Raw genomic sequence first — 72,089 nt, 5'->3', positions numbered from 1 at the left:
CCATGGCTTGGCGGGCCAGGACCAGGGGCTAAGGGGGGCTTCCCTGGGCGCATTGCCCAGCTGGGCACACGTGTTGAACCTGCAAACACAAAGTTCAAGGTTTGCATCTATCCCTGGTCACCAAACGTGTGACCTGGCAATTGCCTTCATCATGACAATGCCCGGGTGCTCATTGTGAAGTTCTCTGATAAACATCTCTCTGTCCATTTGGGGCATGACTACTCGGTTTCCCCATAGTAGGCAATCGGCCTGAATCGAGAGTTCACCCTTGCGCCTGTGAAATGGTTTGAATTCCTCAGGGCATGCCTCGTACGTGGCTGCCCAGTCCCCATTCAGGACACATTTCTTAACTAATGACAGCAGCGGGTCTCTATCTGTCCAGACTTTAATCTGACGAGCTGTCACGGGTGAGCCTTTGCTTTCGAAAGCTTCAACAGCCATGACCATCTCAGCAGCATGCTCGGTTGCCCCCTCGGTGGTGGCTAGTGGGAGCTTGCTGAGTGCATCGACGCAGTTTTCAGTGCCCGGTCTATGCCGAATTGTATAGTCATAGGTGGCTAACGTGAATGCCCACCTCTGTATGCGGGCCGATGCATTCGCATTTATGGCCTTGTTGTTGGCCAAAAGGGACGTTAGGGGTCTCCAGCTCAAATTCCCTGCCAAACAGGTACTGGTGCCTTTTTTTTACAGCATATACACATGCTAGCGCTTCCTTTTCTACCATCCCATAGCCCCATTCTGCCTGGGGCAGACTTCTGGCGGCATAAGCTACCGGCTGTAACTGACCATTGGCATTAACATGCTGCAACATACACCCGACCCCATAGGACGACGCGTCGCACGTTAAAACGAGTTTCTTACATGGGTCATATGGTGTTAACAGATTGTTGGAGCGTAACAAATTCTGTGCTCTATCAAAAGCCCTTTCTTGGCTGTCCCCCCAGACACACTCGCGACCTTTGCGTAGGAGCACGTGTAGTGGCTCTAACAGCGTGCTCAATTTGGGAAGAAAGTTACCAAAAAAGTTAAGGGGCCCCATGAACGAACGCAGCTCCGTCGTGTTACGGGGTCAGGGTGCTCTCTGGATCGCTTCTGTTTTGGATGCAGTAGGCCTGATCCCTTCTGCTGCTACCCTCATCCCCAGGAATTCAACCTCTGGGAGCTAGGAAGATGCACTTCGCCTTTTTCAATTGCAGACCTACCTGATCCAGTCTGCATAGCACCTCCTCCAGGTTGTGGAGGTGTTCTTCAGTATCACAACCCATGATGAGGATGTCGTCTTGAAAAACCACTGTCCTTGGAATCAACTTGAGGAGGCTTTCCATATTCCATTGAAAGATCGCAGCGGCCGAGCGAATCCCAAACGGACAGCTATTGTACTCAAACAACCCCTTGTGTGTCATGATGGTGGTCAGCTTCTTCGACTCACTCGCCAGCTCTTGGGTCATGTAAGCTGAGGTCAGGTCCAATTTTGAAAAAAGTTTGCCACCGGATAGCGTCGCAAAGAGGTCCTCCACTCTCGGTAGCGGGTACTGGTCTTGGATTGACACCCGATTGATGGTGGCCTTGTAATCACCACATATCCTGACCGACCCATCCGCCTTGAGCACCGGCACAATCAGGCTCGCCCAGTCACTGAATTCGACTGGCGAGATGATACCTTCCCTCAGCAGGTGGTCCAATTCGCCTTCTATCTTTTCGCGCATCACGAACGGCACCGCTCTGGCCTTGTGGTGTACTGGCCTGGCGTCCGGGTTTATGTGAATCACTACCTTGGTCCCCATGAAAGTGCCAATGCCAGGTTGAAATAGTGAGTCAAATTTGTCAAGGACCTGTGAACATGATACTCGCTCCACAGAAGAAATTGCATTGACATCGCCCCATTTCCAGTTCATGACAGCCAGCCAACTCCTCCACAGTAGTGCGGGACCATCCCTGGGACAATCCAGAGTGGCAACCTGTTCTCCGAATCTTTGTGGGTCACGACTACCGTGGCGCTGCCTAGCACCAGAATGATCTCCTTTGTATATGTCCGTAGCTGTGCGTCAATTGGCAATAATTTTGGCCTCCTGGCCTTGGACGTCCACAACTTGTCGAATTGTTTGATACTCATCAGGGACTGGCTGGCCCCTGTGTCTAGCTCCATTGATACTGGGATGCCATTGAGGAGCACTTTCATCATTATCAGTGGTGTCCCGGTGTATGAACTATATAAGTGATCCACATGAACTCGCTGAACTTCAGCTTCCAGCGATTTCCCCAGTGTCCATTTGGCCTCGTAGGGCTTACATCGTCCCCGTCGTCCTCGTACATCAACCTGGCTGCAGGCTTCTTGCACATACGCGCCAACTGACCGCTGACGTTGCAGTTTCTGCAGGTATATTGCTGATACCTGCAGGTATATTGCTGATACCTGCAAGCTCTGGCTGGGTGTTTACCTTCACACCTCCAACATGAGCCGTTGTTGGAAACAAAAGGTCCATTACCAGTCAATCGTCTCTGACTGTCTCTGTAACTGTCCTTAAGCGCACCATTGACAGGTGTTGATGGCCCCATTACTGGTCGCATTTTCCCTTGCGATGGCATGAATCGCCGTTCAGCTAGCCATCGTCTCTATTGAATTCCCCCTTTGGGTTCGACTGCATGCTCGGGCATGTTCGATTGCCCCTGTCTGCCTGGAGAACTGTGTGCCGCGTTAATAATGTTGACTCCATGTCCATTTGCTGCATTTTAACCAAGATTTTTGTCAAACATCATTCTGGTCTTTTCCTCCCTTGAGATAAATGTCTAGGCCATCAAAGCCGCCGTTTCCAGGGCCAAGTCTTTGGTCTCAATCAGTTTCCTGAAAACCCCAGCATATCCGATACCCTCAATAAAAAAAGTCTCGCAGCATCACCGCTCTGCATGCATCTGGGAACTTACATAGGCTCGGCAGTTGCCGGAGGTCTGCCACAAAGTCTGGAACGCTTTGCCCTTCTCGCCGCCGGTGCGTGTAAAACCGGTGTCTCGCCATGTGCTGCTCGCCGGTTTAAAGTGTTCCCCGATAAACTTACTGAGCTCTTCAAAAGTCTTGTCCGCCGGCTTCTCTGGCGCTAGAAGGTCCTTCATCAGGGAGTATGTCCTAGATCCACAAACCGTCAGGAGATGAGCCCTGTGTTTGTCGGCCGAATCCTGTCCCAGCCATTCCTTAGTGATGAAACTTTGCTGTAGTCTCTCAATAAAATCATCCCAATCATCACCAACACAGTACCTCTCGTCTGTGCTACTAGTGGCCATGCTCGCATGGTTTAAATCCCAGTTTCTCGTCGCCAATGATATGTCCTTACTATACAATACAAATGCACACGAGGCCCATACTTGAGAGAAGGTCACTCTGTGACCAGCAACCTTTATTAGCCAGCACTGAAGTGATGAAGGTGGGTGGAGCTTCCCCTTTTATACCTGAACGTCCAGGTTAGGAGTGTCTCCCACAAGTTCAGCACCTAGTATCAATGTTCTCAGTGTACAACTTAGGTCAGTTTACACATGGGTTACAATGACAGTTAAATACATGACAGTAAGGATACTGGAATGGCAGATAAAAGTGCTGCTTTCAAGTCGGAGCTTCACGCAGTGTGATGTGCGCAACCATTGCAGTTAATGTGACCTGTGATGTAGGATATGCCGCCAATACTGCCTGCTGCAACCCGGGAATGCCTGGTTTTTCAGACGTTTCCTGGAGCGAGCGTTTACTGAGGCGTTAGGGCTGAATTTTGCATCCGGGGCACTAGCGGAGCGTTGTACGACGATTGACGTCATGATCTCAGTGAAACTAGAGGACGGGGCGGTACGTTTTTGTGCCGCCGCAAACCATGAGCTGAATTTGCCGACCGGGCTGTAAAAGCTGGACGCCCGGCGTTACGCCTACAAGCACCCTTTACCGTACCTCCGGGGTGCTACCTGGTTCACAAGTGAGCCGAAAATCCAGCCTTAGGAATGTTATGGTATAGCCATGCAGTGTTCCCGTTGCTACCCTTCGGACCACTTCACACTGACACTAAAATTAAAGTGTAAATTAAGTGGCAAAGGCCCAATTGAATCTAATGCAAAATGGAGTGAGACTACCTCCTTCAGAGAGCTCCTTCTTGATGCTCAAGCTTCTGTGCCTGATTTTATAGCATTGTTGACTACAACAATCCAGTGGTGTCTTTAATCTCCAATGCGCTGCCTGATTATATATTGGGATTATTTGTATTGCTAAGCATTACATCCACCTGCACTCTTTGAAACAAATAGCTTTAAGTGGAACATGTCTGCAAGTCTCCTCTTGTTTTTATTTATCAATTGTATTTTCCCCCTCTCATCCTATCTTTCCTAAAAATATTAATCTTTGTTGGGATACAATTCCACAGGCATCAGCTACCATCTGGTGCCATGTTAATGTGGCGATCTTTATTGATGAACCTTGACAGTGAGTGCTGGCAGACTATTCACCATGGTAGGGGAGAAAGTGTCACAGTTGAGCCTAATCCTCTTCTCATCCAGTATCCACATACAAAAACTTACCAACAGGGGCCACTGGATAGTGATTAGGCATTGCCTAATTTTTCCTTGCCCTAGCCTGGTTGGTGTGGGGTGGTGCTGAAACCAACTCTTGCACCCAGCTGTTTCCCCAGTTGGCATCAATTCATCATCATCATAGGCAGTCCCTCGGAATTGAGGAAGACTTGCTTCCACTCTTAACATGAGTCTTTAGGTGGCTGAACAGTCCAATACGAGAACCACAACCTCTGTCACAGGTGGGACAGTTAGTCGTTGGGGGAAGGGGTGGGTGGGACTGGTTTGCTGCACGCTCCTTCCGCAGCCTGCACTTGATTTCTGCATGCTCTCGGCGACGAGACTCGAGGAGCTCAGCGCCCTCCCGGATGCACTTCTTCCACTTAGGGCGGTCTTTGGCCAGGAACTCCCAGGTGTCAGTGGGGATGTTGCACTTTATCAGGGAGGTTTTGAGGGTGTCCTTGTAACATTTCCGCTGCCCACCTTTGGCTCATTTGCCGTGAAGGAATTCTGAGTAGAGCGCTTGCTTTGGGAGTCTCGAACTATGTGTCCTGCCCAGCGGAGTTGATCAAGTGTGGTAAGCGTCAATTAGTTTAACACAGTCATGGAGCCTTCTGATCTGTACAACTCTGTACCACACCATGCAGTGGATAATAAAATACACAGTTATTAGAGGGATTTTATTCAACTCAGCTAAATATTATGGGTGGAAAATTGCGGTCAGACGCTTCCTTCATACGAACACCTCTGACCCGAAAAACATCTATGAAACTGCATGTTGTTCTCGAAGTTCCTCTGAGGCCTTCATTCGCTGTGCAGCGCATGGGAAGATGTCTTCGATGTACGTACGTATATGTTGGAATCACGTGGGCCCGGACTATCAATCACTATGTAGTATTCTCACTAATACAAAATGGAAGCTCTGTTTGTATGGGCTCCTATTACTATTAATGAGAATAACATCCCATAAAACACCGAAACACAGCACAATAAAAAAAAACCTCACAAACATATTTTAAATGAATTGAAATTAAGTGTTTTCGAAAAAAAAAAATTTTTTTTGAACTTTCTTTGATGTGTTTTAATAGGGTTAAAAATAAACTTACCTTAATGGACAGAGTTTTGATGTTATAAAAGTGTTATGCTAGTAAAAGTAAGCTATGCACCTGCTTTTACCAGGCGTAAAATTTTGAAGGAGATTCGCTGGGCATGAGTTGGGCAAATAGCCTAATCCCTCCCGCGCGAATGTCCTTCTCCCGGGGATGCGTAGAAGAAATTTTGACAGTACGGAAAAGCCGATTCTCGGCACATGCGCATCACACCCCGAGAACCGGCTTTTGCGAGGCACATCGTACGCACCTGGCGAGGCTGTAATTTTTGGCCCTATGATTCAGAGCTGTAATAAAGATGATGGCCGCGATTTAGCCTACCTCAGTGGGTCCGTGCCGTGTGAAGTCGGTGATGGGTCCCGGCCCACTGCTGGTTCCAGCCCACTGTCCAAAATGATTTTTTGTTGATTGAGCTTGTTAAGCACGGCCAGCGCATTTCCCGGCCAATTGAAGGAAGCGGGTCTGATGACATCATTCGGTGATGTGTCATCAGCGGTTTCCTTAAAGGGGCTTTGCGCAAATTTAGTTTGACATTTGTGCTGTCAGTATTCTACAGCATTGAGCTGCTGCAAAAACTGACAATCATTGCACAGAGGTGCATGGCTGCACCCAAGCTCTCCCATCACCTCATCCAGAGGCTTATGGAGCAAGTCACAGCACGCAGGGACGTTCTCGTCCCTTCCCATGGGCGGAAGGGACCTCCCCAGGAGACCAATGTAGCCTGGTTGCACATTGCACAGGAGGGCACTGTCATGTATCTTAGGATACAGTTATATATATAATAATATAACATGCTATACATGACTGTAATAAGATATGACCTGTAACCACCAGCATACCTTACCACCAGGGGTGCTCTTGCAAGAGACTGGTATATAAGGACAGGTCTCAGGCAAGTGCAGCATTCCAGAGCTGTGAAATAAAGGTGCAGGTCCAGAGTGACCTTGACTTCATTACATGCCTCGTGTGAATCTGTACTGAGGGGACAGGACTTTACAGTGGCGACGAGTTACGGGATTACAGAATCCACAGAATGGCGAACAACGGATCAGATGAAAAGTACAATGCGGGAGACAATTGGGAGGACTTTATAGAAAGGCTCCAGCAAAGCTTTGTAACCAAAGACTGGTTAGGCGACGATAAGGCAGACAAGAGAAGAGCCCATCTCTTGACCAGCTGTGGCTCGAAAACATATGCTTTAATGAAGGATCTGTTGGCAATCGAGAAACCAGCAAGCAAGTCGTTTGAAGAATTGAGCACACTGGTAAGAGACCACCTGAAGCCAGCGAGCAGCCTACACATGGCCAGACACAGGTTCTACAACTACAGACGCTGTGTGGGCCAGAGCATACCTGACTTCGTGGCAGAACTTCGGAGGTTGGCTAGTTTATGTGAGTTCTCCGATGAACTGAGGAGAGAAATGTTGAGACTTTTTCATTGAAGGAAGGTAGGGGAAGAAGAAACGAGGTTGATTTACAATGCAGGTACGACAACTAACGAAATATCGGAACAAGAAGTTCACAGCACTAAACAAGCTGCTACCCCCACACACAGACAAAACCGGGAGAACAGGTTCTCGACAGCAGGCAGAAGCCATCAAGGGCCACAGGAACAGCCGTTCACACCTCATCAAAACAAAATGCGAGCAATCAACTACAAACTGAGAGAAGCTCAAGAGAGATCAGCCAGACGCAGCTCATTCTTTGGGAACACTTTGAACAATGGAACAGGTCTGTGCTGGAGGTGTGGGGTGGGCACTCGTCAAGGGGATGTCGATTTCAGCAGGCTGTTTGCAGAAATTGTGAATATACAGGGCAATTGGCCCGCATGTGCAAACAAAACGGCAGCTCGGCTGGTATACGAATCGGATGGGTCGGAAAGCGGACCAGAAGATGGTGGGGACAGTTCCCGGGACACCGATGTACAGTGGGTCAACACGATCAATGGCTGCTGCTCCAACAGGACGCCTCCTATAATGATGAGGGTCCTACTCAACGGGATATCTGTCAACATGGAGCTGGATACGGGAGAGAGTCAATCTCTCATGAGTGCTCAACAATTTGAACAACTGTGGCCGCATAAAAGAGACCGACCAAAACTCACAAGGGTCGACACCACACAAAGGACCTATACCAAAGAAATCGTACCAGTCCTCGGCAGCGCCATGCTCTCTGTCACACACAAAGGGACAGTGAACTGACTTCCCCTGTGGATTGTCCCCGGAGACCCCTCCGCACTGCTGGGGAGAAGCTGGCTGGCAAAACTAAACTGGAAATGAGATGATGTCCATGCTATGTCATTAGAGGAACGGACCTCCTCAACAGTTATAAAGCGATTTGAACATCTCTTTCAGCCAGGTGTGGGCACTTTCAAAGGGGCCAAAGTCAAAATCTATATCACGCAGAATGTTAGACTGGTCCATCGCAAGGCCAGAGCTGTACCCTATGTGTTGAGGGAAAAGATTGAACACGAACTAGATAGGCTTCTGCAGGAAGGCATTAAATCACCTGTGGAATTTAGGGACTGGGCAAGTCCCATCGTGCCAGTTATGAAGCCTGATGGATCCATACAAATCTGTGGGGACTACAAATCTACCATAAACAGAGTCTTCCTACAGGACCAGTACCCGCTGCCCAGAGCGGTGGACTTATTTGCCACATTGGCTGGAGGTAAACTTTTCTCAAAATTAGACCTCACATCTGCGTATATGACGCAAGAATTGACCGAGGAATCCAAGCGACTCACCACTATCAACACCCATCGAGGCATTTTCATGTACAATCGATGCCCATTCGACATCAGGTCAGCAGCTGCCATATTCCAGCGCAACATGGAGAGTCTGCTCAAGTCCATCCCGGGGACGGTTGTATTTCAAGACGACATACTTATCATGGGCAGGGACACCGATTCCCATCTCTGTAATTTGGAGGAAGCACTAAAGCGGTTGGATCGGGTAGGCCTACGAGTCAAGAAATCCAAGTGTCTGTTTCTCGCACCAGAGGTTGAATTTTTGGGCAGAAGGATTGCCGCTGATGGAATCTGCCCAACAGAGTCCAAAACAGAAGCAATTTGCCTGGCACCCAGGCCCCGGAATGTCTCAGAACTGCGTGCCTTTCTCGGGCTACTCAATTACTTTAGGAACTTTATGCAGAACTTAAGCACGCTGCTGGAGGGGTGCGATTGGTTTTGGGGGGACGCCCAGGAACGCGCCTTCAATAAGGCACTCAACCTTCTGTGTTCCAACAGTGTTTTGACTTTCTTTGACCCAGGTAAAAAGCTAGTTCTCACATGCGATGCATCAGCGTATGTGGTCGTGTGCGTTTTGCAACATGTCAATAGTGCGGGCAAATTACAACCCATAGCTTATGCCTCCAGGTCACTTTCGCGGGCAGAGCGCGGGTACGGAATGGTAGAGAAGGAGGTGCTCGCATGCGTGTACGGTGTCAAAAAGATGCACCAATACCTTTTCGGGACCAAGTACGCGTTAGAAACCGACCACAAGCCCCTCACGTCCCTCTTATCCGAGAGCAAGGCAATAAACGGCAACACCGCGGCGCGAATTCAACGGTGGGCACTCATGCTGGAGTCCTACGACTATACCATGAGGCACAGACCAGGCACAGACAACTGTGCCGACGTGCTCAGCAGGCTACCCCTGGTGACCACGGAAGGGTCTGACGAACAGGACTGTGAGATAGTCATGGTAATCAATGCCTTTGAGTCCACAGGTTCGCCCATGACGGCTCGCCAAATCAGAGTCTGGACGGCCAGCGACCCCACGTTATCCTTAGTAAAAAGATGTGTCCTAACTGGTGATTGGGCAGAGGCTCGCAATGCCTGCCCCGAGGAATTAAAACCCTTTCACAGGCGCATGCATGAGCTATCACTACAAGCAGACTGCCTGATGTGGGGCAGCCAAGTAGTCATGCCTCTGCGAGGCAGAGAGGCATTTGTCCGGGAGCTCCACCGTGAGCACCCGGGGATCATTCTCATGAAGGCCATAGCCAGATCCCACGTCTGGTGGCCTGGTATTGACGCGGACTTGGAGCTCTGCGTCCGAAGGTGCACCATTTGTGCCCAACTCAGCAATGCCCCCAGGGAGGCTCCACTGAGCCCCTGGCCCTGGCCTACCAAACCGTGGTCGCGGGTGCACGTAGACTATGCACATGGGCAAATATTCCTCGTAGTTGTAGATGCATTTTCAAAGTGGATCGAATGCACCATTTTAAACTCGAGCACAACCTCCACCACTGTGGAGAGCCTCGCAACCATGTTTGCCACGCACAGAATCCCTGACATATTGGTCAGTGACAATGGTCCGTGCTTCACCAGTGCAGAATTCCAAGACTTTATAATTGACCACGGCATAAATCACATCAAGATGGCACCGTTCAAGCCGGCCTCCAATGGCCAGGTGGAGAGAGCAGTGCAAATCATTAAACAAGGCATGCATAAAATCCAAGGTCCCACGCTGCAGGGTCGCCTGTCGCGACTGCTGCTGGCGTACAGATCTCGTCCGCACTCACTGACTGGGATCTCCCCCGCGCAACTGTTGATGAAAAGAACTTTAAAAACAAGGTTCTCATTAATCCTCCCAGACATGCACGAAATCGTTGAGGCAAAGCGCCGTAAGCTGACTGAGTACCATGACAGAAATTCGAGGGGGAGATGGAATGAAATAGGGGACAAAGTGTTTGTACTAAACTATGGCAGGGGTCCCAAATGGCTTGCAGGGACAGTAACGGGCAAGGAAGGAAACAGGCTACTGGTTGTACAAATGGACAATGGCAAAACCTGCCGGAGGCATGTAGACCAAGTCAAAAGCAGATTTACCAACAACCAGAGGCAGACTACAATGTGGAACTCGCACCACACCTGGTGGACAGATCGAGGGAACAACCTGAGGAAAGGGCAATCCCAACAGACAAGCCCAGGCGAGTCAACAACAATCACACCAATCGAAATAGACAGCCCAGGCGAGATAACAACAACCACACCCAAAGAAAAACAGACACCAAGGCAAACAACTGAACCACAACTCAGATGCTCCACGCGAGAGCGTAGACCACCTGAGAGACTGAACCTATAAAGACAATAAGACCTTGGGGGAGGGTGATGTCATGTATCTTACATTATTATATATAACTGTATCCTAACATGCTATACATGACTATAATAAGATATGACCTATAACCATCAGCATGCCTTAGCACCAGGGGTGCACTTTCAAGAGACAGGTATATAAGGACAGGTCTCAGGCAAGTGCAGCATTCCAGAGCTGTGAAATAAAGTGCAGGTCCAGAGTGACCTTGACTTCACTACATGCCTCATGTGAATCTGTACTGAGGGGATAGGACTTTTATAGGCACAAGCAGGGATGTTGTCAGGAGGACCTGGCTGCAGTGGCACAAACCTTTCAATAATCTCAGTAGATCACAAAATGTTACTGCGAAGCCACACTCAACCTCATCTTTATGTGCCACTCATCACATCCCCATCACTCTTCCTTCCCTACTCTACCCCTGCACATCCTTACTCATGCCAACTTACCTTGCACCTCCACCCATCCCTCTCTCTATCTACATTATCACATCCCTATCTCACTAGCCATCTCTCACACTCGTCCTCATGCTAGTGCAATCATACCAACTGACAACACACAAGGGCAGCCACTTAGGTGTTTTATCCAATGGTCATGTAAAGTTTCTATCAGCAGACCTGAAGACATGGTGGGATTAGATTTTGCGGGTTTAAAGACACAGTCCTGTTAAAGACAGGTACTTTAGCAGAAGAATAATATATTTACATTATATGGTATAATGGTCGTGTTCTTATAAAAACGTATCCGTGAATAATGTAATAGGGAAGGTGCTAGTAGTGTAACGGTATTTAAGAAACAAATACTTCATGCTAGTTAATCTATAGTTAGCTAGTTGACACCTAGCAGTGACTGACAATGGAAGTAGCCCAATAGGGATTGTTCCATGAAAGATTCTCCACCCAAAATGGGATGACCAAACACCTCAATCCAAAATCCAACCAGTAGGCATTTGACTGGACTGAGAGTATTGTAGTATTTGCAGGTTTTAATTTTTATTTTCTTCATGGCTGGAATGTTCTGTACCTGGGCGGGCTGGGTGCGGGAAGTCGTCGTGGCGGGTCGTGACCCCTTTCTTCATTACATTCCGCTTCCGAGATCGACTTTCTGTTAATGGTGTCTATTAAGGAAGCCTTGCACGTTATTAAATGGTGCAGGACTGATGACATCATAGAATCATAGAAATTTACAGCAGAGAATGAGGCCATTTGACCCATCATGTCCTTGCCAGCCGACAAAGACCTATCCAGCCCAATCCCATTTTCCAGCTCTTGGTCTGTAGTCTTGTAAGTGACGGCACTTCAAGTGCATATACAAGTACTTTTTAAATGTGGTGAGAGTTTCTGTCTCTACCACCCTTTTTAGGTAGTGAGTTCCAGACCCCCACCACCCTCTGGATGAATTTTTTTTCCCTTAAATCCACTCTAAACCTCCTACCACTTACTTTAAATCTATGCCCCCTAGTTATTGACCCCTCTGCTTTGGGGAATAGGTCCTTTCTATCCACTTTATCTAGGTTACTCATAATTTTATATACCTCAATTTAGGTCTCCCTTCAGCCTCCTCTGTTCCAAAAAAAACAACCCCTGCCTATCCAATTTTTCCTCATAACTAAAATTCACTAGTCCAGGCAACATCCTTGTTAATCTCCTCTGTACTCTCTCTAGTGCAATCACATCTTTTCTGTAATGTGGTGACCAAAACGGCATGCTGTACTCTAGTTGTGGCCTAACTAGTGTTTTATACAGTTTAAGCATAACCTCCCTGCTCTTATATCCTATAATTAACTTCTAATAATAAAAGCAAGAGTCCCCTATGCCGCCTTAACCACCTTATCTACCTGTCCTGCTACATTCAGAGATCTGTGGACATGCATTGAAGGTCCTTTTGTTCCGCTACACTTCTCAGTGTCCTACCATTTATTGTGTATTGAAGACCAGGATCTCAAAACTGCCACCAAGCTTATGGTCTACAGGACAGTAGTGATACCTGCCCTCCTATATGGCTCAGAGACATGGACTATATACAGCAGACACCTCAAACTGCTGGAGAAGTACCACCAGCGTTGTCTCCGCAAGATCCTGCAAATCCACTGGGAGGATAGACACACTAACGTCAGTGTCCTCGCCCAGGCCAACATTCCCAGTATTGAAGCGTTGACCACACTCGACCAGCTCCGTCGGGCGGGCCACATCGTTCACATGCCCGACACGAGACTCCCTTAGCAAGTGCTCTACTCGGAACTCCTACACGGCAAGCAAGCCCCAGGTGGGCAGAGGAAACATTTCAAGGACACCCTCAAAGCCTCCTTGATAAAGTGTAACATCCCCACAGGTACCTGGGAATCCCTGGCCCAAGACTGCCCAAAGTAGATGAAGAGCATCTGGGAGGGCGCTCAAGTCTCGTTGCTAAGAGCATGCAGAAACCAAGCGCAGATAACGGAAGGACCGTGCGGCAAACCAGGCTCCCCACCCATCCTTTCCTTCAACCACTGTCTGCTCCACCTGTGGCAGAGACTGTAATTCCCGTATTGGACAGGACAACCACCTAAGAACTCCCTTTTAGAATGGAAGCAAGTCATCCTCGATTTCAAGGGACTGCCTATGATGATGATGATGATGATGATTCCCTTTCCTTGTTAGCCCTCCCCAAATGCATTGCCTTACACTTCTCTGGATTGAATTCCATTTGCCACCGTTCTGCCCACCTGACCAGTCCATTGATATCTTCCTGCAGTCTACAGCTTTCTTCTTCATTATCAACCACACGGCCAATTTTTGGACCATCTGCAAATTTCTTAATCTTATCTCCTGCATTCAAGTCCAAATCATTGATATATACCACAAAAGCAAGAGACCTAGTACTGAGCCCTGTGGAACCCCACTGGATACAGCCTTCCAGTCTCAAAAACACCCATCGACCATTATCCTTTGCTTTCTGCCTCTGAGCCAATTTTGGATCCAACTTGGCACTTTGCTTTGGATCCCATGGGCTTTTACTTTTGTGACCAGTCTGCCATATGAAGCCTTATAAAAAACCTTGCTAAAACCCATATAGACTACATCAAATGCACTACCCTCATCGTCCCTCCTTGTTACTTCCTCAAAAAATTCAATCAAGTTGTCAGACACGACTTTACCTTAACAAATCCATGCTGACTGTCCTTGATTACTCCGTGTTTTTCTAACTGAAGGTTTATCCTGTCCCTCAGAATTTTTTCCAATAATTTTCCCACCACCGAGGTTAGGCTGACTGGCCTGTAATTACTCAGTCTATCCCTTTTTTTCCTTTTTTAAACAACGGTACAACATTAGCAGTCTTCCAGTCCTCCGGCACCACACCTGTAGCCAGAGAGGATATGAAAATGATGGTCAAAGCCTCTGTTATTTCCTCTCTTGTTTCTCTTAACAGCCTGGGTTACATTTCATCTGGGCCTGGGGATTAATTCACTTACAAAGATGCTAAACCCCTTAATACGTCCTCTTTCACTATGTTTATTTCATCTAATATTTCACACTCCTCCTCTCTAATTGCAATGTCTGCATCGACTCTCTTGTTTGTTAAAACAGACGCAAAGTATTCATTAAGAACCATACCCACGTCTTCCGCATCTACACACAGATTACTCCCATGGTCTCTAATAGGCCCTACTCTTTCTTTAGTTACCCTCTTGCTCTTAATGTATTATAAAACATCTTTGGGTTTTCCTTGCTTTTGCTTGCCAATATTTTTTCATGCTCTCTCTTTGCTTTCCTAATTTCCTTTTTAATTTCACCCCTGCACTTTTTATACTCCTCTATGGTTTCTACAGTATTGAGCCCTCGGTATCTGTCATAAGCTTCCCATTTTTTCTTTATCCTAGCCTGTATGCCTCTTGACATCCAGGGGGCTCTAGATTTGTTAATCCCACCCTTTTTTATTTAAGGGATCATACTTTCTCTGAACCCTTACTGTCTCCTCCTTGAATGCCTCCCACTGCTCTGACATTGATTTACCTTCAAGTAGCTGTTTCCAGTCCACTTTGGCTAACGTCTTCGATGATGCATTTTCAGCCAGGATATTTAAGGAACCATGGCCATGTTGCATTTGATGGTTCATCTAGGATAGTGCAGGCACTGCACTGCACCATTGAAGTGTTGTAAAGTGTGGCAAAGATGACTGCACAGAACCAGACGGCTGCACCCAGGTTCTCAGATGATTCCTTCCATTTGTTTATGGAGGGAGTCAGAGCATGCAGGAATGTCCTCATCCCTTCTGATGGGTGGAAGAGACCTCCCCAACAGACCATAGGAGCCTGGCTTCACTATCAGAGGAGGTGAACAGCAAGGATGTTGTCAGGAGGACTTGGGTGCAGTGCCGGAAACATTTCAATTATTTCATTAGATCAGGAAAGATGAATGCAAAACCACATTCAACTTCATCCTGTTGTGCCTCTCATCACATTCCCATCACTTAGCCTTCCCACCCTACTTCTGCACATCATCACTCACACTAACATACCTTGCACATTCACCCATCCCTCTCTCTCTATCTACATTATCACATCCCCATCTGACTAACCACTTCTCACACTCACCCTTGTCCTAATGAAATCATACCAACTGACAACACACAAGAAGTCCATTTGGCATTGCCACCCCACTCCATCATAGTCACCCTTTAAAGATGTAACCCATCCATTCCTTGCACTCATTCTGTTATGTCTATAATGCATTTATGAATGACTCCACGAGTCAATGTGTTGTACTCAAACTGTGGTGACCTTGGTCCTTTATTCGTAACTCCAGAGTGAGGCACAAGCATGGTGGGCAGCCTTTTATACTGGGCCCTGCACACCTATGCAGGTGACCCTCAGGTCTCCCACCGCAGTGCCCTCTGGTGGACAGGAGCAGGAAACTCCCGTCTCCACCAGTTGCACCCTCTAGTGGTGCCAGCATAGTGTATACACAATGTAAACCTTATTGATAGTACCTCAGGTAACAAGTCTCCATCTTATGCAACTATACAGTGGCTACACAGAGAGGATATCTATAGTCTGCATATATAACATCACTCTCCCCCAAGTCCTTTGTGCCAATTACCATTGCACTATGTGCTCTGGCTTAGCTCTCCCCAGACTTAAGTGCCAATAGCCCTTGTACCTTGGCTGTGCTTTGGCTTGGCTCTCTCCCTGTTAACCCCCAATCCATTTGCCACAACATTGGGTAGTGGTTACTGTAGTAAATGAAAGCACTCAAATAATGACTCCACGAGGTAAGGGTATAGTACTTGAACTGTAGTGACCTAATCTACCTTATGATGATAGATTGAGTAGACTGGGTCTTTACTCTTGGAGTTCAGAAGGATGAGGGGTGATCTTATAGAAACATTTAAAATAATGAAAGGGATAGACAAGATAGAGGCAGAGTGGTTGTTTCCACTGGTCAGGGAGACTAGAACTAGGGGGCACAGCCTCAAAAGTCAATTTAAAACCGAGTTGAGAAGGAATTTCTTCTCCCAGAGGGTTGTGAATCTGTGGAATTCTCTACCCAAGGAAGCAGTTGAGGCTAGCTCATTGAATGTATTCAAATCACAGATCGATAGATTTTTAACCAATAAGGGAATTAAGGGTTACGGGGAGTGGGCGGGTAAGTGGAGCTGAGTCCACGGCCAGAACACACCCATGATCTTGTTGAATGACGGAGCAGGCTCGAGGGGCTAGATGGCCTACTCCTGGTCCTAATTCTTATGTTCTTATGTTCTTATGTTAATCCTTTTATTGCAACTCCTCGAGTGAGGACACCAAGAGGTGAGCTCGCTTTTATGCCTGGTTACCTGCAGTGTACAGGTGACCCTTAGGTCTCCAGCAGTAGTACCCTCTGGTGGTACAGGTATGGTGTATACAGTGTGGAGGTATATTTAGTGGTCTAATGTTACAGTACATACATTAATATACATACATAACAATTACCAGTTTGGATGGTGCAATGATGCAGTGGAGGTTCCAGTGGGTTCTGGTTGTGATCCATGTGTGTGTCCATGGCTACATACATCCATTTCCCACCCCCACAGCAAGATAATGCAGCAGGCCCGTTACATTAACATACAGGATCAGACACAGTGCAAGTACAAAGAAAGGAAGTTATAGTTTGTATTGTGACACCTTGGTTCAGTGACTTACATTCGTTATGTTTTGCGGTCGTGCATCAGGATTTGGTTGATTGCATTCTTGATTCAGTCATGGTCAGTACAGAGGTAGCAGTATAGGTATGTGAGGATGCAGGTTCCAGAGCAACCGGACGGGGTCCTAGTTGCTGCGCCCCCTGCTAGCGGGGTGGGCTTGGTTCGCACACCTAGCCAGGACTGGGGGCCATTGCCGTTGCCTAGTGATGGGCAGAGCCACAGATGTGTGTGGCCTCCCTGTCCTACTTTGAGGGCTGCAGAATCTTCTGCCTGCTCTCTAACGGTGTTGGGAACCTGGCTGTTCCAGGTCCCGTTTGGGGAACTCGTTGGTTCTGACCTTTCACTCCCGGACATGGTCGAGGTAGTGACTGGGTCTGGGGGCTGTGCCGTCTCCACCCGGGTGGTGGGCAACGGCGGCCGACTGCGCGTATTGGCGCCGTTTTCATTTCCAGGTCCATGGCGAATAGTGCCATCGGGTGCCTGCAGAGTGGGCTAGACCTGGGGCAGGGTATCAGGATCAGTGCCTTCACCCTCCTGAGGTCGCTGGTTTATAACTTGTTTATAACACCTGGGTCAGGGCATCAGGATCAGTGTCTTTGCCCTCCCGAATTTGCTCGCTTGCTACTTTTGGGGACACTCTATTCCTGACATCTCGCAACAACATTTTGTTCACAATATTAATCGATTCGTTACATTGATTGTCATGCATACAATGTCTCTTTAAGTTCAGTTGGTTGCAGGCTCCTTTAAGAGAACTCTGCTGGCTTTACCCCAATCAAATCCTTTATTAGACACCATGTGTTGGTCCCTCAGCGTTACACCTCATGATATGACCGCAGCCATCTTTTTTTTCAGCCACGCTGCACCTCGCTGCAGCAGGGACGCCATATGCCTCTGTCCTCGAGGTCGACTGCCTTGATTCTTCTCTCCCGCGATTCTGCCACAAAAGCTGGAAGAGTGCCTGTGAATTCGATTTTCCTCCCGAGGAGTCCTGCCACTGGAGCCAGGAAGGTACTTTTAGGTCGTTCCGGTCGGATCACTACCACGCAGTCGTGATGGACGGTCTGTGCCTCAGGTGCTGCGCTGGTCTGTTTTCTGGTGCCTGGCCCAAGCGAAGGTGAGATTTTGCTCCGCCTCTGAGCATGGGGGACATCGATTGCTGGAGTGAAGAGGTCTTCCCATTTCCACTGGATCTGCCCCATCCATCATCTTCCGAGTAGCGTTGAACCATCACCTGCAGCAATCCACAGAGGTAACTTGTGCACCACGCCATTATGATTACACTTACATCCGTACTACCAAGGACTGGGATCAGCTCCTTGGTGTAGGTGCGCAACATTTCCTGTACTGGAACCAGCTCGGATCATTTTTCATTCCATAGCCTCTCACAGGCTTCCTGGCTCATCACTGACTGGCTCGCTCCCGTGTCCACTTACATGAAGACTAGAACGCTGTTTATCTCAACTTCCATCTTCACTGGAGGACAATCGATGGTGCAGGTATACACTCCATATGCTTCTTATTGGGGCTGAGCTGTCTCTGGCCAAATGATCATACTCCCTGCTGGATTCAAAGTCATCTACCGACTTCTCTGCTAGATAGTGAGTCGTATTTCTTTTATACTTATGCTGGAGGTGGCCCTTCGTGTTACAGGCTTTGCACACGTACTCAGCAAACCAACACTGGTGAGCCCTCTAGTTTCCTCCGCAACGCCAATGTGGTGCTACTCGATTAGCACCCCTCGACGGACTCTGAGTTTTGGAACCCTGAGGTCTATACTCTCTGCCCTGGACAGATCCACGTTCTACAGTCTTGCCTATGAAAGGCACCATTCTGTGTACAGTACTTGCCGGCCTTGAGTCCACAGGATGAATAATTTGCTTGGTGCTGCAGGTCGAGGTCATGAATGCCTGACTGATGTGATGCTGATGGCCTTCTGCAGGTTGACTGTGGCGTCGGCTGATAATAGCTTGTGAAAGAGGCCCTCGTGGCCAATTCCCATAACGAAGATGTCTCGCAATGCTTCGTTGAGGTGCGTGCCAAAATCACACGGTGTCGCAAGTCTTCTGAGGTCAGTTGCATATTTTGGAATCTCCTGGCCCTCAGGCGTGTAGTGAGTGTAGAATTTGTGCCTGGCCGTGAGGATGGTCTGTTTTGGTTTTAGTTGGTCGCGAATTAGTTCAGTCAGCTCATCATATGTCTTATCCTTGGCCTTCGTGGGTGCCAGCAAGTCCCTGACGAGGCGGTAGACATCGGGCCCACAACTGGTCAGCAGTATAGCCTTGCACTTCTCCGCCAATGTGTCCTTCTCCCCTGCCAGGTCGTTTGCCATGAAATATTGCTTGAGTTTTTCCGTGAAGGCATCCCAATCATCACCCTCGGTGAAGTCTTTTAGTGTGCCAAAGGTCGTCATAATCGCGTGAAAGTCCGTATTCTCGTTGCCAGTTGTTATGTCTGTAATGCACTTATGAATGAGGCAATGTGTTGTACTCAAACTGTAGTGACCTTGGTCCTTTATTCGTAACTCCAGAGTGAGGCACAAGCATGGTGGGCAGCCTTTTATAGTGGGCCCTGCACACCTATTCAGGTGACCTTCAGGTCTCCCACCGCAGTGCCCTCTGGTGGACAGCCTCTGCCACAGGGGCAAACCCTAGTTTCCACCAGTTGTACCCTCTACTGGTGCCAGCATAGTGTATACACAGTGTAAACCTTATTGATAGTACATCAGGTAACAAGTCTCCATCTTATGCAACTATACAGTGACTACACAGAGAGTATATCTATAGTCTGCATATATAACACATTCTATCACTCTCACTCAACCTTTTCTTCCTTTCCTCCTTGCAGGAAAAGAGAGCCCACAATTAGAGGGAGAGTGAGAGGGAAAGAACCTGAGGTGCCCCTCCATCATTGGCCACCTTAACAGCAACAGAGGAAATTGCCCCAGCAGCTGTCGCAGAGCAGTTGGACGTGTGAGATGGAGAGAGGGGACATCTCAGCAACCTAGTAACAGAATTACATCTCATACAGCCACATGGCATAGAGCAGTCACTCTTATGGGAATTGATGTCAGCAGTCAGTGAATAGTCATCATGTGCATAATGGTATCTGTACCTATTCTTGATATGAAATATCTAGCTCATCTCTTTACTCAGCCATAGGTCCATCAAAAGCACCCTCCTCCCTCACACTGTTCAAGAGGAAAGGAAGATGACTCCTCAGAGGAGCCTCCAGCCTCTGAGGGTGCACCATCATCAGACATGAGCACACCCAGCACCTCGGTGGGTGCCATGAGCGATAGAGTAGTGTTGTCACCTGGTATCTCACAACTCACAAGTAAGTGAGTGAGCAAGAGCAGATGATGGAGACAGGGACAACAGTGGAGACTCCTCGCCGGAGGGTGCCGGATGCTCCCAGCTCTGCTCAGCTGCATGCAGACGCTGAACCTTGGGGGTCATCCAGAAAGAGGGTGATCCTGAAGGGTGCAGCAAAAAGTGCAGAGGGCTTTGACAGTTTTTACGACCACGATGTCTTCAAATGTGCAGAGAATGAAGGAGTCCGTCTTTAACATGAGCACCATTGTGTCACAGGTGATGGCAACTGTAGGCTCTTCCATGGCCACCTGCATAGAGCAGCGAATGCACCACTCACAGGAGCACATGGTCTCTAAGATGCACATACACATCGCCTGTATTCCCGACACGAAACTCATTAAGCAAGTGCTCTACTCGGAGCTCCGACACGGCAAGCAAGCCCCAGGTGAGCAGAGGCTCCCCAATCACCCTTTCCTTCAACTACTGTTTGTCCCACCTGTGACAGAGACTCCCGCATTGGACTGTATAGCAACCTAAGAACTCACTTTTAGAGTGGAAGCCAATCTTCCTCGATTTCAAGGGACTGGCTATGATGATGATGATGGTCACTAAGGAGAATAGATGGCTATCTATGGAGAATAGATAGCAGACGCTCATAGACCTCCTCTCTAGGAGGGATATAAACATAGATTTGTGTCCTCAGGGCCCCACTGTTCTGTAACAAGTTGCTCTCCACCTCCTTGCTAGCAGGAAAGTGCAGGTGGCCTATGAGAGGGATGATGGTGAGAGGGGACATGGAAGTGGGGGCTCCTCTCAAAGTGCTCATACCAACTAACAACACACAAGGGGCCACTTCTTCCCCTGTTGCCCCCTCTCTTCAGTCAAAGCCCCAGATGGCTCCTCGGATCACTATGACCGAGTCTGTCCCTGCACAGTCGTTGGAGGAGTCGACTTTGGTGGAGTCATCAGAGACTCTAAAACCACCAGGACATCTGCCAAAAGTGTATATGCAGTAGCAGCAAGGAAGTGAGCAGGCTGCCTCTACCTCAGCTGAAGCCACAGGGGTAGCACCTCGTAAAAGAATGCGTAAGAGAAAGATGACACACAAATAGATGCACAAGGGTAGCCATTTGGATGTTACAATAAATGCTTGTGTAAAGTTTCTGTTACAGTGATGTCACAGATAAAAATATTTATTTTCACCACTTTCAGTTATGGACAAATTTGTGTGCAACAATGGAAGTGGCTTAGTGAGTTAGAGTGAATGGTGAGGCATAACGTTACTTCCAGCAATGGTGGTCAGTTTGAAAGGAATGGCTTGGTCATTGTCGGGATGCTTTATGGTGTTGCTGTGGGGTGGTGCCAACCTGGTGCAGCATGTGGCAGCCATATGGGTATAATGCCTGAAGTTAAGTAAATCTTGTATGCCTGGCCTCCCAAGCAGCAATGTGCTTGGGTGCTGGTTCTACAGGTTCCTCTTGCTCCTCCTCCTCCCTGCTGATGCTCCTCATCTGAAGAAGCTGTGTGCTCAGTGCCTTGCTCCTCATGCAGTGCTATTCCTCACTGCTGCATTATGTTGTGCAGGGTGCAGCAGACCGCGACGATTCTGGAGACCCTGGCTGGTGCGTATTGAAAGGCTCCTCCAGATCTGTCAAGAGATCTGAAGCGCATTTTCAGCATGCCTATTGTCTGCTCTATGACACATCCGGTGCAAATATGGCTTTCATTATATCTCTCCTGGGCCTCAGTAACTTCGGCTTCTCAAGGGTGTCATGAACCATGTCTTCAGTGGATAGCTCTTGATTTCAAGCAGCCAGCCAGAAAGTCTGTTGGAAGGAGCGAAGAGCTGAAGGAGAGTGAACTGGTGCAGGTTGAAAGAGTCACGGCAGCAGCAAGGGAATTAGGCACACGCATGCATGGCGATCTTCCTATGGTTGCAGACCAGCTGCACATTGAGGGAGTGGAAGCCCTTGCAGTTGACACAGACTCCTGGGTGATGATAGGGTGTCCTGATGGTCACATGTGTGCAGTTGATGATGCCCTGCATCCATGGGAAGCTACCCAGAGCCACAAAGCTGAATGCCTGCTCAGTAACACTGGCTTTATTAGTGGCAAAATTGATATAATTGGCTGACTTGTCAAACAGGGCATCGGTGACCTGTGTGCTGCATCTGTGGGTGGCCGATTGTGAGATGCTACAAATGTCTGCTGCAGATCTGTGGAAGGAGCCTGAAGCAAAGAGGTTGAGGGCACTGGGGACTTTGACAACCACAAGGTTGTCCACCAGGTCCTCTGGGCTGCAAGTCTTGCTCTAGCAGTCTGCAAATGTCTGCGATGACCTGGCGGGATAGCCTGAGCCTCTTTTGGCACTGCTGGTCCGACATGTTGAGGAAGCTCATCCTCTGCTTGTACACCCTGTGTTGTGGGTATCGCCTCCGGTATGGTACAGCCAGGCGCTGATGCCCTCTGTCCTGTGGAGCATCAGGTGATTGAGGAGAAGTTTGGTGTTGTTGTTAGTGCTGCTGGTGTGCCTGGTGCTGTGCCTGATTGTGCCTGAAAGAACCAAGGTGAGACAGTATAATGACACCCATGCTGATGTAATAGATGGCAGGTCAAGTCGAGATGATAGAAGCAATCTGTCAATGGTGTGATAGGTTTTACCAATGAAGTGACAGTGGATCCTGACTTTGCTGGAAACACTTGCAACCTCTAGAAAGCTAAATCTGTGCTGACAATGAACTCAGCAACATTATCTGCCTTATGAAAATGACCTGGTGTCAGCTGGGAGTTTTTATTGTACATTCTATGTTGTGCACTAATGAGCTGGATCAATGGCCACTCAACTTCTGCCTCAGGTTCACAGATGTGGTTCCAGAGCTGCATTATTCCCATGCTCATCCAGGGAAATTTGAACGGTAGGGTTAAAAAGATGCTAAGGGGTCTTACAAGTACCTCATAATGATCTAAATTACTTCAGCCGCATCTGCCTTTCATGTCGCCGCTGCGTGGGGACAGGATAATGATGGGTTCCCAACCTACACCAAGGTTTTTAAAATTTCCATCCCGACCCACCTCCAATCGCGCCCGTACGGATGCCAGAAAATTCCAGCCTCGGTCTCTGTAGAAAGATCCTGGCATTTAGAAAAAAACAACTTGCTTTTATATAGCGCCTTTAATGTAGTGAAACGTCTCAAGGTCCTTCACAGGAGTATTATGAGATAAAAAATTTGACACCGAGCCACATAATAGAAATTAGCAGCGATGGTCAAAGAGGTATGTTTAAGGAGTGTCTTGGAGGAGGAAAGAGAGGCGGAGAGGTTTAGGCAGGGAGTTTCAGAGCTTGGAGCCTAGGCAACAGAAGGCACGACCACCAATGGTTGAGCGATTATAATCAGGGATACTCAAGAGGGCAGAATTAAAGGAGCGCAGATATATTGGGGGGAATGTGGGGCTGGAGGAGATTACAGAGATAGGGAGGGGTGAGGCCATGGAGGGATTTGAAAATAAGGATGAGAATTTTGAAATCGAGGCATTGCTTAACCAGAAGCCAATGTAGATCAGCAAGCACAGGGGTGATGGGTGAGCGGAGACATCGTTGGTGGTATTTCTCCAGCGACTTGAGGTGTCTACTGTACATGATCCACGTTTCTGAGCCATACAGGAGGGCGGGTATTACTACAGACCTGTAGACCATGGGCCTGGTCTTCAAACACTCTTTTCCTCAGGCGGACGAAGACTGCACTGGCACACTGGAGGCAGTGTTGGATCTCATCGTCAATGCCTGCTCTTGTTAATAGGAGGCTCCTGAGATATGGGAAGTGGTCCACGTTGTCCAGGGCCATACCGTGGATCTTGATGACTGCGGGACAGTGCTGTGCGGTAAGGACAGACTGGTGGAGGACCTTTGTTTTGCTGATGTTTAGCGTAAGGCCCATGCTTTCGTACACCTCAGAAAATATGTCGACTATGTCCTGGAGTTCAGCCTCTGTATGTATAGATGCAGGCCGCGTACTGTAGCTTGATGACAGAGGTTGGGGTGGTTTTGACCTGACCTGGAGATGGTGAAGGTTGAACAGGTTCCCACTTGTTCTGTAGTTTAGTTCCACTCCAGTGGGGAGCTTGTCGACTGTGAGGTGGAGCATGGCAGCGAGGAAGATTGAGAAGAGGGTAGGGGCGATGATGCACCAACATTAGTGTCCTCGACCAGGCCAACATCCCCAGCATCGAAACACTGACCATGCTTGATCAGCTCTGCTGGGCAGGCCACATAGTTCGCATGCCAGACATGAGATTCCCAAAGCAAGCGCTCTACTTGGAACTCCTTCATGGCAAACGAGCCAAAGGTGGACAGCGGAAAAGTTACCATGACACCCTCAAAGCCTCCCTGATAAAGTGCAACATCCCCACTGACACCTGGGAGACCCTGGCCAAAGACCGCCCTAAGTGGAGGAAGCGTATCCGGGAGGTGCTGAGCACCTCAAGTCTCGTCGCCAAGAGCATGCAGAAATCAAGCGCAGGCAGCGGAAAGAGCATGCGGCAAACCTGTCCCATCCACTCTTTCCCACAATGACTATCTGCCTACTTGTGACAGAGACTGTGGCTCTCGTATTGGACTGTACAGCCACCTAAGAACTCATGTTAAGAGTGGAATCAAGTCTTCCTCAATTCCGAGCGACTGCTTATGATGATGATGATGATGGGTGAGTGGGACTTGGTGCGAGTTAGGACATGGGCAGCCGAGTTTTGGACCACCTCTAGCTTACGCAGGGTAGAAGTGGGGGGCCAGCCAGGAGTGTGTTGGAATAGTTAAGTTTAGAGGCATGGATGAGGACTTCAGCAGCAGATGAGCTGAGGCAGGGATGGAGACGTGCAATGTTAGATGTGGAAATAGGCAGTCTTAGTTATGCTGCAGACGTGTGGTCGAAAGCACATTTCAGGGTCAAATATGACACCAAGGTTGCGAACAGTCGGGTTCAGTCTGAGACAGAAGTTGGGAAGAGGAAAGGAGTCAGTGCAAAAAAACAGTTGCAAAAAAAGTTACAGTTTTTAAAGTCGAGTGGAATACAATACGCAGGCAATACAGCACTGTCAAAGTCAGTGTTCCAAACTGTGAGGTAGATTGTAAACCTCTTAAAAATAAATGGAGTTTTTAATATCTGGTTAGAGGTGTAGAAAGAGATTATACCTTTTCAAACAAAAAGTGTCATACTTTTGTCATAGAAACATAGAAACATAGAAAATAGGTGCAGGAGTAGGCCATTCGGCCCTTCGAGCCTGCACCGCCATTCAATGAGTTCATGGCTGAACATGCAACTTCAGTACCCCATTCCTGCTTTCTCGCCATACCCCTTGATCCCCCTAGTAGTAAGGACTACATCTGACTCCTTTTTGAATATATTTAGTGAATTGGCCTCAACAACTTTCTGTGGTAGAGAATTCCACAGGTTCACCACTCTCTGGGTGAAGAAGTTTCTCCTCATCTTGGTCCTAAATGGCTTACCCCTTATCCTTAGACTGTGACCCTGGTTCTGGACTTCCCCAACATTGGGAACATTCTTCCTGCATCTAACCTGTCTAAACCCATCAGAATTTTAAACATTTCTATGAGATCCCCTCTCATTCTTCTGAACTCCAGTGAATGCAAGCCCAGTTGATCCAGTCTTTCTTGATATGTCAGTCCCGCCATCCCGGGAATCAGTCTGGTGAACCTTCGCTGCACTCCCTCAATAGCAAGAATGTCCTTCCTCAAGTTAGGAGATCAAAACTGTACACAATACTCCAGGTGTGGCCTCACCAAGGCCCTGTACAACTGTAGTAACACCTCCCTGCCCCTGTACTCAAATCCCCTCGCTATGAAGGCCAACATGCCATTTGCTTTCTTAACCGCCTGCTGTACCTGCATGCCAACCTTCAATGACTGATGTACCATGACACCCAGGTCTCGTTGCACCTCCCCTTTTCCTAATCTGTCACCATTCAGATAATAGTCTGTCTCTCTGTTTTTACCACCAAAGTGGATAACCTTACATTTATCCACATTATACTTCATCTGCCATGCATTTGCCCACTCACCTAACCTATCCAAATCACTCTGCAGCCTCATAGCATCCTCCTCGCAGCTCACACTGCCACCCAACTTAGTGTCATCCGCAAATTTGCAGATACTACATTTAATCCCCTCGTCTAAATCATTAACGTACAATGTAAACAGCTGGGGCCCCAGCACAGAACCTTGCGATACCCCACTAGTCACTGCCTGCCATTCTGAAAAGCACCCATTTACTCCTACTCTTTGCTTCCTGTCTACCAACCAGTTCTCAATCCATGTCAGCACACTTCAGTGAACTTCAACGGGTTTTCATGTATATAGTTACACTTTGATGGGAACTGGAGTTTTTTGGCGGCGGGGGGAGGTTAAAAGTAGCCGGTTTAGTTTTAATTTTTTGGGAGGAAGGATTGTTAAACAGGTCAGTTTTCTCATTCCTACCCCAATGTAAGATAGTGCCTATTTGAGAGACACTGCCTGTCAGGCAGGTGGGCAAGCATTCCTTGGGATAAAGCTCCTGTGATTTTTGTTTGGGAATTTAAGCCTCCCTGCGTTCATCTCAGTGTTGCTGGGCTCCAGGGACAGCCGAGAAGTGCACTGTGCATGGTTTGAGAGAGTGACAGTCGCACCTAGGGCACTCTTTCCAATCTGTGCTGGGCTGAGAAGCTGTCGTTTGCAGCTAGTTTTAAGATAAATGGCATTCTGGTTTGTAAAAGCTCCAAAATAGGTCATGGAAGCCAGAAAAAAACAAGGTAAATAAAAGGGTTGAAACCATTTGTTTAATGGGAATAGGCTTTGATAAGGTATGCTCGGTTATATTCGGTTAATACAAGTAAAGTTAAGTCTCAAAAATAAAGAATATGAAACAGAGAATGGAAAAAGCGTTAAAACAGCAATATAATTAAAGTGCTTTCTGATTTAATTTAAATTTGTTTTAAGTATACATTTTAGCTCCGTGTGATTAATATTTCAGTAATAATCCACTTCTAATCGAGTAGTTTATTACTGTAACATTTAGTGTAGTGCTGAAAAGCCACAAAACCAGTGAATCGGCAATTTCTTTGGACTTGTCGGCAATAAGGGTTACCTAATCCCTATTCAGAGAAATAAATCATACAATCCAGTTAACACAACCGTTTATATAAAACACAGTGAAAAGAGACATTGAAGAGATGGTTGCTCAAACCACGTGACAGTTTGAGTCTGTTGGGTCGCGATGTTTTGCTCTCTGGTGGGCTTCAGTCAGAAGGTCAGAGATGAAAGGTCACTATACCATGTAGGCGCTGTACGAATGCTGAAGGGAATCAAACTCATGCCAAATCCGGTAAGTCCTGGACAAGCAATCCAGAGGCTTTGTTTACCCAGTGACCTCCCACTCAGTGTGGGATCCAACGGGAGCCCCTCCTCTGTGCCCTGATGTCATATGTTGGGAGATGATTCAGAAGAATGGCTGGGAGCTAAAAGAGGTTGTGAATGACTGCTGTAAGAAACCACTCAGACATCTGCAGAACCAAATCATACCGTTTAATGACAGCTCCGATTCACCACAACACCCCTCTGACTGGAGTGCATCATCACCCCAAGGAATAATATTTGAATTTAATTTGTTAAGTTTCCTTTTTTTAATTTTTAAATTACAGTTTTTATTGGCTGTGCCCCTGTTTCACTTCCATTCAGCAACACCCCTCTGTCCGCAAACCGGATACAGACCCGTGAGATTATATACTTCTGTAAATCACAAGCAGATTTATTACAAGACTCGGATGCAATTAGCAGCCGGATGTCTCCCATCAATAAAGCTTTGGAGTTTTAATCTTGTCTTAAACTAAAAGTTTCAAAATTCACTGTAAAAGAAAAGAGACCATGTGAATCGGGCGATCAGGAGCCCGAGTTTACCTCCCATTCAGAATGCGCAAACAGGTGGAAATGGTCGCCACCTGCACACAGCGGTTTGTGAAGGTAACCAGGCCTGTGGGGAGTCGGGCCAAGGTCGCTATACCTCCTCCTCTCTCTCTCTCTTAAAGATATCTCGATGGTTTTAAAAGCATCGGTAATGGCTTTGAATGGATCGAAAATATTAATCAATATATATTTTTTAAATGCCTGTCTCCTGCCCGAGTATATTAGAACACAGTGTATAAATAGCACGCATTCTGCCCCTGCAATTAGGGTGTAATTTTTTTTGAAAGATCATATAAATTTGCACGGGACAATATGTTAAAATCTCAGAGGTGTTTCCCGAGTAGAACATCAGTTACAGCACATGGAGCAATTGGGTGGATGTAAAACTTCATCTCCACAATTCAAAGGTTGAGAGGAGCATGCTTGCTCTGCCCATGATAGCTTTAGTTATTTAACAAGCTCGCTTTAAATAGTTGTTCGGCTTCACCAATGGCCCACGACCGGATGCGGAGAAGCCTTTGGGACAGCAAATGGCCTATTCAATTTCACGTGGATGACGCCATTTAGCTATTAGCTATAACCGGGCAAATCCCTGCCCACTGAGAGAGTGTGGACGCGGGACGGAACGGGACTGTGTGTGTTGGGAGAAGAGCGACAGAGAGGAAACAAACCAGCCGCTGTATTTCTGTGTGAAGTGCATCTGAGTTACTAGCAGAGCTGCGGTATTGGGGAGGGGTACAGTTCGCTGAAAGACCCTCTTTCTATCTCATCACTGATCCCTGACAGCCCAGGACACGGCGCCCTCCACTCCAGGAGCTTGTCATTGATCGGACACAGTGGCTGCACTTGAAGCACAGCAGACAAGGTTACTGCCAGTCTACCCAGCAGCATCGCAAGGGAACAGCCCACGTCTTTCGCGAGGTGAGGAAACTGCACTCCAGTATATAATGTGACCTGGTTTTATATATATTATACACGTGTGTGTGTGTGTGTACATTCTATTCAGCTGTACCTGGACACTTAACATGCGCCAGACTCAAACAAATGCAAAGATCTTTCCGATCATTGATCACTTATTATCCCTCAACACAGGGGACTGCATTAAACTAGACCCGGTTACTAGTGTGAAGGGAGGAGGGGGGGAGGAGATAATATTTAATATCGATCAAAACCTGAGAGCAGCCTCATTTTAATGTAACTCTGCTTGAGAAACGGATCCAGCCCTGTCCATTTAAATAGTCTGTAAAGAGCTGAAAGGCAGTCTGTAAACTTCACTGACTGTTTAATGTGAGCACTGGAAACCCGACCAGTCTTCACCTGAATTTTATGGTAAATGTTTAACCCTTTATTTATTGACTATGTCTACTCTTTGTATTCTTTGCAGTTGTATGTGTGTGTATATAAAATGTGTGTGTATATATAATGTGTATATATATGTGTGTGTGTGTGTGTGTGTGTATAGATATATATGTGTGTGTGTGTGTATATGTATATGTTCATTTCAATGTGTTTTACAATTTTATTTGTGTAACCTTAGTTTAAATGTCCTGTTAATTCCACAACCGGGGGTTGTAATGAACATGTTTTGTAAAGTGCTGCTTGAGTTGGGCAGGATTTGGGTTTGTCGGGGGTGGGGGGGGGTGTTCTCGCGTTCCTACATGTGGTCCCAGTAGCGGCTAGGGCCGTTGGTTCTGTGTGTGTGTGTGTGTGTGTGTGTGTACGGCGGAGACTGGGCAGTTCATGGCGCTGTCTAATGGCCCCGGTACAGTATTTGACTTTTCCGCATGTAGTATCCATTTCAAGCCAGCTTGCTGTATCGGATTCGGCACATCCGGAATTGCAAACTCGCTGCCATTCAATAGCAATTGGGAGAGCGTGGTGCTCCGCCGGGTCCCAGTGCCCGCCGCTCCATGTCTCCGCTTCAGCACAGTCCCGCCTGGCACTCGAACCAAAGATCTCCGGGATCTGGTATGCTAATTCCAGTGGTGGTTGTGGTTACAAATTTCAACTGGCATTGAAAATGGAACAGCTCCGTCGAATGTGATGAGAATGTTGCTTTAGATGTGGACAATCTTTGCAATATTCAGGAGAGACTGGTGATCTCGCTGCTGTTTTTTCTCATTCACATTGCTCCATAATGTCAGCGGTCTTGAATTGCCGGCACTGGTTGATTGTGAAGCTCTCTATCGTTGGATGGTTTTTCTGAGGTAACCCAAGCATAGACGGCCCACATTCAGCGATCTGTGTGTCCCAGGCTCGCTCTGTGTTGGGGGCGTTAGGACATATGTCGGGTTTAAAGTGGCACTGGGCCGGGACTCTGGGTGCATCCTTATCGCCTAACTGACCCGGTGCCACCCAGCCCTGAGCAGCCGGAATTCTTCTCTAGCAGTAAACGGGATGGGCGAAGGTGAAGTGATTGAAAATCGCCCATTTTCAGATACTCGACAGCGTGTCGAGTTCGTTAGCTGAAGTTTAAAAAAAAAACGTTAAAAATGCCACCTTCATGGTCACAATGATCGGAGTGTGGAAAAACTTGTTGTTTTTTCCCTCCTTTTGAGTGGGGACAGAGTTCAGATTGTGGACCAGGAGATGTTGTCGGTAAGCACAGCTAAGTGCCACCTGTGTGCCAGGCTCATGCCCAGCTCCCACCTTCCCGCACAGCTCCCCTTCAGTATGTCGCGCCAAGCAACCTGCGAGCTGACTCGGGAAGCTGAGTGAATCTGTACCCGCTACCTGGCACCAAGTTCAATCGCGTGATTTATTTGAAAACATGTGGGTCTTTTTTTTTTAAATGTTCATGTGGCCGGAGTGCTGGTTCTGGCGATGGGTGGTTGGGGGGGAGGGGGAGAGACACCCCTCTCTCAGCCGGGGTGTGGGACTGTGTGTTTAAGGCCGGTGCCCCTCTCTGGGCAGGATGATTGGGCTGGGTACTACAGCCCAGCGGCCGTGTCCCCGGGAGTGAGCTGCCAGGGGGGCACTCCAGGCGATGGTTTAACCGTCCCATCTCAAGGTAATGGAGAGGAGGGGTCCCCAAAGAGATTTGGGCATGGGCGTTCCTGTGTGCGCGGGCGGACACCTCCTGCAATGGGCGAGTGTTAACTGCTGCATCTTGCTGACCTCTGTGTCTGTCTCTCTCTGTCCTGTCTCCACACCAGGTCTGACCGATGTGCACCCAGCCCGCGGGCCAGCAGCGATCCGATTCACATGGAGACTCCAGCCCACGGTGCTTCGCCCCTCTTTCTCCAACTGGCTCACGACAGGGGGCGGCAGCGGATGGATCCTGATCCAGGGGACCTGCAACAGGGGCCGGTGCTGTCCATCGACCAGATCCGGGCAATCCGAGCCAACAATGACTATGTGGAGCGACCCGTCATCATCGGCGCCAAGACCAGCACGGGCAGCCCGTCCAGCTCGGGCCAGAAATGGGAGCGGAGCAGCGAGCCCAGGCTGCCCGGGGGAGAGGCGCGCTCCTCGGCGCAGCTCCAGCACCAAGTCCAGCAGCACCTGAGCAGGTCCACCAGCACCGTCAGCTCGGCCTCCCGGAGCAGCACCACCTCCGAGCATAGACTGCTGCTCAGCTTGAGCTCGTCCCCTTCTGGCCAAGGAACTATCAGGGCGCAGCCCAAAGCTGACCTTAAAGCCGACTTGGACAAGGCTCCCGGCGGCGAGGACTGGAGCCAGCACTCGCTGCGGTGCGAGCGCTGCGGGAAGTGCAAGTGTGCCGACTGCACGGCTCCGAGGACTCTGCCTTCCTGCTGGCTCTGTGACCAGAGGTGCCTTTGCTCGTTCCAGAGCGCCCTGGAGTATGGCACGTGTGTTTGCTGTGTCAAGGGCCTCTTCTATCACTGCTCCAGCGACGACGAGGACAACTGCGCGGACAATCCGTGCTCCTGCAGCCAAGGCCATTGCTGTGCGCGTTGGACCTCCATGGGCTTAATCTCCATCTTCTTGCCCTGCTTATGGTGCTATCTGCCGGCCAAAGCAGGCCTCCGGCTCTGCCAAGGATGTTACGACGGCGTCAAGCGGCCGGGCTGTAGGTGCAAGAACTCCAACACCGTGTGCAGGAAGGTTTCCAACGCACCTTGCCCCAAACCCTTCGATAAACCTTTATGACCAAGACACACTCTTCCTAAATCCGTGACCAATGTTAACCCTGTGGAAGTTCAGAAGGCACATTCTCCAAAGCTTCCTTAACTCCCTAGTGGCGTTTCCAAGGGGGATTGCATATCTTCTGGCGCTGAGACTACCGCACGACATGTGCACAAGACGATGGGGAGGGGATGGACTCACAGCTGGATCTTTGAACAGAGCACCTTCCTGAAAACCTACATCTATATCTTGGAGTTTGAGCGTTTATAATCTACCCAGGGAAAAGGGACCACCAACCCCCTTCATGTTAAGCACCTTCTTATGGGTTCTTCCTGTGTTCATTGCAGGCCCAGCGAGTTCCTTTGTTGCTGACAAACTCCGGTGTGATTCCCAATGTCAGGAGTCTCCGCTACATGAACAGAAAGAAATTGGATATCCCCCGCCCAAGCAGTGTGAATGCTGACTATCTGCACACGATGGCCTTTCTTCACTGAGGTCTTGGGGCTTGGAGGTGGACAGGAGCTATTTCCCCTCTATCATAACTCCCAGTGTAGGGGCCTCGGGGAACTGAGCCCATTGTCAGATGGTGCTGTCCACAGTAAGCCACTCAGCTTATGGGAAAACCATGCAACGTGTCTTCACTATCAACGCATTAAATATTTATTGCTTGGCTTAGAAACGTGATATAGTCCATTGAAAATATATTCTCTTTCTCAATCACAACCACCGTTGTTATTTACGTATTCACGTAGTTCGGTTATAGAAAGTTTGAAACCGTTTTGATACTTTGATTCACGGATTCTGAGGGCGATGGTTGGGCGCAGTGCTGGTGTGATTGTACTGTCCGTTTGTGAGCACCTGAAGCGAGGTTGATAGTCGTTTATGGATGTTGCTTTTTTTTCCGGAAGGGATGAATCTCGTCCCTCCCTTTCTCGGATTAATGATCATTACAGAGACTTAACGCAGGTTTCAAACGGGATCTTGGTGCTCAGTGGCTTTGCATGCAGTAGATGAGGGGCGGGGAGAGGGTAACATTTTCACTAGAAAGTGTTCGGCAGACGTTTTTATTGGTGCGTTGAAATGCATCGATGCACAATGCCAGTGTGACTGATAATGACGCACACTCCTTCTCCCTTATAAAACAAGTGGTCTTTAGTGGAGGGAACGCGTGCAAGGGAGCTTCGTCCAACTTTTGTCGTGATGGCCACATAGTAACATTTCCCATTTTGGTGCCATTAAGCCATGTGCTGATATTACCAATGCCCTCCCAATGGCAATAGAGTCTCTGCTGTATATCACTTTGCCTTGACTTTCGCTATCACACAAACAGGCATACAGGCGGGAAATGAGCCCTTGGTGACTGCAGTGCATTAGAGTTCACAAGGGCTGTGAGGTAAAGTCCGCCTGGAATATTGAACTGCATTAAGGCCCGTCAGCCTGCTGCATGTAAATCTGCTGAGAAATGTGTAAAGACGCTATGTAGAAATTACCGACCAATTATAATCCACATTCTTACTAATATTTCTGTCGTTATTTCACCTGATAAAACCCACTCATTATAAAGTTCAGTTATAATCTCCTTGTTGCACCCCACTCCTTATAAAACTAATAAACACTATCTCAGTTACACTCTTCTCCTAAAGTTCGGTTTTAACAATATCCCTGTTGGATCCCATTCACTATGTATCTGTTATCTCTAATACTGTTGCAGGGTAACTGGACCTTTGGTTTGTTAATGTTTCTCTGAAGGATTCAGTGTACCCGGCAACTCGAGATAAATCCGAACTTGACTCCTATGAGCAGTGCTCCGATGAGGATGGAGTGTTTCAGGAGACAGTCATGTCCCATATTTAGGTTTGTTTTGAATTTGATCTTTTTTAAATCTAATTTTGGTCTAATGCTTTACAACTAATGGGAGTTGTGCTCCTCTATAAACTGACATGCCTGAAATAACGGCAATACATTTATTAATTGCACAGCAATAGCGTTCTGTCATTTACTCACATTCAAATGAATTCCAAGCCACTTCCGTTAAGAGAAATTAAGATTTCTTTGCAATGTAACATGTCGCTGTAGCCTAAACTATAGACTAGCTTCCTTCTGTGAGGACGGTGCTGAGTTCATGCTGCAGGGCTGTTAATGAATTACCTGATTCTCTGCCAGACTTTAAGGTCTCGGAGTGTGGAATCTGCCGAAAGTTAAGTGCTGTACAGAGTCTTGAGTGACCTTGCATTCCCTCATCCATGGGTGCTGCAGAAGGCAGCCGTGAAATCCACGACCCTCTGGCTGTCGAAGCGTGGACACTGCAAGCAGTTTGCAGGAAGGCAGCGAGCTCCTCAGTGGTTTGATGTGGAGTTTTGAAATCCCTATCGCAACCAAGCGGAGTTTTGTTGAACGGGGTTCGAGTTGTAGTTGAATATGTATGCGATTCTTCACAACTGGTTAATATAGACAGGCCATTAAATAAATCCAAGGCCTTTCAGATGTCCTAAGGGACGGACTGTCCTTTTACAGTGTGAGGTCTGTGGTAACAACAGCAAAAGATACATTTAAAAAAAAATACCCAAACTACCCGCCCTGCAGAATCCTTACCAAAACGGTTTCTTGAATTATGTATTTGTATTTTTAAGCATGAACATTCTTGGAACAAATTCTGTCCTTTTATGTAAAACAAGCTAGTAATTATTACATTCCTAATACAAACTGGCCCATATTGAGTACAGTAGCCAGAGGCTGGAGGGGTCGCTTTCTTTTACTATTGCCTTATGATTACATCGTGGATGGGAGGTCATGGTTTTCCTAGAAGCTGTTTGGCAACCTGTAAAGCGAGGAGACGAACTGCTGTTTGTAATGGTCTGTGTGTTTGTCGTTATGCAATGAAGTGGGCTCGGCCTTCTCTCCGTCTCTAACAATCATTACATGAAACGAGGACTGAAATCAGTTTGAATAAGCCATACAGAGTCTGCGTGGGGATCCCGGAATAGAACACCTTTTGGACTATAATGCAGTGACACTTTATTGCCTGGATGTATGGAGCACCTATCGGATCATCAGTTCAGCGTACAATCGGGACCTTGATGCAGTATGAAGACGAAACACTGGGACGTTTTGGAGAGATCTGACCAGACGTTGAGTTCATGGGCATTTCTTGCTTTCTTTGGGCTGTGAACATGGCAAGATTCTGCCTCCTTGTTAGAGTTACTTTGATATATTTTTGTATATACAATATTAATACTGTGAATGGTGCCATATGAAGGAAGGACTCCGATTATTGGTACATTGTACATTCAGGTGAATGTCCGACTCCGTCTCCTGCTAACATCAGGCTCTATTACCCTATATACAAATTCCAATTATTGCATTGCTTAGGTACAATTGGCATCCTGTATATCAATCAAAAGTTACTGATTCTTTTTCTATTTTTTGCCAATATGTTGATTAGTCTAAATATTTATTTGAAGTTTTATTTTATAAGATATTTATTTAAACACAACACCCTTTAGAGATGGAAACTGTTTGTACAGAACTTGCTGCAAAAATGTAAGGGTGGCACTACAGAGCTGAATAAAGTATAAAATAGAAATATATTAATTTTCAAATTAAATTGCTTTGTTTTGTTTTATTCTGTGGCTGAGAGTAAAAGGAAAAGTCTGGTCTTTCCACATATTCTGGGATTGCTTGTCTTTGACTGGCAATACATGTATAGTGGCAGTGATGAGTACGCTAATTTGTTTTCCCTTTCAAAACAGACCATTCAATATTTCACTGGGGTGTTGTGCAGAGTCCCAGAGATTACTCACAAAGGGAAATTCAAAAGGATGCTTGTCTCATGGCCTTTACACACTTTACAGTAACTGGTTTCAGTATTGTTGACGATCCAATGGACACAGAAGAAAAGTTAGAATGAGGGTGTTTTTACTGACTAAGTAGGGTGAGCAGTCTAAGGAATAAGCTGACCAGTTATTCAAGTTTGTGGCTGGGGTATGGTTGGGGCGGGGGGCACATTTATCGCCCACCATTCGTTGCGCTAACAAAGTGTTTGGGCCTTCCTCTTGAGCCACAGCAACCCTTGTGCTGATGGTGCTCTCGATTTTATAATAGGGGAATTCCAGTATTTTGACCTAGTGATGATGACGGAATGGCAATATATATCCAACTTAGGAGGACGAGTGATTTGCGCTGATCTCATCCTTCTCAGTGGTAAAGGTTGTAGGGCTGGGGTACTGTTGAAGTAAGCATGTTGAGTTGCTGCAGTACAACTCTTTTAATAGGAGACAAAATTAACCAGTTAAGTCAAGTGCCACCCAATCTGGGGGACACTCCAAACATTTTTCAACTACCCTTTTTTTTGTTTGTTTTTGACTTTTTTTTGTGGGTTTTTTTTGTGATTTTTTTTTGGGCAATAAAATCATAAATTTTTACAAGTGCCCCCTATAAAAGAGGAGGGGGACACTAAAAATCCGCCAATAAACAAATTAAACTTTAAAACATGTAAAATCAAATTAAAATTTGGTTGCCGGGGGTGATGATGCACTCCAGTCCCTCCGGCGCCCACCTCTCGCGGAAGGCCGCGAGCGTACCGGTGGACACCGCGTGCTCCATCTCTAAGGACACCCTGGCATGGATGTAGGCACGGAAGAGAGGCAGGCAGTCAGGCTGAACGACCCCCTCGACCACCCGCTGCCTGGACCGGCTGATGGCACCCTTGGCCGTGCCCAGGAGCAGTCCTACGAGGAGGCCCTCGGACCTATCCGCTCCCCTCCGCACAAGGTGCCCAAAGATCAGGAGTGTGGGACTGAAGTGCAACCAGAATTTCAGGAGTAGCCCTTTTAAATAATGAAACAGGGGCTGCAACCTCACACATTCAGTTAAAAACATGGAACACGGACTCCTCCAGACCGCAGAAATTGCAGGCGGCCTGGGAGCCCGTGAACCGGCTTAAAAATTTATTGCACAGGACTGCTCCGTGCACCACCCTCCAGGCCAAGTCCCCGATAAATAATGGGAGGACTCCCGCGTACAGTGCATTCCATCGGGGACCCCCACCTCCTCCGGACGGCAAGATGGTACGCCATGGCGTGTCCGGACGGCAGACGAGGATGGCAAGGTTGAGAGTGTGCAGGAGCAGCCCGGTTGCTGCAGTACATCCTGTAGATAATACATACAGCTGCCACTGGCGGAGGAGGTTGATTATAGAGTCCAGGGGCAATGACCAAGTGGGGATTCAATCTAGCAATATCTGTAATTAAATGGCCATTTCAGAAGATGACAATTTCTGGCCCAGCTCAGTGGGTTGCTTGTGTGGAGTGAGGGGAGTCAATAGAAAGAATGGAATGCTGTTGTGTTTTGAGTCTAGTATTATTAAGGACTCACATCAGATATAGAAAAAGTTGTACCATTTTTATACTGGTACATTTTTAGGTTGGAGTTTAGAAGTCCTTAGCAAGCAGCATTTATGCTGCTGAAACTGGTGTTCCCTTGTGACAGAATTGTACAGACTCCTACAGTACCCTATGTTTTCATACCAGTCTGCCATTAGGATGGTGGATCACAGAGGTTAATATATTTATCAAAATTAAAACTGCGCCAAGATAAAAATGGCTTTAGATACGCAGTAAAGCTGCCTCTTCATTGCTCTAATAATGTGTTCTGAACCTACTATTTCAGCAGAGATTTTTTTTATCACATTTCCAATTCCAACCAAACAATCTGGTGACAATTTGTGCCACTAATGGTCTTATGTTGTGGACTTAAACTGAGAATCAGGCTGAAAATGCTCAAAACACCTGAAATCCTACTTTTTAGAGGTTATGCCAAGAAGGGAGGTTGTCCTTGTATTGTCAGAGGAAGGTACTGTACTTGTTCTGAAACACATTTATATAATTAATAAAAAGAAACAGCTAAGTAGGTTGCTAACCCTTGTATATGAATGCTCGGATAAAGCCTTTTGGTGCTGGATACCTTGCTACAGTGCCAGATATAATTCAGTGGCTGGCGCTCAATTACAGCTCTCATGTCAAACTGTAACAGTAACTCCAAGACATCAGATATGAACTTGGACCTGGCCTCAGCCAAGCACTCAGCCTGTTGGCAAGGCAGAAGATGGACCACAGCGGTGTAAGTTTATCTCTGAATGGCCTGAAAAATCTACTGGTGCCAGAAACTGAGGATGGAGGGACTCTTTTTTTTTTCCATTTTCTACATTGATATACAGAAACTACTGTAATTGGATGGGAAGATGATACCTTGTGACTAAGCAAGCTTTTCTTACACCACGGGGCAAGTGGTGTGAAGAGCTTTTGGGGTTTTGTGTCATTTCGGAGAAGGAGGAGGAGATGTAGAAAGAGCAAGGGAGGAAAAGGAAGCTATTTCAGATTTCTCCGTGCCACTGAGCTAACTTTATTTACACAATGTTTCCACTAAAAGCCAGCAAAGAAGCAACCCATGCTGACAGTTTTTCACAGGAAGCAGATGAAGGATCTGATCTTGTCCTAAGCTGTGCCCTTGTTTGAAAGATAAAGCAAGGAAAGTTTTAAGTTCCAAATTCCATGCAATTTTCCCCCACGCCCCTTAATCGTCTACTTTATTCTCCCAATGGCCATGATTCAAGTAGAAGCAAGATTCCATGGATGCTGGCAGCGCTGTAATAACTCAGCTGAGTGGCAATTTTCATATGTGAGCCTAGACAGTGAGTATTGGCAAGTTATTTTACTGTGAGGGTGTCACAGCCAAGTCAAGTCCTGTTCTCATCTGATATCCAGACGTGTATACTTTCTAGCAACGAATTGGATACCAAATAGGAGTGGGAATTGATTTTAAGCATAGGCATGCTGAGACCGAATTGTAGCCCTGGTTGAGATCACCTAACCCAGCATGGAGCGTGAATCAAAACCGTGCCAATTCCATCTGGCTGAGTACCACAACACATAGCACACTGGGACACCAGGGAAGTTTAAGTTATAGAATCAGAATCATAGAATGGTTCCAGCATGGAAGAAGGCTATTCAATGATTACAGCATGGGAGAAGGCCATTCGGCACTTCGAGCCCGTGCCGGCTCTCTGCAAGAGCACTTCAGCTAGTCCTACTCACCCGCCCTTTCCCCGTAGCCCTGCAATTTCTTTTCTTTCAGGTACTTATCCAACTCCCTTTTGAAAGCAGTGATTAAGTCTGCCTCTACCACCCTTTCAGGCAGTGCATTCCAGATCCTAACCATTCACTGCGTAAAAACGTTTTTTCTTATGCCGTCTTTCGTTCTTTTGGTTATGGTCTGAACCCTTTGATTGCACTTCACCATCTCGTATATTCCTCTGGACCTCTCCTCCACAATCAAGAAGAACCTTTGCTTCTTCCCTCTTTGCATTTAAGAACTTAAAAAACAATCTATTCAAGCATGCCTTCAGTTATCTCCTTAAATTCTTTAACTCTTCTTCAGTGCATCCCTTTCCTCCTTATAAAGTGCTATGAGCTATTCCTTATCTTAGGAATGCTATGTGAGGTGTAAACCTCACAAGCTGAAAATAGTGACCAGGGACCAGCACCAGCTCTGTCCTTATTGTTATTCTATATGTAATCCATCTGAAGCTCTTGATTAGATTCCAGTCAGTAACTAACTCCTGGTTATCCATTGTTCTGCACATTATTGATCTCCCGTGCCGGTGCTTACAGTGAATTGGAGGATGCGCTGTTTCATCTCATGTAACATTCAATATATCAGGGCCATTGAGTTGCAGTATTTGAATAATTCAAATTGCAGCTTATCGAACAGTACTGCCGGATAGTTAGTGGTAGTTATGGGCTTTAAATCCACTATTACATTCATATTTGCATGAAAACTCCAAATTAATGGTCCTGACTTTGCCATAACTTCATTTCATTATGTAGTTAATTTTATTTCTTTTTTTTAAATTCCCAGGATACACAGGAAGATATGTCTTCCTTTTTCCTCAACCGAAGATTTTCCTCTACCATGGTTGACGGGGCCCTTGACCGTGCTCGGCCCATTTCCCACACTTCTGCTCTCATCCTTTCCCCTTCCTCCCAGAACTACAATAGTGTTCCCTTGTCCTCACCTTCCATCCCAATAGCCTCCACATTCAGTGGATCATCCTCTGACATTTCCACCACCTCCAGTGTGAAGCCATCACCAAACACAGCTTCCTCTTACCTTTCAACATTCCAAAGGGACTGTTGCCGCCGCAACACCCTGGTCCAGTTTTCAATCAACCCTAACACCCCCTCTCCTTCCCAAGGCACCTTCCCGTGCAAGTGCAGAAGATACAGCACCTGCCCCTTTACCTTCCACCATCCAGTACCCCAAACACTCCTTCCAGGTGAAACAGTGATTTGCTTGTACTACTTTCAATTTAGTATACTGTATTCTCTGCTTACAATGTGGTCTCCTCTACAATGGGGAGACCAAACACAGATTGCGTGATCACTTTGCAGAAAACCTCCATTCAATCTGCAATAAGCTTCCGGTCGCCTGTCATTTTAATTCCCGCCCTACTCCCACTCTGACCTCTCTGTCCATGGCCACCTACACTGTTCTAATGAAGCTCAACGGAAGCTTCAGGAACAGCACCTCATCTTTCAATTAGGCACTTTACAACCTTCCGCACTCAACATTGAGTTCAACAATTTCAGATCATAACCATGGCTCCCATTTTTTGGACAGCAGCCGTTGGAAATGGTTTTGCTGTTGCCATTTACACCTCCTTGAGACCCAACTTTTGTTTCTTTACTTGTCCCATTAGCTCCCGCTTTTGTCTTGCATCATCATCCCTTTTGTCATTTAATTTCTCCTGCCTTCCATCCTATCACAGACCTTCCCTTTTGTTCTTTCCTCCCCTTCCCACTTTCTCTGCTTCTATACTTGCTTAAAACCTGTTATATCTCTAACTTTCTCCAATTCTGATGAAAGGTCATTGACCAGAAATGTTAACTCTGTTGCTCTCTCCACAGATGTTGCCTGACCTGGATACAGAAAAGGCTATAGGCCCCAACAACATCCCAGCTATTGTTCTGATGAATTGTGCTCTAGAATTAACTGTGCCTCTAGCCACGCTGTTCTGGTACAGCTACAACACTGGCATCTATTCTACAATGTGCAAAATTGCCCAGGTATGTCCTTTCCACAAAAAGCAGGACAAATCCAACCTGGCCAATTACCAGCCATCAGTCTACTCTCAGTCATCAGCAAAGTGATGGAAGGTTTGTCGGCGACAGTGCTATCAAGTGACACTTACTCACCAATAAGCTGCTCATCAAAGCTCAGTTTGGGTTCCACCAGGTTCTACCTAGCACAAAAGACGATGGTTGTGGTTGTTGGAGGCCAATCATCTCAGCCCCAGGACATTGCTGCAGAAGTTCCTCAGGGCAGTGTCCTAGGCCCAACCATCTTCAACTGCTTCATCAATAACTTTCCCTCCATCACAAGGTCAGAAGTGAGGATGTTGGCTGATGACTGCACAGTGTTCAGTTCCATTCGCAACTCCTCAGATAATGAAACCGTCAGTGCTCACATGCAACAAGACCTTGACAACATTCAGGCTTGGGCTGATAAGTGGCAAGTAATATGTGCGCCACACAAGTGCCAGACAATGACTATCTCCAACAAGAGAGAGTCTAACCAGCACCTCTTGACATTCAATGGGATTACCATCATCAAAACCCCACCATCAATATCCTGGGGATCATCATTGACCAGAAATGTAATTGGACCAGCCGCATAAATACTGTAACTACACAAGCAGGTCAGAGGCTGCGTATTCTGCGGCGAGTGTCTCACCTCCTGACTCCTCAAAGCCTTTCCACCATCTACAAGGCACAAGTCTGGTGTGTGATGGAATACTCTACATTTGCCTGGTTGAGTGCAGCTCCAACAACACTCATGAAGCTCGACACCATCCAGGACAAGGCTATCTGCTTGATTGGCACCTTATCCACCACCTTAAACATTCACTCCCTCCACCACTAGCGCACTGTGGCTGCAGTGTGTACCATCTACAAGATGCACTGCAGCAACTTGCCAAGGCTTCTTCGACACACCTCTCAAACCCACGACTTCTACCACCTAGAAGGACAAGGGCAGCAGGCACACGGGAACACCATCACCTCCAGGTTCCCCTCAAAGTCACATACCATCCTGATTTGGAAATATATCACCATTCCTTCATCGACGCTGAGTCAAAATCTTGGTGCTTCCTCCCTAACAACATGGACTGCAGCGGAACAAGAAGGCGGCTCACCACCACCTTCTCAAGGACAACTAGGGATGGGCAATAAATGCTGGCCTTTGTCAGTGATGCCCACATCCCATAAATGAATTTTTAAAAACTGCTGAGTATTTCCAGCATTTTCTGCCATTTTCTATTTTGCTTTAGTACACAGGAAGATTGTAAGGCAGAAGTTCCAAGTTTCAGATAGGTAGGAGCTATGTAGCACAGGCAAGTAGAGAGTGCACCATGTGATTTGATAGTGTTGGAAGAATGGTTCTTGGGTCTGGCAGCCCTGGGGGAGGCTTATGCCTGGCGGGACTGGAAGGTTACTGTGGTTTTGACGCATTGAAGAGGGGGTTCCTGGGTAGGAATATTGATTCTGGATCTAGAGAGAGTGGTATATTATGGTCTAGGCAGTGATGGGACAGGAGTTCTGGTAGTGCTGGGAGTGTGGTTCTGTGGTGTGATCTTGGGATCTGGGAGCAATGGGAGGAAGACCAGGGATGTGATAGTTTAGGTGGACTGGGATCTGAGAATGTTGGGAGCAGAGTACATGAGGTGTGGGAGGATTGAGGGGGTGTAATGGTCTGAGAGAACTGACAGGTGGTGTCCTCATCATTGGGAGCCCTGGGAAAGCAGTACTAGGGTCCAGTGGAAGTAGTAGCATGGTCTCAAAGTGTGAGAAAACTGGGAAAGGGGTTCTAGGGTCTAGGAGGAGGATGAGAAGAGTCCTGGCATGTGAGAGCATTGGAAAGGGACTGTCAGCCTGTGGAAGCACTGATGGGGGAGAGTTCCATGTTCTGAAAATATTTAGCGGTGGTTATGGCGTCAGTACATTGGAGAGGGGAATCCATGAATCTGGGAGAACTGGAGAGGAGAATTTCAGAGTGTGTGAGTATTGGGAGATCTTTGATTGGATTAGTGGTGTGAGAAGGTGCTGTGGTCTTTGAATAATGGGAGGGCTTTATGAAATCTTGGCGCTTTTGAGGGTGACCCTTGAGGGTGGAAGTGCCAATATCCCAGGGGCAAGAAGTGAGAAGAGAATATAGGGGGTCAAGGTTTGGTAGCCTAAGGGGGTGGCTTGGGTCTGGCAATGCTGGTGGAGGCTGGGGGAAGGGTAATGGTCAGGCATGTCTGAGATGGAGGAGGGCTACGGGGACTGTGACATGACCTTTTTGAAGTTCCCCTCCACTACTCCAATAGCATTGCCCTACTTGTTTCAGCCCCTTTCGGGTAAGGAGAGGAGCATAAGAAGAAATAGGAGGAGGTGGCAGTTACATCTGGGGACAGTCAGGAAGGGGAGAATTTAGGGAAGGTTGGCAGAAGATCCATCCATGTCTGCCACTCCACCCTACCCCACCCCATTCCCCTAGCATTGAAATGAGTGATATAAATGGGATGAATCACAGTATAACTGAATTCCAAGCTAATTTCAAATGTATTGCGAAAGACTTCAGAAACTTATTTCACAGAGGCACCTAGTGGTGAGAGCTTCCAACTAAATTGTGACAGCTGACAAAGCAAAATTGAATGGGAAATGTTGACATAGTAATTTACAATGGCAAATGCAGATGGAAAAACATGGCCCAAAAACCATGACAAGAAAGATTTATGTACAATATATAGATATAGCAATAGATGGATCTATAAACCACCTGAAAACCTTAATTAGATTCCAGCCTGTAAATCATTGGGTATCTGATGGTTTATGCATATAAACCAACTGATCCTCTCAATTATGTTTCATTTTGTAACTCTGTACTATGCACCATGTAAACATATACACACACACATATACACATGCTCATTTACTCATTCACTCACGCTCCCAGATCTGAAGCACCTATTGGTTATTAGATTAAGATTCTCCATTGCTATAGATAAAACTGTGAGTCACTGTTGAATAAACCTCATCTTACTGGCATTTCTATTTCAGTAGGGCCCAAATGAAGGGGGAGAGGGGATACTCTGGTCACTATCCACAGCAACACTTAAGTATATTCGAAAAGAACATGCTTCTGATTTGGCTACACATGGTGACCAAGGTCATTCTTTCCCCTGTTGGCTTTTGTTTGATTATTTTTTTGTTGGTTTACAGGTGCTTGTTTCATTGCTGTAGAACATCGGATGATGCATTTGTAACAAAACAATTTTTACACCTTGAGTGTTAAATAACTGAGTCAAGAGGCCTGGGCTGCTGCAGCACGAAGGCCTGCCAAGGATGTCTCTTTATTGATTGTCTTTGCCGAGATCAGCTTCACAGCAGTGCAGAGAAGCATTGAGCTTGTTAAGTGAGGCATATTATTCAACAGGAAGGGAGCAGCCAGCATTGTTATTGTCTGCTGACCAGGCAATATGCAATCACACATTCATAGAAAGGAGCAAAAAAAATCTTCAGACAAGAGGCCTGGGGCTAACTAGATTTCAGAGAGGTTACCAGAGGCTGTAGCTTTATGGAGAATGTACATTAACATAATTTTGATGCAAACTTCAACTTTGAAACAATTCTCTTTGTAGCTCATCAATGAAAAGAGTTTAATTCCGTCCACCTCCCCCCCATCCCATTGACTTAGGAAGGCAAAAAAAAACAACTTTTGAAAATATAGGTACGTACTGAGAAATGCACTGTGTATTGGTCACCTTCACATATAAACAGCTTGCAGGTTACAGTGAAATCATGCTGCCAAAAGAATTCCATAGTTGAAATCTGATGTGATGTCTTCCAGGATATACAGGATGTCTCTTTACTTCACACCACATTTGAAATTAATCTGCAATTTAAGCTCAGAAACTATATTTGATGCCAGATTTTGCTTTTTGTGTTTTAGTTTCTAAGCTATCAGTTCTTTTTAATCAGTCCACTCCCTCCTTGTCCCTTCTTGCTTGACTTTCAGGCCACCTGTACTTGCAGCTATACATGTTGCAACACCTCTCTTACAGTCAATCACCACCTAGCCTGTAGCGTTCAGGTGTTTCATTTTAATGTCTCAGACTGTGTTATGTATGAAAAGTAACCTCTTTTTTAAAAAAAGAGAAAGAAATCCATTCATTGACCAGGATGCTGAAATTAAGAAACTGCTACAATTGCCCTCTGAATAACCAGAGCAGTAATAACTAGCTAGATATTTGGAGCAATGAGAAGGGAGATTTGTTTCTTAAACTTTGTTGAGTCATGATTGTTGAACCTCTGTAATAGTCTTCATAGCAAAACAAGCACTTTGTGGGATCTCCTGTGCACTTATGACAACAGTCAGAGCCCATGTATGATTAGACTGGGGAGTTGAAGTGGCATGGAATGCCATGGTTGGTTGAGGGAGATTTAAATTGCCAAGAGATTGAGTTCCTTAAAATTTCTGACTTATATGGAAAATCTGCATATTTCTCTTTGTTTCCATTCCCCTTTTTAAAGCTAGACCTTGTCATTTCTCCTGCCCTGTTGGTTGAGAACATGGGATTGTCCTTGCTACTGCTTCATACTGCTATGAGTTAAGCTTTGGAGATTTGAGCTGGAATCCAAGCTAATAGGATGGATAGGCAATGGCAAACATTTAAAGATCACATGGATGAACTTCAACAATTGTATATCCCTGTCTGGAGTAACAATAAAACGGGGAAGGTGGCTCAACCGTGACTAACAAGGGAAATTAAGGATAGTGTTAAATCCAAGGAAGAGGCATATAAATTGGCCAGGAAAAGCAGCAAACCTGAGGACTGGGAGAAATTTAGAATTCAGCAGAGGAGGACAATGGTTTAATTAGGAGGGGGGAAATAGAGTATGAGAGGAAGCTTGCTGAGAACATAAAAACTGACTGCAAAAGCTTCTATAGATATGTGAAGAGAAAAAGATTAGTGAAGACAAACATAGGTCCCTTGCAGTCAGATTCAGGTGAATTTATAATGGGGAACAAAGAAATGGCAGACCAGTTGAACAAATATTTTGGTTCTGTCTTCACGAAGGAAGACACAAATAACCTTCCGGAAGTACTAGGGGACCGAGGGTTTAGTGAGAAGGAGGAACTGAAGGATATCCTTATTAGGCAGGAAATTGTGTTAGAGAAATTGATGGGATTGAAGGCCGATAAATCCCCGGGGCCTGATACTCTGCATCCCAGAGTACTTAAGGAAGTGGCCCTAGAAATAGTGAATGCATTGGTGATTATTTTCCAACAGTCTAGCTACCCTCCAGTCCATAGGGACTGATCCAGAGTCGATAATGTAACACCACTTTTTAAAAAAGGAGGGAGAGAGAAAATGGTTCATTATAGACTGGTTAGCCTGACATCAGTAGTGGGGAAAATGTTGGAATCAATTATTAAAGATGAAATAACAGCACATTTGGAAAGCAGTGACAGGATCGGTCCAAGTCAGCATGGATTTATGAAGGGGAAATCATGCTTGACAAATCTTCTGGAATTTTTTGAGGATGTAACTAGTAGAGTGGACAAGGGAGAACCAGTGGATGTGGTGTATTTGGACTTTCAAAAGGCTTTTGACAAGGTCCCACACAAGAGATTGGTGTGCAAAATTAAAGCACATGGTACTGGGGGTAATGTACTGATGTGGATAGAGAACTGGTTAGTAGACAGGAAGCAGAGAGTCGGGATAAATGGGTCCTTTTCAGAATGGCAGGCAGTGACTAATGGCGTGCCGCAGGGCTCAGTGCTGGGATCCCAGCTATTTACAATATACATTAATGATTTGAATGAAGGAATTGAGTATAATATCTCCAAGTTTGCAGATGACACTAAACTGGGTGGCAGTGTGAGCTGTGAGGAGGACGCTAAGAGGCTGCACGGTGACTTGGTCGGGCTGCGTGAGTGGGCAAATGCATGGCAGATGCAGTATAATGTGGATAAATGTGAGGTTATCCACTTTGGGGGTAAAATCACGAAGGCAAAATATTATCTGAATGGCGGCAGATTAGGAAAAAGGGAGGTGCAACGAGACTTGGGTGTCATGGTACATCAGTAATTGAAAGTTGGCATGCAGGTACAGCAGGCGGTGAAGAAAGAAAATGGTATGTTGGCCTTCATAGCTAGGGGATTTGAGTATAGGAGCAGGGAGGTCTTAGTACAGTTGTATAGGGCCTTGGTGAGGCCTCACCTGGAATATTGTGTTCAATTTTGGTGTCCTAATCTGAGGAAGGACGTTCTTGCTATTGAGGAAGTGCAGCGAAGGTTCATCAGACTGATTCCCGGGATGGCGGGACTGACATATGAGGAGTGACTGGATCGACTGGGCCTTTATTCACTGGAGTTTAGAAGGATGAGAGGGGATCTCATAGAAACATATAACATTCTGACGGGACTGGACAGGTTAGATGCAGGAAGAATGTTCCTGATGTTGGGGAAGTCCAGAACCAGGGGACACAGTCTAAGGATAAGGGGTAAGCCATTTAGGACTGAGATGAGGAGAAACTTCTTCACTCAGAGAGTTGTTAACCTGTGGAATTCCCTATCGCAGAGAGTTGTTGATGCCAGTTCATTGGTTATATTCAAAAGGGAGTTAGATATAGCCCTTACGGCTAAAGGGATCAAGGGGTATGGAGAGAAAGCAGGAAAGTGGTACTGAGGTGAATGATCAGCCATGATCTTATTGAATGGTGGTGCAGGCTCGTGGGGCTGAATGGCCTACTCCCGCATCTATTTTCTATGTTTCTATGTTTCTATGTTGTAGTACGAGTAGAATGTAAGTCAGAGGAAGTCGTAATGAAACCGGACAGTGCGCTGCTCAGATTGCACCTTGAATGCTGCATCCAGTTCTGATCGTTGAGTCACGAGGGAGACATTCAAGGGCTGGAGCCAATGCAGAGAAGGGCATGAGACTGATCCTTAGTGCCAAAAGTTCTGAACAAAATCTGGAGGAACCTAGGTTTTCGAGCCGGCAAAAAAGACAAATGTGTGATTTAAAATTAAATTGCGAAAGTAACAAAGATTCAAACTAGTAAAATATTAATGAAGGACTGATATCAGGAAATTGTTGCCAAGTACAAACCAATTCTAATAACAAAATAGAAAAGAAAAACTGCAAATGTTAGAAAACTGAAATAAAAACAAAATATGCTGGACATAAACAGTTGGTCAGAATGTATCTGTAAAAGGACAGACTATGAAGCTTCAAATGAGTACTTTTCATCAGTCTTATACACACACAAAATGTCATCATGTAATTTTCTGTTTTTATTTCTCTTTACCACTATTGGCCTTTATCAATATGGTAGGCCACTTTTGGCTTGCAATGAGCATGTGCTTTCTGCCTGTAAGATTGGAAGGCAAGGAGACCAGTTACCACCATAAACCAGGTGCTGCGCATCCAAATTTCTAGACCATTATGCTTAAGTCATTGAGGAAATCAGCAATGGGTGAAAATAAGTGGCCAAAATTGACCCACGCTGGGTTTGGGGCAGTCATTTCACTAAAAGTGATTTTTTTGCACTGGCGTGGGAAGCACGGCCTCGTCGCCGATTTGGGCTCTTTGATGAAATAAAATGTTGCGTGCGGTAATGGAGCATTCCCCCGGTGTTCCCCTGGCATTCACAGGGCATGACGCTCAGCACATCAATACTGTGCTGATGATGTCAGTGTGGCGCTGATGTTCCGCGCCACACTGATGCCTCACAACGTCCCTCACCTTTTAAAGGGAAGGTGCTGCTGTGAACTCTTTAGTGATGCCCACTGGACCACCAACGAGGGTGTCGGCCGGGCCTGCGGCCTGGCACCAAAGAGGGGTTGCTGGGCTGCATGTTGGCGGCCTGGCCATACCAGTGGCCGCCATTGTTGGGCCGGCTGAAAAGTTGGTCGACAGAAAAAAGATGGTGCTCGCCGTGCTACCACCTCTCCTTTAAGGGCAGCTGGGGCACCACAACCACCACAGCTTCTTGCACTGAGAAGCTGTCGGTGGCAACGCCCTTCGCCGACCTCGCGTCCTGTGGGGCAATTTCCCCCAAGGGGAGAAAAGGGGTCAGCATGGAATGATAATGAGTCAATGCACACGACGATGACGATATCGCCATGTGTGCTAATCGCAGGTCGTGGTGCAAACCACTTTTCGCCATTGGAGCCCCGGGGGCAATTCCACATGGGTTGATATGGTCGCCGTACCCCGCGCGGTAACTCATTAGCGTTTTGTTAATGCCAGCTGGCAGCGCTAACTGGCCCTGTGCAAATGGGGAATTTCGGCCCAATGACTGTCTACTTTTCTACTGCTGCAGCAAGTGCTCAGAAGCTGAAATAATATGGAACCTTTGTCAGGAGGCTGCTACCTGTCCACTTTTGGGTTGGACAGTTTGTTGTTGAGTGGGCTGTTTGAAAATTTTTTAAATGTGTACCACTCGTCAAAATTCTTATTTTAAAAATAGAACAACTTGCATTTATATGGGGCTGTTAATGTAGAAAAACATTTCAAGATGCTTCAATGAACATAATCAATGTCAAGCGAAAGAAAAGGTGACTAAAAACTTGATCAAAGAGGTAGTTTTTAAAGAGGATCTTAAACGAAAAGAGCTAGTTGGTGAGGCAGAGAGGTTAAGCAAGGGAATTCCAGAGCATGGGGCCTAAACAGCTGAAAGTACAGCTGTCAACCTTGGGACAAAGGGGGCGGGTGGCAGGGTGGGTGGTGGGGATGGGTGCGTTAGTAGGCAGAGTTGGAGGACCGCAGAGTATAAATGTCCATTTTCCACTTTTTTGTCTCGTTGGGTGGAGACATTAATTAGTGAGGTTACTGAAGGTTGTGATGAATTTTTATCATCAGCAAAACAAATCTGGGAATTCAAACTCTGATCCTTCAAGCCTTGCCCTCTGTCTGAATTTGGATTTGGTAAAAGACAGCGAGTATAGCTTTTGCAAGGATTTTGGGAAATTAGTATAGTGAGGAGGAGCCCACCTAATTAATGAACTGAGAATTGACTGTTTATTGTTGACTGAATGATGTTGCAATTGATTTGCCCAGGATCTGAAAGGTGTGATAAAAGGTGGGTGTTGGCTATTGCTTGCTGTAAAAGATATGAATCCTCTGTTACCTCTTTAAATGGGAATGACAGCAGTTGCTCATTGAACACAATCCTAGGAAAGTAGCCAAGTGAACAAAACACTATCTATAAATCCTGTTACCAGTACAACATTGACCTAATAATCAAAAAAATCCAAAATGGCAGTGTTTTATACTGTGCAACATTGGCACAGGAGGTTGGCACTTTAACTGCACTGCTTGTGAATAAAATCACTAATGCACTTAGGTGGTTGATTTGCCTAATGAAAAAAGAGACACCACACTTTGAACCCATATAGAATGTGTCAGTAGTTAAAATGTGTGTGTTAAAATATCGGCTCAGATGAGGGGAAGGGTTTACTATGAGCCTCTGCAAAGTAAAGTGGAATCAAGCTCCATGTTTGACATTTTATTCTGGTTTCATGATTCTTTGATTTTAATGCTGTAGGATACGATTCTGCCACTTCCCTCCTCAACATGCAATGTTCCCCTCACTGAAAAGCAGTAAATTTTTTGTCCTGTGGAAGTTCCTGTGAAGCCGGCTTATTGAGGCATCGAGCACGAATCCCAGCCTTGAATGGGAGCTGTGCTCACTCTCCATTGCAGGAAAGAACCTGGTCATCAGGAGTGAGATGCTCTCGGTGTTGTTGTACGTGGCGCAGGTCTGGCCCATACCCCGCTCCTGTGCCATGGTAGTCACCCGGGCCGTCTTCCATTTCGTCTGGAGATCAAAAATGGACTGTGTCCGCAGAGACACGATGTACAAATCTCTGGACAAGGGCGGAAAGGACGTTCCGAACGTGGCCCTCATCCTGATGGCCACCTTTGTGTACGGCTGCATCAAGCTGTGCATAGACCCTTCGTACACAAACACCAAGTGTCAGTACGTGCTGAGATTCTATCTGTCCCCGGTGTTGCAAAGGATGGGTCTGGCCAGGCTGCCGCGGAATGCTCCAACAAGTTGGACCATGCCTCAGCACCTGTCCTTCGTGGAAAAGTTTTTCAAGAAAAACACCTTTGACCACAAGGCTATAAAACAGTGGTCGGCACGCAAGGTCCTGGGCGCCCTACAAAAGAAGGAGATGATAGATCCTGTCGGGTGGTTCCCCGAGCAGACTGTCGAACTCGTTTGGCAGAATGTCTCATCGCCAGAGCTTTCACACAAGCACCAAGATGTAACTTGGTTGATGGTGAGGAGGGCGCTACCCGTCAGATCCTTCATGCACAGCCAGGGTTTCAGAGACATGGCACTCTGCCCCCGAGTTGGCTGTGGTGCGGACGAGACTGTCATCCATCTCCTTTGGGATTGCCCCTTTGCAAGGCAGGTCTGGAAGGAGATGCAGTGGTTGCTATCGAGGTTCATCCCAAGCAGCTCCGTAACACAGGACTCTGTGCTCTGCGGACTGTTCCCAGGTACGCACACCGAGACAGACATCATCTGCTGCTGGAGGGCCATCAACTCGGTGAAAGACGCACTTTGGTCTTCCCGAAACTTGCTGGTCTTCCAGAACAAGGAGATGTCCACGGCCGAGTGTTGCAGACTGGCGCAATCCAAGGTCCAGGAGTATGTGCTGAGGGACGCACTAAAGATTGGTGCAGTCGCCGCAAAGGCACGATGGGGAAGAGCCACAGTTTAAGGCCCTTCCGCCACGGTAAACCCAGGGGATGGAATCAGACCCACCTCCGGCTGTACTTGTTAATCTGCTTGTATACATAGAGCACCATGTACTGAAAAGCACCTGTGTTGTGCCATGTATAATGAAAGTCTCTGCACTGTTTAGTAACCTGTAAAGAAATGTAAATGTATCCCCATCCGGTCCGTGTACTGCATTCATCTGCATAGTGCTACATGTAACGTGATTCGTGATCGGTATTGAAATGTATCCTGGAATCTAATGTAAACCTGTTCTCACCTGCTCCATGTAATACCCTCATTTGCACAGTACTACATGTAACGGGATTTACAGATTGTACTAAACTGTACCTTGAAATGAAATGCACGCTAGTGTATTGTATGGAACTGCTGTCAGCATCCAAACGAATTATATGGAATTGCTGACCGCAAGGTACTGAGCTATTTTCCAATGTATTGTGAAAATTTTATATGAATAAAATATATTTTTGAGGAAAAAAAAAGCAAGACTGGGATTCATGCATAGCCTTTTCAATAGGAATACAATAGTCTACCATACTGGACCTACTGGCTTGTCTGCCTGAATGTTTCAACTTAATAAACTCATAGAATGAAAACAACACTACTGCAGGTGTAATCAGTCTTTGGTCCCCAGTGAGACAGCCCTTCAAAACTGGTTCTTTCACAGTCCTATAAAATGAATGCCAAAGCACAGCCACCAGTTTGATACCCTGTATTTGTAAAACCAGCTCTTGATAGTCTGTTTGGCTCATAGGTACAGTGAGCTAGCTGTCTATACTGCTTCCTGATAACCTTGTTGTTAAAAATGTTTTAGTATGAATTAAATTGGATTCTTGCAGAATTCAGACAAACTAACAGTGGCTTTATCATTTAATCAATACCTTTGTACTAAAGCAGCTGCTCCATACATAACAGCAAGTCATTGCAAAGATCCTTCCCTCTACCTTTTTACAAACACTCATTGTACCGTGTCTGAGCTGTGAATGGTAGACAATAGAAATGTGATCAGTCAAAACAAGCAGAGGAGCAAAAGGAATGTTATCAGCCTCTGACTCATCTTGCTTGGGTCATCTGTAACCCAGCTTACATCCTGTGAATAGCATCACTAATGTTCTCAATAAAGAGGATATCTCTCTGCAGAAAATTACTTCTGATATTGTCATACAAAGGTGTAATTATTCGAACACATAGTAATAGAGCAGACAATGAAAAGTTCTGTCAGTAACTGTATTGTTTGGTATTTCCCTAATCTATTAGTCATAAACCATAGAGATTCAAACTGAGTGAAAGTCCGATTTTTCATCCCTTGAGATTTTGGTTTAAATAGACACTGCCTTCATCAAAAGGTTTTGGCAATCGTTTTTTCCCATTTGTTAACAAAAACACAATGGTATGGCATAAATTGTGTCAAAGCGCTTCATTTTGTCATTTATAAGTGATGTTATTGTCATAGAAAGGACACACAACACTAGTTTTCTTCTCCTCCAAAATAAAGGTTTTGAAAACAATGTACCTTTAAATCCAGCTTACGCAAATTGGATGAAAATCCTCTCTTCTTGATGGGGTACTGGGTTGTGCAGTGGAATAGAACATTATTCTCCATTTAGTACCAGCCCTTGAGTTTGAATCTGGCTCAGACAATATAGTTGATAGTCTTATCTCTCTGATGGAGGAATACAGGGGGTTGAGGGACTATAGGTCACAATTTCTACCTATGGCTGCCTGGTAGTCCACCTTGTTAGCCTCATTTTCGTTACCTTCTGACATTCAGTGTAACAGTGCAGAGTAAAATTGGGTGGGATGTAAAACGAGCAGCTAATTTAATCCTGTTAGCTTCCTGCTGGGCGGGTTAGGTTAAAATTATCTCCTGAGTCACAGAGTTCTCTTACACCCTTATTCCAGGGCTCATTCATATTCAAACCTGTCAAATAACATAATTATTTCTGTCATGTTGATGGATGAAAGGTTGTGAGTGTCAGTAATAACCTCTATACTGGGAAAAATGCAACAGATCAGTCTTGACTATTAGTAATTGGCTTATATGTGCCTCAGTGCCAATTCTTATATACAGCTCATTGGTCCTAATTTTAACTAGGGGCCAGTTTTTGGGGGGTGCATTTAAATGTCAGTTCAAAACCCTCCCACTCCAGAAAATGAAACTCGGGGTATTTTAACTCTTGGGACTCATTTAAATGCTGCCGGCCATCTTCCCATCCATTCCGGGCAGGAAGTAGCACAAATTCACACCATCTGGAGGCCGCCTGTTGAGCAGGTAAATCAGCAAGATCATCAGCGAAGCTATCTCACAGGGGTCCCTGAGATCGGTGGGGCAAGATCACAGAAGGGGTCTGGAAGAGCATTCCTGCTCATCCTGTTCATACTATTTCTTTTTATATTCCTTGATAATTTAATTTTGTAGTTCCTCTTTGCCTTTGCCTTCCTAATTGTTTTTTGACTTCTTTCCTAACCTCTTCATATTCCCTTTTGTCATCCTTTCCTTTATTGTCTATCTATTTAGTATGTGTGTTTTCTTTATTTCCAATGTTGCCCTTTTCTCTTTATTCATCCATGGTGTTTCTTTATTGGCTTGCTTGTTCTTGATTTTTTAGCAGTATATATTTCTCCTGTAACTCTATTGATCACCTCTTAAAATATTTCCCACTACCGTTCTATCTCTGTCAATATTTTTTTCAGTTTATCTTTCCTAGTTCCAATCTCATTCCCTCAAAATTAGCTCTTTTCTAATCGATTACTTTGGTCTTTGCCTTACTAATGTCTTTCTCAATTATTGTAGCATCTGGTCATTCAGTGTCTGTAAAGAGAAAAGATAGATTCGGATGCTTCACATGATCTGAAACATCACAATCAGACTTTTCTCTTTACAGATCTGACTGACTTGCTGTGTATTTCCAGAATTTTCTATTTTAATTTCAGATTTGCAGTTTTTTCTTTTTCATTTTGTCATCTTACAATACAGCCAGCTGTCCAAGGAAGGGGCCAATTCATTTCAGTCAAGTCTAAGGGGTCGAAATTCAGTGCCGCTGTTTTTGAGGCATTGTCACTGCTTGAGAGAAATTTTTAACGCCTCGCTTTAGGCGCGGTCCCCAATGTGAAATTCTTGTTGCCACCTAAAGAGTGGATAGCAGCGTAAAATCATGGCGTTGCACACTTACATGGAGGCGCTATGCTGTGCTAAGTGGGCCGTTAAGCATGGGCTCAACATCCGGGACTTAGGCAGCATTTTGAGCTGCACCACAAACATAGTGGCGCACCTGGATTTAATTGAGGCGTTGATTGGGCGCTTCAATGCCTCGTGGGTATATTCGCTTCCGACGCACTCACTCAAACGGTGAGCATGGCAGACCTTGCGCAGCTCGTCAGCGTGCCCATTGATTCATGGACAATGCACTCCTTGATGCACTGGAGAGGTATCGGCAGGTGCTGGGGACAGAGGCTGGGAGGAGACCACAACCCCAATGCTGAAGGTTATGGAGGGAAACAGCAGAGCAAGTGTCTGTGAGTGACACGGTGCCAAGGACTGCAATGCAATGTAGAACAAAGTGGAACAACCTGACGTGGGAGGTGAGAGTGATTATCTTTAATTTCAAACTTCAACATGCTATGCTCTAACCTCAATGTGCACTCTCTGCTCAATGAAGTGTTTCCAAATCCATGCTTTAAGTGGGTGAGGCCACAGTCAATGTTCCCATTTGCAGCCTCACCCACTGCAAGGGCCTGCATTCATTGTTAACCTTGGTACTCGGTTCTGCAGAACCACCCCTCATGTTGTTGACTCCTCACTCTTCATATGCGTGTCGAAGACAGTTAACTCCCCGTTACTGTTAGGTCCTGGCCCCCTAATCCCACCATTGTCACAGCAAGTCCACGCAGTGAATAGTAGTTACATCAAACTGAAGACTGTCAGAGTAAAATGAACTAAATATTGAGCTGTGAAGAGTAGCATGTACTAAAGTATGTAAGGCACTTGGGACACACTGATAGAAGGCCTCTAACTCCTACTTGCTGTTTAACATTACAGGCGAAGCTCGCCCACAACCGATGGGAGTAAATGTGGATTGGTGGAGGGGAGTCAGACCTCCAAGTGCTCACTCCATTGGAGGAATGGATAGCTGCCCTAATGGGCTTTCAAGTTGGTGTGGTGGTGGTGGGTGCAGCTGACCCCCTTGGGACATGTTGAGTTTCTTTGCAGCAAACTGCATGACACTTGGCCCTCGCACCATAATCATGCATCTCTTTCCATGAGACTGGCATTCACGAATGCCTTTCTCGCTCCTGACCCCATCCCCTGCAGTCAACTGCTGTTCTGTGTATGTGCCGTCAGATGACCAGCCAGATCCACTGGCGCCTTCTCGGGCACCCTCCATGGATGCAGATGGTGGTGACGATGAAGAGGACGAGGAGGAGCAGGAGGACGACACCTCATTCGAACTCATGCAGGAGGCTGCGCTATCTAAGAGCGGGGCCAGCAGTGCTGTTGACGAGGGGGTGGTCAGGGAGGCAGAGGCGGATGATGCTCCAGGACCCAGTGGCCTCCAGTAATGCCATGGGGGAGGGAAGGCGAGCTCCCCGGAGGGTGAGTGCATGCCTGAGTAATGCTCAGCAGCACTCTGATGATGAGCCCGACCTAGAGGTTGTTGCAAGACAATCCCTGCAATTGCACAGTGATCTGCTGGGTGCAATAGCAAGGGTGCCCCAGTGTCTCGATGCACTAGCTGTGAGGATGGAGGAGTCCTCCTCAACTGTTGCTCATGCCTCTGAGCAGCCCAGCAAGCTCATCCTTGGTAGATACCAATGGATGCTGGATGCAAACAATGACCATGAGGGTCCCTGACATGGTGGCACGGCTTATGGCTGATGTTACAGTGGTCATTGAACACCAGGCCAATGCTATTATAGGTCTCCATACTCAAATGTCATCAGTGCATGGTGTCCTGAGTGAGCTCTCTAGTGTACTGCAGTCGCAGACACTCTTGATGCAAAGGAAATAGACTGACCGCTGCCATCCTGTCTGGGCCCTATCAGTTGAACAGGGACGTTATCTTGTCAAACCAGGGCAGGAATCTGACCTCACCAGCTTTCTGCCCCGGGGGAGTATCAGCGTGTTAGACCAGTTGGAACGTGATGTCGTTTCTCAGGACGACATCATTCCACATTCGCAGCTGCCGCTCTCTGCAACCCATCCACAACAGAGTGTTAACACCATGCTGAGGTTATGCAATCCATGGCCGGGTCTTCCAGGGCCCAAGCTGGTCGGGGATGTCCTGCTAGGGCATCATGTGTGGCTATGGCTCCAAGTCAGCAACCGAATACCAGCCTTGCTGAAGACCCTGAGACCCCATTGAGGAGCAGTAGGCGTGGGAGGGGGGAGAATGGAAGGGGAGATAAAGCACTCTTCAATACAAAGTAAAGACCTGTGGGAAGGTGGCCACATATGCTCACCTTGTGAAGATATGAGCTTTTAAAACTAGTTGCACTTGTATGACCCAGCAAACATTTGCTTGATAGTCAATAGAGATGGCTAGGTTGTTGCAATATGAGCTCATGTAAATTGTTGCACTTGGATGAACGATGTGACAATTGTTTGGTAGTCGCCAGCGATGGCTACCTTGTTACAAAATGAACTGATGTCAATCGTCTATGAGAATGGTTGAAGGGATTTGTGGGTATGTTGATGTGTTGGGGATGAAGTTGTTGTCTTGTGTTTGTTTTCAGCACACATGATTTATGTTTTCAATAAACCAAATTTGGATTGTTCACATGATGATGCAGTGATTATTAAAGATGGAGGGTTGCAGGGTGTGTAGCGATGTGTTGAGTTGATGCCCAGGTGTATAAGCTGGCCATTCGGCACGTCAAGACTCATTCATTGGAATCGATGAGTGATGAGTCTCCGATGAGCAGCCCTCCCAGCTGTCGATGCACCTTCTCTGCACCAAGTGCAGCCCAGCAGCGCGGTGGCCCTTCAAGGGGAGGGCCCACTGCCGCGGCCACCATGTATTTATTTTTGCCGGCCGACTTCCCAATCGGCCGGCAGAATAGTGCCCCCGGGTTCAGCTGGGCCGCCAACAGGCAGTCTGGCACCTCCTCTTGGGTGCCAGGCCGCTGGCCCGGCTGTAACCCTCCCTGGTGGCCCAGTGGCCGAAGATCTAAAATGACAGAAACTCTCCCCTTTAATGAAGGGGAAAGAGAGTGATGACGTACACACAGATTGACGGCGGCTGAGTCCCGGTTGACGCATATTCAACCCCTCAGCCTGCCTTTCAGTCTATGTGCTGCTCCCACTATGACAGATTTCCTGTGGAACTTTGAAAATTGCTCTTCCGACTGCATCATGGATCCGTGCGGTGAGTACAGAAAAATTATCATGGGCGCGCCAGCTTTCTTGCGCTACTGAATTTCGGCCCCGTAGACTTTAAGGAGCATCTTAAAGGAGGAGAGAGTGGTAGCAAGGCTAAGGAAGGGAATTCCAGAGCTTAGGCCTAGACAGATGAAGGCACGGCCGCCAATAGTGGGGGTGAAAGGATGCACAAGAGGCCAGATTTGAAGGAACGCAGAATTCTCGGAGGGTTGTATGGCTGGAGGAGATTACAGAGATAAGGAGGGGTGAGGCCATGGAGGGATTTGAGCACAACAATGAGAATCAAATTAAAGCACAGCAGACATAACTGTTACTTTGTACCAACTCGAGGAGAGATAGTTAAGCTTGTAACTGCTGTAAAATCTAACATGGCAATGCTACTATTTACTTATCCATTTGCTGTATAAAAACTCTGTTTGGCAGTCATAGCCTAAGCCACAGTCTGGTGAAATGTTTATACTACCACCTTTTGAAGTCAAGGAAGATTGTGTGGGAGTATGTCATATAACCAGTAATCCAAATGCAGTAACAAGGGTTTTCTGTTCAATCCCGAAACAAGCTAAAACATCACCTAGATATTGGGCAGGTAAAGGTACACTCCAAGTCATAGGGAGTAAGGCTTCACCAGAGGAAGGATCTAAGATACTGAAACGAAGAAAAATCTTTGGAGTAAAACCCCAAAATATATCTCCCTGTTTTCAGATAATAATAAGTTCTGAGGCAAACTGAGAGCAGTAAGAGTCAACCACATAGTGTGTGGAGCCACAGGTAGACCAGACTTGGTGGGCTTGAAAGGTTCCCTTCCCTGAAGGACTTTAGTGAACCAATTGGATTTTTATGACTGTCTGCTATTTTCATGGTTATTTTCTGGTGTTAGGCCACAAATGACCAGACTTACGGAATTCAAATTTGCAACTTGCCATGGTACAAAATTTGAAGTCACAACTGGTGGGATGATCAAAAGGATTTAGCAGTCCAAGGACACATAATTAAAAACTAAATTGCATGTGTAAAAAGCAATCAAAATGACTAATGGGGTGCTGGGCTTCATTTTAAAGTTATAGCATTCAACACCGCCTCCAGTGCGCCAGTGCAGCCTTCGACCGCCTGAGGAAAAGAGTGTTTGAAGACCAGACCCCCAAAACTGCCACCAAATTCATGGTCTACAGGGCTGTAGCAATACCTGCCCTCCTGTATGGCTCAGAGACATGGACCATGTACAGCAGACACCTCAAGATGCTAGAGAGATACCACCAACCATGTCTGCGCAAGATCCTACAAATCCCTTGGGAGGACAGATGCACCAACACCAGCGTCCTCGGCCAGGCAAACATCCCCAGCATTGAAGCACTGACCACACTTGATTAGCTGCGCTGGGCAGGCCACATTGTTCGCATGCCTGACATAAAATTCCCAAAGCAAGCGCTCTACTCGGAACTCCTTCACGGCAAATGAGCCAAAGGTGGGCAGAGGAAACGTTACAAGGACACCCTCAAAGCCTCCCTGATAAAGTGCAACATCCCCACCAACATTTGGGAGTCCCTGGGCAGAGACCGCCCTAAGTGGGGGAAGTGCATCCAGGAGGGCGCTGAGCACCTCGAGTCTCATCGCCGAGAGAATACAGAAAACAAGCTCAGGCAGCGGAAAGAGAGTGCGGCAAACCAGTTCCACCCACCCTTTCCCTCAACGACTATCTGTCCCACCTGTGACAGAGTCTGTGGTTCTCGTATTGGGCTGTTCAGCCACCTAAGAACTCATACTAAGAGTGGAAGCAAGTCCTCCTCGATTCTGAGGGACTGCCTATGATGATGATGAGTATATAATTACAAGAAGGTACTACTGCAGCTATACAGAGTGCTGGCCAGCCCTCAATTGAATACTCTGTTCAATTTTTGGATGGTCCATCTTAGGATGGATATATTGGCTTTAGAGGGGGTCCAGTTGCAATTCACCAGGATGATACCAGGTATGAAGGGATTGAGTTATGATGAGACACTGGGTAATCTCGGGTTATTCCTTGGAAAGGAGAAAATTAGGAGGTGGCTGGGGACAAGCTCTCATAGAGGAATCCAGAACACATAATTTCAAAATTAGAATTTAGCCAGTTAAAAGTGAATCCAGAGAACATTCTTCACAGAAAGATCTGAAAATGTGGAATTTACTGCCCCACAACATTATGAAAAAAGGGTGCTGGGCAATGGAAATGTTACACTCACATAAATAAAGGGCAGTTTTCTGAGCCAAGTTAAGGTACATTGCTGTTACAGAATAAACAATGCTTGTACTTTGTACTAACTCGTTGCTATACATGACCTGGGACTGCTTGATGGGGCAGTATAATAACACAAGCAACCTGATTTTTAAAGGAGCAAGACAGTTCTCAACTTTCTAAAGCAAATGACAGTGTAAAGTTGATTGAATAACTTGTTTTGTCACAGACAGGGAATGCTTGAGTGGAGGAGACTACAGGTCCTTTACTCTGTATCTAACTCATTTGGTACTTGACAATGAACTTTGCACTGTCATTGGTTGTAGATAGTGTCTGTTCTTAGAATAACATCCACAGCTTGATGACGACAAATATGTATCTTGGCTGCTAGTAAGTTCTGAGTTTTAATTCAATTTGTGAGGCAGCTCACTCATGAGTTATTGGGCTGGTCTCACCATTGGAAATCAAACAGAGGCACGAGCAGACATCATGTGTCCTCTGTTTCGATTTATTTTCAGTTTCATGTATTTTAAAAATATACTCAATATAGATTCTGTGGAGAATGAGCTGGCAATGTTTGCGGCAGGCACATGCCAAGACATTGGAAAAAAGACTTGGGGCTAGAACCTCCACATTTTTGCCTGCTTAACGACCACTTAATGCCCATTTAGCAGCTGAAATGACGTATAACGCCCTGATGTCGCCCATTTTAGCACAAAATAGAAACTAACGGGCTTTTTTAGGAGTCTTATCGGCGAGCGTTACCTTCCCTATGTGCTTAATGCCGGGAAAAAATATTACCGCCTGCCCACTTTTTTTGGGTGGAATCAGCAGAATGGGCGATTTCAACACCCATGTTATTGCCCAGCGTTACTTTACTCACGGACTTAACACCGAGATTCAATAATAACGCCCGGCGACTGTTTTTGGTCATAAAGAGCATATTTACCTAAACTAGCGGCCACCGTCAATTTCACCACCTCGTACACATATCACCCAGAATATCGCACGCTCAAAAAGTCGCCCACATAAAGTGGAACTAACCGGGACAGATGCCAGTGGTGTGGCTGGCATTTGTTAAATCCCACTCTTATGTGAGGTGCTGATATTGGAAAGATTTGCCTGAAAGAATGCTGATGTGAGTGATAATGCTGACACACTGCCCATCACCTTGGTGCCAATTAAAGTTTACATTGATTGATGTTAAGTTGTATTTAACCCTTTCACGGGAAGGAATCACCAGTGTGTAACGGTCCAGTTATCTGAGACAATGTTAACAAGGTTATGTTCAATAACAAAAGTTTAATACCAACATTGGTCTGAAATCATAAGTAACACAGCCAATAACACCCAACCCCCACCCATATCCTACTTTTTCCACCATTGACATGTCCAGCAACACAGAATACAAAGGCAAAGCAGGAGGGTGGTCCCCAGCCCCCATACATTGCAACAAATTGCATACACCCTGAAGGAGATATAACACAGCCATCACCTGCGCACATGCACCTCACTTTCGTTCCCCCCTCTCTTTCTTCTCCCCACTTCTATCCCTTCCCCTCCCCATTCCATGCTGCCTGGCCGAGGAGCTCCTCAGGTGGTGCCTCATTGGGGAGGATGAAGGCAGATGCATTGGTTGAATGGGTATGGCAGCAGAGGGTGCCGAGGGGAGCAACATTTTCTGATGCAGAATCAGGATCTTGGTCTTTGCTCGTATCTGTCATTCGCAGTGGTGGTGCAGAATCTAGAGGTGGAGTGCCGTGCTTTGGGACCACTGGGAGGGCTGTGGCAGCAGTGTTCCTGGCTATCGCATCCAGGGACTCCGCCATGCATGGAATGTACTTGGATATGGTGGCCAGGTGTCGGGATATGCCCCCCAAAGCTTCGATGAGCTGGTCACCAATGTCTACAGTCCTCCTGGACAACTGAACCATCTCTCCGCTGTCATGTCGCGCCCGTGGAACAGACCTGCCGCACCTACGATGCTTCTGCAGGGTCAGCGCCGTCCTGGGGACAAATGGGGTGCCCTATGGAGAGGTGCTTGGGGCCGGCACCTCCAGAATGGAGGCGGGAATGACCGGAAGACCAATAGATGGCCTTGGGGTGGAATGGGTTCTGGAGCGTAGTGATGCAGGTTCTTCGAAGTCCGCACTCTCACCCATCGAGAACAGACCCAGTGGATTGACGGGCGACAATCGGAGCTCCTCAACTCCATATGTAGTAGGATCGTTCGCCGACTCCTGCCCCGTACCCCCACCTTTCGGCCTCTGTGGCCTTGCCTTGGGCTGCGCTGCTGGCTGAGCTGTAAGGCACAAATTAGGTTGTTAGACGAGAAGGGGGTGCTGGGGTGACAAGGTGAGTCCAGCGTGACACACAGCATATGCACGACAAAAGCACCACCACTCATAATCACCCCAGACATCACATTTCACGACCATCAACACATTGTGCATTGCAATGATTTTCATTAGGCCAGCATTATTTCTATGACATTTTTATAGATCATCTATCATATACGATTGTTCGGATTTGAGTTGGTGTGGCATCTATTGACTTTACATCACGCAATTGTGTAAGCTTTACTCACGTGGCATCACTTCAGGGTCTGCAGATGCATCCGTGGCTGTCCGGGGATGCTTCCCCACGAGTGCAAGCACTCACTCCTCCATGTCAGTGATGTCGCTGGGGACTGGTGGCCCCCCACCCGTTCGCCTCTGCATGGACCTCATCGTCGATAGCTTCTTCTGTAAAAGATGACAGGACGACATGGCATGAGATCATTGCATGATATCATTGCTAGGTACTGTCACACAGACTCTTGCAACACATAACTGACAGATGTAATCATGATTATTGTGATTATTATCATTCTTTATCTAAAGACGTACACTGTGATCGCAGGCTTTGAGTAAAACATTCCCGGTAAAAGTGCAAGACCTCACATCTGCTGATAGTCACTCATGGCTGTTACAAATCAAATTATATAAGTACATAAGTAGATGTAAATCAATATAGAAACATAGAAACATAGAACATAGGTGCAGGAGTAGGCCATTCGGCCCTTCGAGCCTGTACCACCATTCAATAAGATTATGGCTGATCATTCCCTCAGTCCCCCTTTCCTGATTTCTCTCCATACCCCTTGATCCCCTTAACCATAAGGGCCATATCTAACTCCCTCTTGAATGTATCCAATGAACTGGCATCAAAAACTCTCTACAGCAGGGAATTCCACAGTTTAACAACTCTCTGAGTGAAGAAGTTTCTCCTCATCTCAGTCCTAAATGGCCTACCCCTTATCCTGTGTCCTCTGGTTCTGGACTTCCTCAACATCTGGAACATTCTACCCGCATCTAACCTGTCCCGTCCCATCAGAATCTTATATGTTTCTATGAGATCCCCTCTCATCCTTCTAAACTCCAATGTATAAAGGCCCAGTTGATCCAGTCTCTCCTCATATGTCAGTCCTGCCATCCCGGGAATCAGTCTGGTGAATCTTCGCTGCACTCCCTCAATAACAAGAATATCCTTCCTCAGATTAGGAGACCAAAACTGAACACAATATTCCAGGTGAGGCCTCACCAAGGCCGTGTATAACTGCAGTAAGACCTCCTTGCTCCTATACTCAAATCCCCTAGCTATGAAGGCCAACAACCATTTGCCTTCTTCACCGCCTGCTGTACCTATATGCCAACTTTCAATGACTGATGAACATAACACTCAGGTCTCGTTGCACCTCCCCTTTTTCTAATCTGCCGCCATTCAGATAATATTCTGTCTTCGCGTTTTTGCCCCCAAAGTGGATAACCTCACATTTATCCACATTATATTGCATCTGCCATGCATTTGCCCACTCACCTAACCTGTCTAAGTCACCCTGCAGCCTCCGAGCGTCCCCCTCACAGCTCACACCGCCACCCAGTTTAGTGTCATCTGCAAACTTGGAGCTATTACACTCAATTCCTTCATCCAAATCATTGATGTATATTGTAAAGAGCCATTCTGAAAAGGACCCGTTTATCCCGACTCGCTGCTTCCTGTCTGCCAACCAGTTCTCTATCCATGTCAGTATATTACCCCCAATACCATGTGCTTTCATTTAGCACAGCAATCTCTTGTGTGGGACCTTGTCAAAATCCTTTTGAAAGTCCAAATACACCACATCCACTGGTTCTCCCTTGTCCACTCTACTAGTTACATCCTCAAAAAATTCCAGAAGATTTGTCAAGCATGATTTCTCCTTCATAAATCCATGCTGACTTGGACCGATCCTGTCACTGCTTTCCAAATGCGCTGCTATTTCATCCTTAATAATTGATTCCAACATTTTCCCCACTACTGATGTCAGGCTAACTGGTCTATAATTACCCGCTTTCTCTCTCCCTCCTTTTTTAAAAAGTGGTGTTACATTAGCTACCCTCCAGTCTATAGCAACTGATCTAGAGTCGATAGACTGTTGGAAAATGATCACCAATGCATCCACTATTTCTAGGGCCACTTCCTTAAGTACTCTGGGATGCAGACTTTCAAGGCCCTGGGGATTTATCGGTCTTCAATCTCATCAATTTCCCTAACACAATTTCTCGCCTAATAAGGATATCCTTCAGTTCCTCCTTCTCACTAGACCCTCGGTTCCCTAGTACCTCCGGAAGGTTATTTGTATCTTCCTTTGTGAAGACAGAATCAAATATTTGTTCAATTGGTCTGCCATTTCTTTGTTCCCCATTATAAATTCACCTGAATCCGACTGCAAGGGACCTACGTTTGTCTTCACTAATCTTTTTGTCTTCACATATCTATAGAAGCTTTTGCAGTCAGTTTTTATGTTCCCGGCAAGCTTCTTCTCGTACTCCATTTTCCCCCTTTTAATTAAACCCTTTGTCCTCCTCTGCTGAATTCTAAATTTCTCCCAGTCCTCAGGTTTGCTGCTTTTTCTGGCCAATTTATATGCCTCTTCTTTCGATTTAACACTATCCTTAATTTCCCTTTTTAGCCATGGTTGAACCACCTTCCCCATTTTATTTTTACTCCAGACAGGGATATCCAATTGCTGAAGTTCATCAATGTGATCTTTAAATGTTTGCCATTGCCTATCCACCATCAACCATTTAAGTATCATTTGTCAGTCTATTCTAGCCAATTCATGCCTCAAACCATCGAAGTTACCTTTCCTTAAGTTCAGGACCCTAGTTTCTGAATTAACTGTGTCACTCTCCATCTTAATAATGAATTCTACCATGTTATGGTCACTCTTCCCCAATGGGCCTCGCACAACAAGATTGCTAATTAGTCCTTTCTCATTACACACTACCCAGTCTAGGTTGGTTCCTCGACATATTGGTCTAGAAAACTATCGCTAATACACTCCAGGAAATCCTCCTCCACCGCATTGCTACCAATTTGTTTAGCCCAATCAATATGTAAATTAAAGTCACCCATGATAGCTGCTGTACCTTTATTGTATGCATCCATAATTTCTTGTTTGATGCTGTCCCCAACCTTACTACTATGGTTTTGGTGGTCTGTACACAACTCCCACTTGCGTTTTCTGTCCCTTGGTATTCCATAGCTCCACCCATACCGATTCCACATCATCCAAGCTAATGACCTTTCTTACAATTGCATTAATTTCCTCTTTAACCAGCAATGCCACCCCGCCTCCTTTTCCTTTCTGTCTATCCTTCCTAAATGCTGAATACCCCTGGATGTTGAGATCACAGCCTTGGTCTCCCTGGAGCCATGTCTCCGTGATGCCAATTACATCATACCCGTTAACTGCTATCTGCGCAGTTAATTCGTCCACCTTATTCCGAATACTCCTCGCATTGAGGCACAGAGCCTTCAGGCTTGTCTTTCTAACACACTTTGCCCCTTTAGAAATTTGCTGTAATGTGGCCCTTTTTGATTTTTGCCTTAGGTTTCTCTGCCCTCCATTCTTACTTTTCTTCATTCTATCTTTTGCATCTACATCTAATACTTACTCTTGCGGATCCCACAAGGTTGTTCCATTGTTTGTGTCATTGGTTGCCCTCACGCACCTCATTGGTCGCCGACGAGACCATCTCTGCTAATTCGGTGCATATCCTCTGGTAGGCCTTTTGAGTGGGCTTCCCACGCCCTCCCTGTGTCAAATCATCCCAGCGTGACTCGACTTCCTGCAGGAGGTGCTGTGATGCCTCCTCCTCTCCCTCCATTAGAGGGCAAATTCGGTCAAATATGTGACTGGTAACAGCTACCTTTTGTTTGCCTATTTGCTGTGAAGCTCTAAAGTCTCCCTCCTTCCTATCAAAGCAGCCACACCACACCCAGACACGCCTTCAGTCCCTCTGAGCTCCCTCTCTCTCTGTCTCCTCTTTGGCGCATGTCATGGTGACTCTTGACCTCCAGAATCGCGGGAATCGAGCGTTGCCATGCCGTTGCTAAGGAAGGCCACAATTTATGGCAGAAGATCAGAAAAATTTAACGCTACCGCCCATTTAACATCGCTCACGGTAATACCCATTTTCAAAAATGTAAACCAGGTGTTTTGAGAATGGGCGAGAAGCCGGCGATCTGAACACCCTATTTTGCAGCTCACGCCGGAAAATACCCCCATTTTTGGGCGATAAGCTCAAAAGTGGTGGTTCTAGCCCTTGGTATATAAAGAGAGCGATATAAAGATTAAGGCAGATTCTGTGGTGTTGCAATTTTTTATTTAATCCATTGAGTAGGTGCTACAGCTGTGGATCCAAAAGTGGGAGATGAAGCTTTGGTCAGCCTCAGGAGGTATAATAGCATTGGAAAGAGGCAGTTCTACAATGACAAGGAAATGTCAAGATTAGATTCAGTGCAAAGTAGGTGGCAAGCCTCTGATACATTGATCCTACACATTCAATGAGCATGGTTCAATGTAGGACTTGGAACTGAAACTGCAAATCATATGACTCTTGTGGGTTGGACTACATAGGGGAAAACTTGTCACTGGATGCTTTGATCCTTATTGTGGTGAACTTTTCAATATATTCCATATATACATGTATCATCATCATCATAGCGGTCCCTCGAATGAGGATGACTTGCTTCCTTATGGGTTCACAGATGTTTCAATGAAGGACCCAATATTCCAGACCTGAACTCCAGTTGAAAGGGTGGAAGATGCCTGTGTGTGGATTTTTTTAACGTGTGGTGACCGTTGCACATCAGCCACCACACGGGCTTGACAGAGCTAGGCCTTTATCCAGTGGCAAGGATTAACCAGGACGACTGGAGAAATGCTCTGCTGCACGGACCTAGTGCACACACATATCGCAGTGTAGGCTGGACCGTGCTGCCCCTGGGCCCTCGCCTCTTCTGGGCCCTGTACCCTCATTTGCCGTACCTCCACCACAATTTCTCACCGCTCCTCTGCCACAAACATTCGCCACATCTCCGCCACGATCTCACAGTGCTCCTCCATCACAAAACACTCACTGCACCTCCGCCACGCTCTCTCGCCACTTCGCCACAAAACACTCGCTGCACCTCTGCCATGATCTCCCACCGCACCTTCGCACCAACCATTCGCCGAATCTCAGCCCCGGTCCCGCAACATTCCTCAGCCTCGATCACTCGCCGCACCTCTGCCACGACCTTCCCGCCCCTCTGCTGTACCTGGGCCCCGCCGATGCTTCTGCCCACACTCTAAACCGTGACCTGGGTCCTGATGACCCAGGACCTGCTTCCAGGTGTCCCCCCCCCCAACCCCCGACCTGCGAGAGAACACCTCCGCAGGTCAGGAAGTATAAGAGCTGGAGCGGCATACCACTGCAGCTTCCAGCGTGAGTTGGTCCAGGTATGCGACGGCTTCAAGGTGGATGATTGGGTGATGTAATATACATGTATATACACATACTAATAACTCTCCTTATGGGATTGATTTTGAGTGCCATTGCCTTAATATGGTGGTAATGGCCTCAAAATAGAATCAGTACCCTAACCGCCCCATTAACACTGGCGATACTGCCGGCTCCATTGTAAAAGGGGGCTACTAACACATGTCCAAAGCGCCCAATTGATTCAGGCAATAGGCCCCTTGTATTATGGAAATCGGGTCCTATGACATAAATAGGACCATGATTGCCATTTTATGTAGGAACTGGTCAGAGCCTGTGATAGTAAAGGTAAATCTTTGTAAAAAGGAATACTCCTCCACGGCACAATAAGATCATCTGGGCCACTGTCACCCCAGGACCCTCGCCCTCTGTGATCATGATCCCGACCTCCGAATTTAACCCCCTCCCCCAACACCCCCGCATACCGCAACTCATCAATCTTTTCATTATACATTTCAGGAATTAAGTCTACAGCAAGAGTAACTGCACTGAGCAGCCAGACAAAGCAGCACAGCATGGTATCAAGCAGGAGGCATTCATAGAGTTTGTAGATTCTGACCTCTAAGCCCCTGTGGAGCAGATTGAAGACAGGAGGTTCAGACTCCTGGGTGTGTGCACCTGCAAGCCTCCCGGAAATATCACGCTTGTCACCCAGAGGGAGGTGGCACTGGCACTGAGTGCCAATTCGCTGACCCCCCAGGACTGCAGACCAGTGTAAGAAAAAGTTCAATGACATCACCAGATCGACAAAGTAATGCCTTTCCTTTTCTTCATTGCCCACCATGAGTACCAACAAACTCTTCATCCTCATAAACCAACACTTGCACAACTTCACTCTGATTAACTCAGGATCTTGCACTATGGTTATCCCATTCCCTTAATAGAAACTCAAAACCCCTTCGTCCACTTTAACAGGAAGTATAGGTGGGAACGCCCTCAATTGCTGTTTCTATCTACTTCCCTTCACATCCACTGCTGGTACATTTCTACGGGAGTCCTAGGGAGGCCCCCTTGAACATCTTGAAGTCTTACATTTCAAATGGATGCAGTCTAGTTAATTTTAAACACTTTCATAACTTAGAATTGATAGATTTTTAATCTAAACAGGAAAAGTGTGACATTTAGGTTTTCAGCAGACTAACCAGACAATCACCTCTTCATTTAACCACCACCACCAACACCTACCCCCCGCCCCCCCCCCCCAGCCCCCACTCCCACCCCCCTCCATCCCCTTCCAATTCCCCTAGTTCATGGTGACCAGTTTCTCAATCTCCCTCCCAATTCAAAATTATAGTTTCTTCTCTTCCCCTTCCAGGTCAACCCGACACTCTATGGGCCCCTCCACTCACTCAGTTCAAGCTGGCACTACCCACTTAATATTAACCTGCCAATCTTCTCACGGTTCAATGTGCTAGCGCACTAGTTCATGCCTGCATTTTTCTTCTAGATATCAAGCGATATGGAGTAAAGATGAGTAAATAGAGTTGAGGTACAGACTGCCCTGATCTAACTGAATAACAGAATAGGTTCGAGGGGGCTGAATGGCCCACTCCTGTTCCCATGCTCCTATGTGTGTACAGTTGCTATGTGTGACAGTGATCGGTGGGAGCCCAGACTTCCTGCAACTGTTTCCCTTGTTTGTCATAAATCTATCTCTCAGTGTCTGAAAGATGATTCATCTTAACGGCACATTGCATCTTTGAAGCAAATTGGCGGTCTCTCTTGGGATGTGATATATGGTTAGAGGAAAATCTAAACCCTTGGAAAAAAATGTTTAGATTTTGACAGGACTTTTTCCAGGAAATGTTTTGCTTGGACTAATGTAGCACTTGGATCAGAAATATACTTGGATCATGATATCTGTAAACTGTTCTCAGTTCCAAGGTCCAGCCAATCCTTTGCTGAACAATTCAAAACAAGCCCCAGTTTACCTTGTCTTGGTTCAGGTGGATGTTAAAGATCTGGCAATGTTTGAAGAGAAGCCAGGAGTTGTATCATGGTGGTACTCCTCCCTTGATTTCATTACAAAATACAGATTCATCTCATTACTGTTTGTGGGATCTTGCTGTGTGCAAAATTGTTGCTTTATTTGCCAACATAACAATGGTCACTTCACTTCAAACTTAATCCATTGTATGTGAAGCACTTTGAGATGCTTCTGAGAGGTGTGATTAGACATCATATGTCTCGTTTTTATAAATTTATTTAGAAATTTTTGATAGGAAGTCAAAATAGCAGGAATACAACCATGCTAACATAGATATACACATAGATATCATCTAGTTAAAAGGTATAGTATGCCATTCCATCTCTCAACTCCTGTATAGAAGATGACCTCTGCAATCTTGCAGCTCATAACAGTCCAGTCAGACTCATTCTGAGTGTATTTAAGGGCCAGATATTCCTCTGATGAAAAAGTAGATGTGAGTAAACAATGGAGCAATAATGGTCAAAACAAATAATCGCCTTTTCTCTGTTTGTTCTATTAGTCTTGCTCCCATGGTAAAATTTGTTGATGAAAGTTCCTCCTGCTAAATAAAAATTGCTTGTAAAGGACAGTTAAAGAACAGTGAAAGGATTACTAAAGGATAATTGTAATCGCATTGTGGAACCTTATACAGGAGGAACTAACAATCAAATCTGTCAGTTATGTAAAAAAAGGGGCAAGATTTTAAAGTTTAACCACAGCACTGACAGAAATGAAGAATAAAGAGGAATTTTCAACCCTTTCAACATAGGTGCAGAAACCACTGTCTAATAGTACAGCAGGAGCTCAAGGAGATGGTGGTACGAGAGCATAGACAAAGTGGGAGGTGTAGGTCTCACAGCCAGTGTCACTAACCTGGGCACAGCTGGGCAGTCGCATATGAGGAGAGTCAGACTGAATCATGAGATTGGGACAGAGGTGTGCCATTTGGGCCCTTAAGACCTGCAGGGATGGTCAAGTACCTGGCTGAAACTATCAGTAGCAGTGAAGGCCCTAGACTTTGATGCCGCATGGACCATCCAGCCATCAGCAGGAGTCAGTCACCTTGTTCTTCTGGCTATTGGATTGTTGACAATTTATTTTCTGCACAATAAGAAAACGCCAGACTGCAAGATATATCAAAGCCTCACTTTTTCTGGAATAGACATTTCAACATCTTTTGTGCTATTTTTACAAAGCTTTGCATGCTCCTCAGCTGGGCGGACAAACTATTTGCATTTATAGTTGTTCATGAGGAAATCAACTATTTGAGAAATAAGGAAGGAGCATTATTGCAGGCCCGTTGTGTTTGGCTAGTTTTCCTTCATTCCCACGAATGGATTTGGATTCCATGGAACGTTCGGTAACAAAATTGTGGCTGCCTGCAATCTTGATTGGGGTATGTTATTTTGACGATGTAAGGCAATTAACCCTCAATTTGGAACCGAAGTCACCTATTATAGGACAGACAGGTAATGAGACAGGAAATGATTCTGTGATTGTTCATGGTAGACTTGAAGTATATTTAAGTATGAAAGATTGCACTCAGTTGTGCACATCTCTCAGTGTA

General features: G+C 46.4%; 1 protein-coding gene across 2 annotated transcripts; it reads left to right on the top strand.

Moving 5' to 3' along the window:
• Nucleotides 1-28,800: 28,800 nt before the first annotated feature.
• Nucleotides 28,801-35,825, top strand: LOC139265708 (protein sprouty homolog 2). 2 transcript variants are annotated; one of them, XM_070882973.1, is made up of 2 exons: nucleotides 28,801-29,088; nucleotides 31,323-35,825. In XM_070882973.1, exon 2 carries the CDS (start codon nucleotides 31,372-31,374, stop codon nucleotides 32,278-32,280), a length of 909 nt encoding a protein of 302 aa, XP_070739074.1. In that variant the 5' UTR covers nucleotides 28,801-29,088; nucleotides 31,323-31,371; the 3' UTR covers nucleotides 32,281-35,825. The 2 variants fall into 2 exon arrangements, with proteins under 2 accessions (XP_070739074.1, XP_070739073.1); XM_070882972.1 differs by lacking the exon at nucleotides 28,801-29,088 and adding an exon at nucleotides 29,897-30,135.
• Nucleotides 35,826-72,089: the final 36,264 nt, after the last annotated feature.

The sequence above is a fragment of the Pristiophorus japonicus genome, chromosome 6 (genome assembly GCF_044704955.1).
Source record: "Pristiophorus japonicus isolate sPriJap1 chromosome 6, sPriJap1.hap1, whole genome shotgun sequence".
Lineage (NCBI taxonomy): Eukaryota > Metazoa > Chordata > Chondrichthyes > Pristiophoridae > Pristiophorus > Pristiophorus japonicus.
Note: the sequence above shows the minus strand (reverse complement) of the source record. Positions and strands in the feature narration are given on the sequence as shown.

Bases quoted from the DNA above. Each gene is read 5' to 3' on its own strand.
- LOC139265708 (XM_070882972.1), top strand. From the start codon at position 29,921: ATGGCCCCGGTACAGTATTTGACTTTTCCGCATGTAGTATCCATTTCA. The intron at 30,136-31,322 runs GTATGCTAATTC...TCTCCACACCAG, and splicing joins CCAAAGATCTCCGGGATCTG to GTCTGACCGATGTGCACCCA.